Source organism: Poeciliopsis prolifica, unplaced genomic scaffold (genome assembly GCF_027474105.1).
Source record: "Poeciliopsis prolifica strain line A6 unplaced genomic scaffold, Auburn_PproV2 SCAFFOLD011, whole genome shotgun sequence".
NCBI classification, from domain to species: Eukaryota; Metazoa; Chordata; class Actinopteri; order Cyprinodontiformes; family Poeciliidae; genus Poeciliopsis; species Poeciliopsis prolifica.
The window spans coordinates 10,253,585-10,325,673 of NW_026562386.1; the positions used below are offsets into that span (position 1 = coordinate 10,253,585).

At 38.9% G+C, this 72,089-nt stretch overlaps 2 long non-coding RNA genes across 3 annotated transcripts in view; both read right to left on the reverse strand.

The window, feature by feature from the left end:
* Positions 1 to 15,168: 15,168 nt before the first annotated feature.
* Positions 15,169 to 57,784, reverse strand: LOC129364286 (uncharacterized). 2 transcript variants are annotated; one of them, XR_008606424.1, is made up of 3 exons: positions 57,537 to 57,784; positions 16,080 to 16,140; positions 15,169 to 15,589 (listed from the first exon to the last, which is right to left on the reverse strand). It is a non-coding gene; the product is annotated as an uncharacterized LOC129364286 (long non-coding RNA). The 2 variants fall into 2 exon arrangements; XR_008606425.1 differs by lacking the exon at positions 57,537 to 57,784 and adding an exon at positions 20,068 to 20,341.
* Positions 57,785 to 70,411: 12,627 nt separating this feature from the next.
* LOC129363989 (uncharacterized) overlaps positions 70,412 to 72,089 on the reverse strand; it is a 4,557-nt gene continuing 2,879 nt past the window's right edge. The window contains exon 2 of the long non-coding RNA XR_008606383.1: positions 70,412 to 72,089. This exon is cut by the window's right edge and continues 1,809 nt beyond it. This is a non-coding gene — a long non-coding RNA (uncharacterized LOC129363989).

Here is a 72,089-nt window from a genome sequence, read left to right on the forward strand (position 1 = left end):
AAATAATACATTTCAGGTGTAATAGTAGAAATTCAAACATTAGTCATTCTTCTGGAAAAGACAGAGAAAGAGAGAGGATTTAGTTGCAGCTCAACTTTTATTAAAAATGACAGATTTAACATTTGTAAGACAAGTTTTTAGTTTTTACTATTAAGGCAAATGTGGATCATATCCCCAACTGATATTGCTCATATATAGCATGACTAAACTAGTTTTACAAATAAAATAAAGTTTCTTTTAAAGAGTAGCATGCCAATTGAAATTTTTATTAAAATAAGCTACTTGTGTTAATGTGTGAATCATGTACATGAATCACAAATCAATATCTGGTTTTCATTTTTTTTTTTTTTATAATGCTGATAAAAGGAAAAATTAAGTCTACGGTACAATTTAAATCATTGACATTTTTCACATTGATATTTGCTGTTGAAGATTCAGTTTGTAATGTGTTTTCTTAGTTGACCCTAATAATTCATGTGTGGAAAATTTTAAAGTTGTTCTGTTTTATTAAAGTAAGTGTTTTTCTTTGACAATTATAATTTCTATTGTTATGTGCTATGATAACTTACTGTGCTGTACACATGCCTTTTATTCTAACCTCATTATCTTCTGCTTATGGAGGCAGGTCACATGAGCAGCAACCTAAGCAGGGAGACCCAGACTTCCCTTTCTCCAGCCTCTTGGGTCTACTCCTCCAGGGGAAACCAAAGCCATTTCCAGCCCAGCTGAGAAACATGGGCCCTCTTGCAGGACCTGGGTCTTCTTCTGAGTCTCCTCTCGGTGGGAGATGCCGACCACCCCTCACTGGGAGGCTTTCAGGAGGGATCCTAACCAGATGTCTGACCCACCTCAACAGGCTCCTCTCTCTGTGGACCTACAGCCACTCTACTCCGAGTCCTTTCTGGAGGGATATGCTGTGGAGAAGACTCATTTTGGTCGCTTGTATCTGCAATCTCATTCTTTGAGTCAAGACCTTTGTGATCTTAGAACATAGATTGATGTGTAAACTGACTCAGCTCTCTCTTTACAGAACCTCACTTCTTCTGTTCCTCTTGGAAACCTTGGAAACCTTCCCTGTGAAAGCCATTAAAGTCTGAAGAGTACCAACAAAAAAAAGTCTCAAAAAAATAGTTTTCACAGAGTGGAAGTGGAACACGCTTTGGAAAAACAACCAGAAGGAGAGTTGGCAAGTTGTCGTGCCTGTGTACCATGAAGACGGTGAGAAGCTGCTCAGACTTTATAAAAGATAATATGCTGATTGGTAGACAGACTTCTAGCATAATCTTTGGCTCTGATTTAAGGATATTTTAAAAATTTGTAAAATGCCTTAAATTACATGCAGTGCTAAGACAAAGTATAGAACTTTCCCAGGTGGAAGATAAAACTGTTTGCCACAGAACAATTTGACACCGGCATGATGAGTCACCATCAAAATATAGAATAAACTGCAAACTTCTGTGTTAAAATTATATGAAGAAATTTTTTCACAAGTAAATTTCCATCTGATATTTTTTTTCTCACTGACCACATTCTCTCATTTGATTTATTTTTCCCTTCACACCAAAACATAACTTTCCCTTCAAAGTGCTATTATTGTTGAGTTTCAGGAATATATAACAGTTTCCATTCATCTCAAATTCAATGCAGCTGTTGAAAGAAAAGTTACTTTGATTTAGTAAATATCTCTGCACATCTCGCGTTGTGAACATCAAAGACACATACACAGATATCAAAGCATGCTCCTGGATTGTCTATCCATGGCAGCCAGAATGTACTTTCTATCTCAACCATGAGGTACTGCAGCAGTACAAAGTAGAAAAAAGTGCGAAAGCAAATATTTCACTTGGGATGGAACACATTTTTTTTTTTTATTTTATTGCCAGTCTGGTTTTCATTGGCAAGATGTGTTGGAATCTGTCATTTTGCCCATACCTGTCCATACCTGCATATGCACTTTTAGTTTTTTATCTTAAATGTGTGGACCACAGCAAGGGTAGATGCATGAAACTACAGCTAATGGGGATCAAAATTAAATAAATATATACCTTATGTGACACTCAATATCTAAGAAGTACATAGTCACAAAAGGTACATGCAAGGAGAATAGAGATGGTTTGCGGCTTTTGATTTTCTACCACCCATTGATCAAATGGAAAGTATTCAGTTAAAGCCCTTATGTGACCCAGAGATAAAAATCCAAAATAATTCAACATATCCATCAATCAATCCATCGCTGGTGTCTATCTTGAGCAGTAGGCAATATTTTTAATATTTTCCACTTTCTAAAACAATACTAATACTAAACAAAGTAAAATGAACTTAATTATGTTTGTTGTCAAACTGCTGCACTTTACTAATTTTGTATTAGACTAACAAAATGGGCAATCAAAAAATCCTCTCTGCAGTTGCTTCTCAGGGATAGTTTGTTTCTTTTTCTGAATATGTTTTGACTTAAACTACACCAAAGAGGATATTTTGGCAGATGTTTTAATCAGCCAGCAAAACATTTTTTTTTTTCTGTGGTCTTTAAGATGTTTCTTTACTTATCACGGATGTTCCAACTAAAAAGTCTCAATTCTTGTAAGAAATAGAACAGGTGGGCACTAAAAATGCCATCAAGGGCATCCAAAATCCCATTTATTTTTAAAATGACTAAATTAGAGAAATATATGCTTGTTAGAAAAGTTTAATACATAAATGTTTTCAATCCTGAACTTTTATTTAATCAACCGAAAAGAAAACCTGAGACCATTGGGCCAATCTCTGAGTTTGGCTTTAGACATTCTGATAGTGGAAGAAATCTTTGGAGTAAGAATGTCTTGTGGGTTTGGAATGGGTTTAAGGCTTCCAGGAGCTTGACAACAGCAAATAGGTAAGGTGTGGATTGATTGTGAAGAGATCCATCCAAATAGACACAGAGGATCTGGTTTTAGCCAAACACCTATGATTTGTAAAATATGCTTAGCTCAACAATTTTTTTTTTTTTTTTGTGAGGGTATAGTATGTCTTGTTGAATCAGGTTTTTATGTTGCTCCCAAGTACATTTATTGGTATTGCATTTATGTTGAATGATTGTCTTCAGATTGTTCTTCATGTTGACCCTACACTTCAGAACAATTGACTTGGTCTTCAGTTCAGGGATTACGGATCAGTGTGTTTATGACATTTTGCATAAGTTTTATAAGTGTTCCCGGGGAGAAGGAAGAATTTGTGGGGATATTAGATTGTTAAAGCAAAAAAGGCCCAATTGAAGCATAGATTACCACTCCTCAAATGGTTATTATCACAGCGAAAAGGATTGGTGTGAAATGTAAAACCCATTGATTATGTCCAGCAACAAAGGCACTAATGTGAAAACATGTCTTAAGAGACTAGAGATTTCTTATGACATTAATATTAGTACCACTAGAGTCTTAGAAGTTAAAATCTGTCACCATCGGCTTCGAGATCTGACAAGCCCAGATCACAAGAAAGTTGCTGAACCACCCAAATCATCATGGCAGCTGGCTCCTCAAACACAGACCAAGAAGCTACAATGAGTTTCAAGGATGTAGGTCTGAAGTATGTTAGAAATTTAGATGTATCAGAGTAAAAGGAACATTTCAGCTTTTTGGTTGATGCCAGAAAGCCTGAGGCTGAGCAGGATATTGCCCGTATGGCCAAATACAGTTGTGTGCAACTGTATTTGATATATCAAAGCCTGGTGGAAAGAAGAAGCTGGCGGCAACCTAATGACAATACAGGGTAGCAGAGACGCAAACTGCTCCATTTATGTTGTTGTCCACATGCTGGTTTGGAGGAGATCACTCAGCCAGTCCCACAGGTATAGGATGTTCTCAGTTGTAGTTTCATGGGCAAATAACAAAGATCCAACATCAGATAAAGGAATCTGGCTCTTTGGGAACAGAGTGGGAAGCCCAGTGCAGCAAAGAGGCTGTCCTTCACTTGCGGAACCATTCTCCATACTTGGCACTGACATAAAAGCTGCTTCTGCTCCACTTGAAGTACTCACACATCCAGCACCAAGACACATACATAGAAACAAAGACAGACATGTGCACATATACATGCATGCTCACGCACACACACACACCCACACACACACACACACACACCAACTCACGCAGAATTCAGGAAGTATGCCTGTCACGGACAAGCAGGGAAGGGAGGCAGCAAAAACAACTTTCTGTCGACAGGAATAAGAAAAACAACGGTTGAAAGGGGGTCTGCATGAGAGAAAACGCAAGTCAAAGGCATTCTCTCCGTCAGAACTCATCAGTCTGCAGAGGGAAATATGTAAGGAGATGCAACCACATGAGTGCTGTCACTGTCCTGCTGAACACTAGAAGGAAGGGACAGGCTGGTGGAGAGCTAACTGAGAGTCGAAGAAGCCTTCAGTAAAACCTGTCCACCTCAACGGAGACATTGGCAGGTTTGCGTTTGGGATACACAGGTCTGCAGGCTAGACAGACACTGTAAACACACAACTAAAACAAACTTTATTCAAGCAGGCAATATAAAACAGAGGTGCTTAAAGCTTTTTAATTAGTTCCCTTGCCCAAAGGCAAAGACTCTTTTCTTTTTAAAAAGAAAAAGACAGAAAAGGAACATGTTGGAGAGCTCATCAGTGAGGACCAGATTACCCCAGGTCTTCCAGGGTCATTCTCCAGAAGAGAAGATAAAAGGGATTATTAATAGCCCTTAGATTTACATGCTCCAAGTGGATGTTTATACTGGAACTTGCTGCTTATGTGTGAACATTCAACAACTGTAAACAGTGCCATTCAGGTCCCATTTCCTTTACATCACTGATATTGTTTCAGCTAGCAACATCAGCAGCCAGAGTTTAAAAAACATCATTCGGGGCATTATCTTTTAAGTGGTTCCACAGTTGAGTCTCCCCAGGGCGGTAATCAAGAAGGTTCATTGTGAACTTCCTCTTCTGTGTGCTCACATTTTGCTGACCTTGGTTGAAAAGAGTAGAGAATGGGCTAACCATAAGAAGTCCTGATATGACAGAAAGATTTTTACCACGTTTGGTTTACTTGGTTACGCTCTATTTTTTTTCAATTCTGTTAAAACAGACATTTTTGCCAATTCTGTTTAATGTTAAAACCATTACACCATTGTATAAAGAACTGGGAAGGCCCTCATTACCTCATCAACCACAAGAAAGAACAGTAGTCAAGGGACGTGAGGTTCATGAGGCAGCATAGAGAGTACATCTGTAAGCCCCAGTTCTTTTATTGGACAAATATAAAATTAACAACAGTCAGGAGCCATAATCGTGCTCCAAGTGGTTTCCAACACAAATTTCCATTTTGAGGTCGGCTGTACGGTTCTATAAAACTTTACAAGGCTGCTAAAAGAAGAACTTCAATTTACAAGAAACAAACTTTTCTAATTATTCATTGAGCAAATACCCCTCAAGCTTTTAATTTGCGTTAGGTCTAATCTATGCCACCATTAAAGGTGAGGTGAGGGTGAAACCCAACCTAATGACTACCTACACAAATCAGTAAAAAGTCACTGTAAATTTTTCCATTCTGGAGTAACTAATAACAACACTGTAAAAGCACAATGGACACCAAAGAGAAGTGACCCAGCTATTAGCTGTAAATTTAATACCACCCGTCCGCTCATGTTTTACAATGTAACTTATCAAAATGTATTGCAGGAGCAAGGCATGCTGAGTGTTAATGGCATAGTTGGTTGCAATATAAACACGGACGTAAGCATGAAAGAACAAAACTGTAAAATGTATTAAAAATTAACATCTGCAATTTAGATCATAATTCAACTTATCTCCAAAGCAAAACAGATTGATATCCTACTCCTCACTATATTTTCAAAATAAATACCTGAAATGATCTGTGTAACATACACTACTGTAGATCTCATGGACCAGCAGTGGATGTGTTAATGGAGTGGTTTACAAACACATCATGTTCAGGATTCCATGCTTGAGTTTTCTTTCAGACCGTGAGGACATGTCAACGTACTGCCAGGACATCAAAGACATCAGTCAAGCTATTTGAACAATGATTCATGTTTATATATAGAACAAGTGATGGATGAAAAGAGATGGATCTATGAGGTCATCCTCAGAATACATGGAACATCCCTGCCACCATCTACTGGGTGATGAAAGAGGAGCAAATACCTATGTCTCACCAGTGCAGGGTCATTGACTGACTTCTTAATATGGCCGCTGTCATACCACTAAGCAGGATAAGTCACCTTTAAACACCAAAGCTGAGTCATATTTCACCCCTGAAATGCAGAAGAACAGGGTAGTCTTTGCCTGCTTAGGTAAAATCCAAATCAGTGGTGTAAGGCCAAGTAACATATGAGGCCTCTCCCAGATAAGATCAGAGAGAGATTAGGCTCCTGTATCAGAGATTAGGCAAAGTTTGTTTTCTTTCCGTTTGAACCTGGGTGGGGATAGTCCCAAGGCCTGCACCCCAGGGCCTGGGCATAATGCCATTAGTGGTGTTTTGTTGACAGCAGGCATCGGTAAATGAGGCCCGACTTTAATCAGCTGCATGCCGTGCTGGTGTCAGAGTTCCCCCTATGTCTCCCAGGTGAAAGATGAGCTGGGAGAGAGGTGTTGTCTCCACCTTAATTAAAACTGCTCCCCTTAACAGAGAACTCAGTGTGGCTACCACCAACCAATCCTTCTGAAAGCATGACTACAATCTCAGTAAAATACTGACTATTAGCCACAAAAGTGCAAAGGGAGGTTACCAAATGCCAAGAGGTGTAATTACTGAGCCTGAGACCATGTATTATTACAGCAGAGAGGGGGTATTTATCTGTTTCATGGTGGTGCCTTGCGAAAGTATTCATACCCCAAAAAGTCAATAATTTTTCACAATTATAATCACAATCTTCAATGTGTTTTATATGGATTGTACATGACAGACCAACACAAAATCTGAAAATGTGCTCATTTCTATTAGTTCATCATCTATTATAGCACTAGCTACACATTACTGGGAGAAGAACCTCTGTTTCAGTCTCCAGACTTTTGCAGAGTCTGATAGGATTTCTGCATGTAGTTCTGCCCATAATACTACCAACTCCAAGCAGCTTCCCTGTCTCTGCTGGGTAGAGAATATCGTCTCCACAGCACGATGCTGCCTCCACCATGTTTCACTGTGGGAACGGTGTTATGTAGTGCTGATTTTCAACAGCCTTTTTTCTTCTCTCAGCTCTTGTATATATGCCAGATTAATGGATTGCATCTCTGCAGCTTCTCCCCAGAGTTATCCTGAGACTCTTGGATGCTTCTCTGATGAATGCTTGGATAAGTGCCCATCCAATGTGTTTAGGTGGGTAGCTATTTCCTGGCAGTTTTGTGGTTATGCCAGACTTACCCACTTAAGTCTACTTTATACTTCTTCACAACTTCAGCCTTGACCTATCATTAATGTTCTTTACTTTTCACAGTTGTTTGTTCTCTATTTTTTCACTTTGATGTCTTTAGAGAGTAGCTCTATTAATTCTGAGTTTACAATGCAAACAACTGGACTATTTGTACTATTTAGGCAACTTTGGAAGGTGCTTTGTGATTTTGATTTGGGGGTGTCTATACTTTCAAAAATTTTATTCAAAACTGAAAAACATTTATTTTGGTTTAACCAAAGTAAAACCTATTGAAGTTGATAGCTATGCAAAATAATCTTGTAGAAATGGTTCACAGGAAGAGGGATATAAAGTGATTTCTCCATAAAATGTACTTTTGGCCTTCTCACAACAAAAGCTTTGTAAGGATATCTGTCCTTTCTGTCTTTCTCAAAACACTACAACACAGTCCATGTGGGAGATACAGGAGACACTGTCCGAGTCCGGCTATTTACCCAGAAATCCCATACTTCACTCCAACTTCCTGCTCCCTTGAAGTGAGACATCCTTTCGAAGGGGATAAGCTGGATGAACCAGACACAGATACTGAATGTGGATACTGCTTTAGCCTTGCCATGCCCAGTTACAATAACACAATCATGCTGTTCATCCCTGCTGCCTGCCCTGACACACCAACCCCAACCCAGCCAGAGGCACTAGGCAGGAGGCATGCCGTTGCCTCAAACTGGACTGGGTGTGTGAGACAAAGAGTGTTTGATAGAGGGTGGGTAGATGGGACGGAGAGGGTCTGTTGAGGAGTCCCCCCTCTTCCCTCTCATACACTATGGAACCTCCTGCCCTCTGATGCAAATAAGGTGGTGAGCGCAAAGAGAGGAAAACAACATGAGAGAAAAATAGACACAAAGAAGGAATGGGCGGGGAGAAGACCAGCTAAGGCAGGCCAGATCGGTGGGCCTTTTCAAATCACAGCAGCAGTGAGTGTCACTCAAGCATCAGCCTTAACAATGTTAGACCAGTGTAGGCAGGGCTAATGTCCGCTGTGCTCTACCCTACCCCCTTTACCAACTTCCACAAGCCCCCTTGTGACCACATGAATCTGACTAGTGACAGCTCGTCGTCCTGTAATTTGCCAATTTGCATGCATGTCAAAAAGCCAGACCATAGTGAATTATAGCCACAAAGTGGGAATATTCCAAAAGAAGAGCATGAGGTCTGTAACACGGGAGAGGATAATGGGGATGACGGGGAGAAACAGCAGGACGAAATAGATTTGAGTGAAGACTGCAATATCAGAGTGTATGCCTCAGTCATAGGGGACAGTTGGCGCGCTACATTTGGACACAACACAGCCTGGTGTGGCTCATTCACACTCTGTGTATTTTTGTGTGTGACCCCGTGTGTGGGGGTTATTATCATGTTTGCATTAGTTTATGTGTGTGAGGCTGCCTGTCATTTTAGTCAAGTCTGCATGTGCAATTTGCATCATGAGCACCAATAAGAGCATGTGAACAAATCCATATGGGAGAAACAAGAAGGGATAACTGTGATTTTCCACTGCTGAGCCATTAATCAAGATAATTATCATCACATTGGTAGTGAAATCTATTAAGATCCATGGATATGTCCTCATCAATAGTAATGTGATGATTAAAAGGATGTACATTAGCAATTATATAAATGAAAAGAGACTTTCCCACTCTGAGTCTTTCCAATATTTGGAAATTATATCTAAGAATTAAAAAGTTAAAGTCACAAGCAACAACTAGACCTCATTTTTCTCCTTGTAAAAAAGGCTTTAAAGTTCATATATGTGTTTCTTGAAACATGCTTCCTGCACACATACCTGTAGTTTAACACAAAAAAGAACCATGAAGTCAGTATAAATCTCTATCAGGAACCCAGCCAACCTCTCCACCCCTTGCTGGTGAAAACCATATAATCGTCTAAGGAACCAGAAACACATTTTCTGGATAGTTGGCAGTAAATGTACCATAATCGTTTGGGCTGGGTACCTTTCGAAATGTTATTTTTATTGTTGGGTCTTAAAGGCTGGTCAGAAAGAACTAACTGATAAATACACATTTTGAAACAAAATTCACTAGAGCTACATACATATGTTATGTATGCTAAAAAAAAAAAAAAGTATAAATGATTGCATATAACTTTATACCATGCAAACTTTTTATGCAAAATATCTGTAATTATACAAATATTGAACCCAGAAACCCACTGTGCCTTTCAAATGTTCTGTTTGGAAATTCAGCAGCTGACTCTGCCCTTTGCACTTGTTTAACAATGTTTTACATACCATATACAAAACCAAACACTGATTAACAGCTGAGAAAGGAGCAGTGATTACAGCAGGATATCTTCTAACCAGCCATGAAAGTGAAAATGAGAAGCAATTCTGTTAAACACCACACATTATGATGGCTATTTACCACACCACTGTAACTCTAAAAGGTGGACCTTTAAGTCTCTCACAAAGTAATCTTGCCTTTGGTACAGTTCGCTGCATTCTCAACCTTACAATCTGTCTTGCGTTATTTGCTTTCCCAAGTGTGAGATGTTAGAGGGCTAAAAGAAGGACAAAGCTGACATTACTTGAGACTTTAGTAGCTCGAGGTAAGAACATCTTGAAGGCATGAAGAGTAAAAAGGAAGCAGTTTAAGCCCAGTGACATGCTTGTCTAGAAAATTTGGATTGCTTTGTCATAAAAAATTTGTTTTGCAGTCAACATTTTATTAGAGTACTGTAGGTATCATCTATAGCATGGATCCAGGATGAAAAAAGTGTATATTATAAAACTTTTGTCAAAGTGATATATTTTCAGCCTTAACCATCAGAAACTTATGACTCTAATGTTTCAATAGGACAGTGTATGACAAACTTTTCTTACAGAAATGTTGGTCACCATGAGGTTAATAACCGGAAATGCCTTTGATACTTTTGAGATGCATATGCATGGCTTTGGTTTTAACAAATTTATTGAACGTGTAACATGTGTGTCTGTACTATATGGAAGGCAGTTATTGAATTGAGACAAAATTTGTAACCTTTTAATTTTAAAAGAGACAAATCTGTGTCAGTAACCTGCAAATAAATATAAAAAATAAATATTATAAATAATATTTGTCAAAAGAATCTTTTGATTTCACCTAAATGTATTGTTATACAAAAATGCAGTTGAGGTTGAGGACAATGTTCACATTAATGAGAATAAAACTGTATTGTTGAAAATGTTTCTGCTTTCTGTCTTTGAAATGCATTGCAAGTAGATACCTTTAAAAAGCTATATGTTGTCTTCATATCAACAAGCAGAGGAAATGTGCACACAACTATACAAAGGAAACATAATATCAAATTGCCACTTATTTTTCACAGCAAAGTCTATTTACCCAAAAAGCCAAACTCCAGCTTTCTAAAAACAATGGTTGTGAAGGTTCTGCTGAAACAAACAGTATATGTTTGCAAGGCAAAAAGGAAGTTACCTTGTAAGAGCTGAAATTATCTCGTTAAAACCTAAGGTACAAATTATTCCCCTTCTCTGTAACTGCACCATCATCATTACAGAGACACCACTTTACTGATAGTGAAAGGTGCGGTCGAGCAGACACTCTGCTTTGCTCTGTTCCTGCTGATGGAGCCCAACTACAGTTTTGGGTTGTAAAGACAGCTTAACATCATTGCATGGGAGGGCAGAACAGCAGCGTCATGGGATATTACCCAGGGAGGCAGGGTGGAGAATCAGTTTCCATTTCACCATGACCTTTCTCTGGTCCCAGGTTGGCCAGTGCACCACTACCTCCTTCCTTTCACATCCCCACCAAGCAGCTTCTGCGGCTCTGCTGTCTCTTTTTCTTCTACATTTGTCAACCTGTCCATCTCCACACTTTTACATGCATAGCACAGAGCAGTTCACCCCCCACCAACAAGATCAAATTCCCATACCTCATTTATCTTCTCATCAGCTGTTTGCCCCGATTTAAATGTTAGCATTGCACAAAGTGCACATGCCTGACTAATACAGGTCTGATGATTACTTGGAAACTTATGTCTGAACAACTTTCTATCAAATAAAAGAGCCCCAACTCTTTCTAAATACGGCATTAATTATGGTGAATTTTCCTCTCAGGATGGGAGTCATCATTTTCCAACACCAAAGCTATTCTTAGTTTATGTTAGTATTGTTTTCAGCTGCTAAATGCTACCTACATATTAAAATGCTTGTGATGAGGTCTACCGCTGACAATGACGGGAAGTTGTTTGTCACCCAGCTGACCACACAGACTCAGACAAACTCTGGACACACCCCAGTTCTGACTGGAATCTTCAATAATCATGTTTTCTTTTCATCAACTTTTAAAATAGCTTTCCATTCCAACACATTAGAGGCATGCAGTATAAGAAAGAAACGTCAAAGGGCGAAAATTGTGATATATTGTCGGATTCATTGTTACCAATTTAGCTACACAAAGTTGGACATGAGCATCAAGAACACATTAGTAACAACCCTCAAACCACTGACAAGGGATTTGAATAATCTCTATCGTCTCGTCATGTTTTCCTGGGAGTCGTTGGACACAATGACTGTAGTATTCATGGAGATGTTGCTTTGACATCTACCATAAAACTAAAATAGATCAGGAAACCTGACCCAAGCCCAGTCTGAGGATGTACCATCCCTCAAGTTGCATTACCTCAAGTTGCATTACCTAACATTACAACTTACTGTAATGTTACTCTGCCAGGAAAGGACCTCCATACAAGACCCATAGCATTTCTGTAAGAAGTCAGCATAGCCAAAAAGGGATATGCACCCTCTCTGTTCCAAATGATCTGATTGTCTGATTTAATAAAAAGAAAAGCTTAGTATACTACATTACAGAACTACTTTTTCATGGTACTAATTTATTAAATGCATTATTAATAACATGACAAATAATTACATCTTTTCTTTTTGTTATTTGTGTGTTCGTCAACTGTGTAATTTTATATATATAGACATATTTGGAATGGTGCATGGAAATAGGGGGTGGGCATAACAACTGTGATTAATTGAAAATTCCATGAGATTTACTAGGGTTCACCCAATTTCCAAGGGTCACTTCTGCGTGAAGAAGTACAAATTTACACGCCGGGGGGAACATTTGTCTGCTCTTTTCAATTGAAATCTTGTTAACAACTACAAATGGGTGATTTTTAAATGAAATGTGTTAAAGAAACAACATTGGCTAATGATAAACTACAAAAGAAAAAAATAATAATAAAGAACTGGGTCTTCTAGCAACAATCACAGAGGTTTTGAATAATTTTGTTTTCAAAACCTCAAATTTCAGATAATGTGGAGTTGTATGTTCATTGTAATCTCCTGTGCTTCACACTCTAACTCTTTCTGCAGTGGTTATTGGTTTTCATACTTAAAAACAATAACTATTGTTATAAGTAAATTCAACAAACATGTTGGGCCTTAAGTCAAATGTGACAAAAAAAGCACTAAGAGTCCAAACAGACAAATAAATAATGAGTAGTCTATAAAAGTGCTCTCCAGAGACGTTTGTCTTTTCAATTCTTTAGCAAAAACAAACCTGCACAACAGAAAACACAAAGGCAGGGTAATCATCCCACCACTTGTGCTCCTCATACTTTGATAAATGAACCCATTGTGAAGTGATTATCACAGTTATTCATAGCCGCTTTGCTATGGGGATGGTACATTTGTTGCATTGCATGGGAGCAGACACTGCTGAGCCCTGCGCATGTTTCCTTGTCAATGTGCATTACAGACCAGCCTGTGACATTTATAAATACTTGGTAATCTGCACTGCTATAAACACCGCATTATTAAATTGTCATTATTTTGGCTCCAACTGGGACCAGCCAATGATTAATTGAATACTATTAAGTTGAGGTGGGCTGTTTATAAATGCTGTTTTTACCTTATATATTAAACACAGACAAATTAAAACGCATTAGTGATGGGCTTTTGCGATATTAGGATTCCTTCAATTGAAAAACAGACAGTAATTATGCTAGCATATCATAAGTTCATTCTTTCAGATGACACTGTAATAAAAAATGATTTACGGAGATGGCCGGTGTTAGACTGGACATAATAACATGATGCAGTGTGCTTCTTCGCCCAGTGTTTGCATATACTGACAAATGATAGAAGCAAGAATAAAGAATGAGCTGAAGCATAATCTTTTCTCAGAAGTAAATGAGGACAACTTTTAACATTAGAAATCATTAGCATATTTGTACAAATGAGCCTAAGTGTACAGGCAACAAACATGAGTAAACAAATGATGGGATGGGAATAAATTTTATTTTTTGTGTCATTCGAAACTTAGAAGTAGCATCATACTTCCTAGTAACTATTGTTCCCAGAGAAAAAAAAAAAAAACTTGGCATAATCAGAGAGCAAGGACAGTTTAGAAAAAGAAGAAGTGAAATGAAGGTAAACAAGGAAGTGATGAACAAACATATTTCTTTAAGGAGATGGGAGAAATTCCTAAACTTTCAGTCAGTCTTTCAGTCTCTCTTGTGTTTTTGTTTAGTCCAGTCAGTGGCAATAGATGACCTGGCCCTTGACTACAGCGCCCTGTTTATCACAGGTATGCCGTCCTCCCTCTGTAACAGGCTGGCATTCTGCACTGACCTCAAGGTCTTTTCACATAATTTCATGAGAACACGTCATTTTGTTTTCATTACATTTTCCCTTAATAAATCCCACATCCACACTCCCAACACTGGCACTTTCACAATCCTCATTCCATCTTCACGGTTGCTGCCCATATTTAATTTTTTCCCTCGGTTGCAATTAGCATCCGTTAAGACCACAGCAACTTATGATACTAAAATTGGTATGGACATAAGCTGCAGTGTGCAAGCATGCCAAAGGAGAGGTAGACTGACAGACTTTGTTGGGATTTCCTTTTGGGACATCCCAAAAAAGCCAAACCAACTTGGTCTGACTTTGTTCAAACCAACTCTTCACCTTTAACAAGAAGTGACATACATTGGAAAGGAAGGCCGGCCCATGACTGAAACCCAAGGAAATGGGCACCTGGTAGCTTAAGCACCGCTTACGCATATCATCCCCTCCCTCCTGCCATCTTTTCATTCTACCCACCATCGATCCCCTGGCTTTGACAGAAGGTATGTATTTTAGACCAGACCCCTGTTGATGTGATGGACATGAGGACCCTGTTTGAAATGGAAACCTAGGCATTCTGCCCTGCCAGGGGGAGATACAGAAATACCCCAGAAGAGCTTGTGTAAGGAAATGGAACAAGTGAAAAAATAGCCATCTTTATTGAGGTTTTCCTTTCAACAACATGAGGAAAATATAGAAACGACACTTCCTATTCAGGATATGATGCTGTGAAATGCAGTAACATCAACAGAGTACTCAGTGGGCACTGATAGTTTCCTTTTACTCACATCAGCGCTCTCTCTTGCATACACTGACAACACATGCTGACTCAGATAAGCGAGAAAATCAAAACATGATAACAAAAATGAATGTACTTCATGAGAAGAGATAAACGGAGCAGACAGACAAGCTTATCCTCCCTGGTGCATTGCTGCCTTGCATTACTGTTTGATCTTTTTTGTTCATTCATGTTGCAAGAAAAAACTTTTTTGTGATTGCTTATAATAGTGTTCATAAGTGTAAATGTATTTCCTGGCTTTTTTTTTTTTTTTCGAGTTTTTGTATGTCTGTATATGCATGTGAATGTTGGAATGTGAAAGAAAAATAATGTGATTTACCCCATCCTGCTTAAAACTCACCTGGACTGATAAAGAGATCCAAGGAATCGTTTCCTACGCCTGCTACTCATTCAAATAGCTGGCGTCTGTAAACAAGAGCTGCGGTTATCCATGTAGCAGTCAGATAAGAGAGGAAGGAGACCTCCGGAGTGATGGATCACGAAGGGGCTCCCAGTTCTCCTCTCTTCCCAGCACCGCCCTGCCACCCTGGGATAATAAACAGCCACGGAGCAGGGGGCCAGATAAGAACCATCACTCACATTGTCCGGACTGATAAGACACAGACGCTCTCTGTCACCCTCCATGACATTTGTTTTTCATTCCACTTCAGGCTGAGGGAGAAGTCAACCTGTTTCATCTCATCAATGGGCTCGACTCAGGATCCCCCGCTGAGTGGGTGCCACCCTTTGACACTGATGGTAGTCAGGTGAGTGACTGTCTTTTGCTGCAAGAAAAAAAAAGAAAAAAAAAACATAATAGACCGTGGCCTGATTGTGTCTTCTACCAAAAAAAATAATTCTCACATGTTAAATAAAGCAAAAGAGTTCAACTCTTCTAGTCTGTTACATTGTCCACATTTTAAGAAATTCCATGGAAATTAGTTCACATTTTGTTACACTGCAGCCTAAAAGTATTTTCTTGGGATTTATATTTTACAAATAAATCTGACAAAGTGAGGTGTGCATATCTATCTAGGCTCTTTTAAATGTTAACCCTAAAATTAGTGCAACCAACTCCCTTCTGAAGTCACCTATTCACATCACAATTAACTTGTGTGTTTCCTTAATGCTTTGTTAGAGAACATTAAGACCATGAAGACCAACAGTGGAACAGATCAGGTTTCACAGCAATGTTTTAGTTTAAAACAACAACTCAAGCTTTAATTGGCTAATAACTGCAATCCATAACAGACCTGACTTTCCACCTGAACTTACAGGCTGAAATAGAGAGCACGAATGGAGGAGCTGCAGAGATCTACCACTCAGGTGGTCAAATCTGTTGATAGAAAAACAATTAGTAATGCTCTTTATAAATCTGGTGGTTTAGATCAAACTTATTGATGCGTTAAACTGGCCCAGTCAAAAACCAGACCTAATTTCACCTCAGTATATAGGATAAGGTTATAAGATTTGTAGTCACAGCCGTATGTTTAAACTCTCTGAGCTTGAGTCTTTGCAAAAGAGAATAAGCACAAATTTTAGACTCTGAAGTTGAAATGACGATAGGAACTGATCCCAAAGACTTGCAGCTTTAACTACAGCAGAGGGTGGTTCTACGAATGATAGACTAAGGCGTCTGAAAAAATTTAAAAGACATATATTAAAGATTTTTTTCAATCATATAATTTTTCTTCCACTTTGTTTCTTTTATTTATTTAGTTACATTTATATGTAACTTTGGATTGTAGCGTCACATAAAGTACTTGTAAGGATAAAAATACAAAATATTCTAAATGTCTGGGTAGAAAAATCTTTTTCAAGGCATTGTAACAAATAAAATGATAGTGTTACAATAAAGGCGTTTTGCAAAAGGCGTGTATATGTTGTGCTGCCTTGATGAATCATGACTTCATTTCTAAAGATGTGAATGCATTGTTCAAAAAACATACAATGCACACCCACCATATTTCTTCAGCCATATTGTATCATCTTAATCTGTTAACCTGGGCTATTTTTACACACCATATGTCATGTTGATAGACCAATCCACAGAGACTTCAGAGCAGGAAAAAAAGAGGTGGGTCTCCATTCTTCCCTAACGGGCTGTAAAGCTAAAGCTAGGCACAAATCAATGTGATTTTTTTTCATTAGGAAAAACAAGGCTGGAGCAACAAGTTGTAAATTATGCATTGGAGACTTATATTTCTGACTGCCTGCAGAAAAGCATTATTTAAGTCGTTTTACATTTTGGCACATTTAATTCTCTAAAAACGCAGAGGCCTATCAGAGGGCATATTCAGCCATTGTAAATCTGCCTGCCCTAACACTGCTTCCACTAGGGTCACCAACAAGTCACAGATTTAAGATGGTATAAAATGGTTACTTTATAGCCATCCCAATTGTTATACATTGGACTTATGTGCATTGTACTAGCCCTAATGAAGGGTGTAAATTCTCAGTTTACGACTGCACCTTAACATTGGAGGGTGGGGGAGCTGTAAAGCATACACTTTTTGTGTTGCTTGTGTCGCTCATCAGACTTCTGCAGTTGAGACTGTGCACACACTGTTTCTATTAGTCAGGGAGGGCTCGTCCGAGAGGCCTCCGTTTGCTTTAATACAGCCAGGCTGTGAGAGGACAGCATGTCGTCAGCTGGTCACAGATGAGATTTAACAGACGTAGCCCAACTTCCTGTCATCAGTAGAGTAGAAGTCTCGCAGCCCCTCATCTTCATTTTACTGAAGATGGACAGCCCCTGATAGCTGCGGGACAAAAGTCACCTGGAGGTCTAAGCCCATCTGGGTGTATTTAGTATATATCTTTTCTAAAACAAAAGTAAGTTTGCCAATTGTCTTATTTCGATTAAAATACTTTAGTAAAATCAAGTTAATGTGAAATTAACTAAAACACACAATGTGAATTCCACAGGAGATGTGCTGAAAGAAACATTTTCTAGGAATTTGTTTTAAATGGTTTAGAATCTAAGTCTTGTCTCGTCACCTCATTTGAAATCCCGAATGGTTATGGACAAAATATTCCATAGCCCATATTGAAAATGGCCACACTTTCAAGAAGCTGTTTTGCCATCAGCTGTTGCAGATTAGTTTTACATACAACTTGTCAGGTGGAGGGAAAATGGTATTTGAGTTTAAACTTTTTCACCAGTAATATTTAAAAATCATTCTCTCAAGTTTCTTTGAGTCACTTAGTGCTGTATCTTCTTAGGTAGGTTTTGACTAAAAACCTACTTCTTGTTTCATGTAAAATATGAACTTTTTTTTTGCTAAATTGATATAGCAAGAGAACAACTTCACCAGTCTTTTTCTGGTGAGGTTTTCTTCAAGGATTGGACTATATTCAGACTCAACCATCAAGTCTTACGATCTTCCCTTCTCCTGAGGAGAAAATGCATTTACACAGCGTCATGATCCCACCACTGACCTTTTTTGTTCTGGTACACATAGCTCTGTTTGTAGGCCAAAACGTTCCATTTTGTTCTCTTCTTACCAGAGCATCTTTTTTCCACATGCTTGCTATGTTCCCTACATTATTTGTCACAAACTATAAACTTTTATGAGTTTCTTTCAACAACAACAACAACTTTCTTTCTTGTGACTTCAGATTAGTAGTTTTCTTTGTCAACATATTCTTCTACTTGTGAGGTTTTTCATCGATGCTATGGACCCGTTGACTGCTTCTTTGACTAATACCCTTTGCATTTCTAAAAAGAAATACATATTGTTTTATCATCAAATACTGCTTTGAGTTTCTTTAATACAGGTCAAGAAATTGCTTGACCTGTATTAAAGGTCAAGAAATTGACACAGGTCAAGAAATTGCTTTCTTGACCTGTGTGGTGTGTTTTTTTTTTTTTGGACTTGAATTTTCTGTGGGTGAATATGTTGCCCTAGACTGTTTCAACAAAACAACAAACCAGCTGTCTCTAATGATTCACTTGTGGACTTTATGTTTACTAATATCTAAGATGGCTACAATGGATTTATTTAGGGGCATCAGATTAAGTGTGACCAAATATTAATATATGGCATGTTTTTCAAATTGTTGTTTGTAAAACAAAATACATAGAATTTTCTGCCATTTGTTCCTTCCAAAACTGTCTCATACATTATCTTATTATGAATTTTCAGGAATGTCTGAGATTCAAGGGGTGTGAAAACTTTTGCATATTTGTAATTACCAAGTGAGATAGTGCTCCTTCACCAGCTTTTAATACATGAAGAGACTGCTTCTGTCTGAAACTGATTATGTTCATGTCATGAAATACTGACATTTGTATTTATTGCTCACCACGACATGCACATATTTATTTCACTATGCAAATTTCAGGCTTTACTCTGTTACGGGTGATATTTGACAGCTAAAGTATTCCGGACAGAATACTTGAAGGAGAACAGTGCTGGACTGCAAGGGATTGACAAATCAAGCAATTAAATGGGAGGTGATTATGTCATCATTTTCTCGGGCTGGCAGAAAAAAAAATGGTCTTGCTGCATTTCATATTCACGCTGAAAGAATGAATAAGTTAATGTTCGGAGGGATGAGGATTGAAATATCTCACAGGGACATTCTGCTCACTTCTTTTTCAGACAGGCCTTATCTCCACACGTTCAGCCCTGTTAATATGATGATGAACAATATTTCATGAAGTGCAGCTGAATGTGTCTCTCATGGAGAAAGCCCGGGCAGGTTCTGACTCCTCCTTGTGTTTTCATCTTTCTTTTGTACCACTATTTCTCTGAAGGAAGGGCGAAGTGGGGGGGTAGGCAGGTGAGTGAAGGCAAAGCGAGGGAGATAATAACCACACATATCCCTCAGAAACACACCACTTTGTGAACCTCCTTTTCCCCATGATCCCCCTTCTCCCCCCTTAAAACATTTTCATATCAATAATCAAGCAATTTTTCTATGTGCTAATCCATCAAAGCGCACTGGCACTAATCCGCAGGCGAGGGGCTGGCTGGTGTGTGTAGCATCCCCTTTTCAGGTGAGTCCCGCTCTTTGGCAGACATTTGTCCCGCCATGTGGCACACAAAGACCCCCACCTCGTCAGCACTGATTGATCAGAGGCCCACTGCAAAAGAGTAAAGCAGCACACCCTATCAATGATGCTCTACATCCGCACCTAAAAAAGAGCCTTCATCTCTTTCTGCAACATGCTCAATGCAGCAGATAATGAGGGCCATGCTGTTAACAGCTCCTTCAGCTCTGGTTTTTGTCATGTGTAAATAGACAAAGTGCTTACCTCTAAGATGGAGGGAAGAGACAGATAAAGAAAAAAATGGGTCTTGGTATGAAGATTATCTTAATGTCGACAAATGCTGACAGGGTTGAATTTCAGTAACTCTTTTTACAGATTAGCGGGGCTTTCAAAAAGAGTGCATTTAAAGAACAATGCGATTGCGTGTTTGATTTTAATTTTCTGACAATCTATCACAGCATGTATGAGATATGTGTGGATGATTTTTTCTGCACTCTGCATTGTTGGGATTTACTGAGGGTAAGGGTGCTTTTTAGAAGCTTGGCAGCAGCTCCAGGAGTCAGGGCAATCCTGCAGGAGGCAGAGTGAGAGATAAAATGCAGAGGCCTCATTAGTAGCACATTTATCATCTCCTGTCTGTGATTTAAAAGAATGACTGGGTCAAATCACTTTAAATACCTCGAGGGAAATCAACATTTGTCATTGCAAAGCAAACCTGCCTCTCCCCTCTTTTTGGGCGTTAATTTATTCCGGTAAAGCAACCCCATTCGCAGCTGCACAGATTTTAATTTCATTCTTGCAAAACCTCCTCTGACTGTCTATCTCAATTCTTTGCTTTAGCACAGAATTGTCCCCTTCAATTCATTGAAGTAATACTCACCACTAGCAAGGCTAAGCCCTCATTCACAGACACTGGGCAGGTGATGCAAATGATCTGTAAAGCATGTGAGACACAGCAAATTATTCCTGTGATGTCCACAATTAAAAACGAATACCACCCGTGCCAGAGGAAAAAAAAAGTGTACATGGGAAGAACAAGGAAGAGATTATGTATTATAAATGTGTTATTAATGTGTAACTTGGCAAGGTCAGGGAAGTCAAGATAGGTGTTGAAATATGGATGTCACCCTCAAAGTGCCTTCTAACATCGCTGCAAGTGGACCCTCTGGACACACCGCCTAACAAAATATTTATGTGCATGCCTGCACACTGGCTCACATTTCTGTGAGCATTATTTGAGGTTACTGCAGCCTGAAGATTTTTTATGGCAGTGGCCACAACCCATTTACAAACATTTTGGTAAATGGTTTTAAAAAGTCTTAACATTGTTTAGACTTTTTAAAGTGGGGTTTTGCTATATTACTTCCTCTAAATGACCCTTTACTTGTGGTAGAAAAGGTGTCATAGTTTGTAGAAAGGTAAAGTAACCCTAACAACTTTAGGAAGCTGAAAGCCAGTCTGACAGATACATCCATTTTGGTTTATGTTTGCTGTTTTAAGCAGCACAAGCTGAAAATGTTTCCTTAATGCCCTGAAAAAGTATTAATATCCAGGTGCCTTTTCATGTTTAATGAGGAGTTCATTTAGCCTTTTGATTCATGTGCTTTGTCCTGGGTCATATCTACAAATTACAGGACTCTGGCCCTTGAGGACTAGGATTTGATGCTAGGTATACAATGCCATTAGCGACATACCAACAAATACTTGTAACTTAAATAGTAATGAAATGTGGCTATTCTGTTGGTCTAATTATTTTTTGCGCATGAGTGATTGCCGCAAATTAATAAATCATGTAATAAGTTGTGTCCTGCCGACACATGCTCCTAAAGGGGAGGGATTGCTGTCAGAGACTTGAAACAGTTGCCTGAGTTTCTTTGAGGAGATACCTTATTTAAAAAGCTGAACTTGACTGAATTGTGTTACAACTTGGCTTGAATTGGTTTTTATTTAAATATCAGTGTGTATTTGTTTGTTTTTTTGCATGTCCAATTAATTACTCTGTCTTTTTAAAGCAGTTTGCTTTTAACATAATTTTTAACGTAAATTCAGATTTTTAATTGTGAAAAAAATACATTTAGCTTTCTTCTTCTGATACTTACATATTTGCGAAGATTACCATTACTTGCATTCTACTGTGATTTATTCTGTTCAGTGCTTTGTGACTATGAAAGGCATTTTACTGATAAACCTTACTTGCTTGTTTACTTATTTGCTCACAGTGTGATGGTTTATCCAATTAAAATTCCAATGAAATACATTAAAAGTGAAATTGTATTTTTTATAAATGTGTAGTCTTTTAATTCCTGCCAGTACTGTTCTGCATTATCAGAATTTTCAGTTTTATTTCAGTAGTTTTTCCTATTGGTCATAAGGTAAAAGATTTGAAAGTCAGCCAAGTTAGACATCTCAACATTTTTATTTATTAATTATATTCTTATTGGCCTGTTTTTTGTTTGTTTTTGTTTTTTGCAACAGTATACTATACTACCACTTTTTGTCAATGGGATTCTTGACATATATGCCAGTCATGATGTTTAAGGCCATAGGGGGGGGAAAAGTATTTAAACACAAAAATAAGGAGATGCTGAGCAAGTCCTACAAGAAGTGTGGAATGGGGCTAAAGCAACAGTAGAGTAAATGCATGTCTATTTCATGCCAGTTCAGACAGAATAGTTTGCCATATGTAAATAGGGATTCAGTAATGAATGCACTTCCACTGCTTTTATTTGCTTTAAGCCCTCACAGTCATACACACATTGGCACCATGTGAGACACAAATTAGTGAGCGTTTTAAAGAAAATATTCAAAGAGCAGCCTGCCGCCGGAATATCAGTTATTATTTTTGATGTTGCAATTTTTGACACTTTGATGCAATCAGTGAGTAGCCCCGGCATTCAGCCCTCTCCAGGGAGGGAGCTGTCAAGAGTGAGGAGCCGGTGGGTAGATAATTATGGGAGATCAAACCTTGCTAGTTAGTAGGCAGGAACGGGAGGCAAATGCCAAAAACCAGCCAATGTTTCGCAAACGCTTGTTCAAGGATATCCTAATTGCTATAAGTGGTTCCTTCAGGACTGGCACTTCAAACACTGTGTGCTGCTTGATGTCATCTTGCTGGCTCCCCCTCACACACTCACAATAGGCAAATTAGGGGAGAGGGCACAAAAAACACAGCAGAGAACTGTGTCTTTTCAATGTACTCAACTCATGTATGTACACACATGCTCTAAATGCATATGGAAAAACAAAGATAAAATCATCTAAGTTTTGTCAAGGTGGCACTATCCACTTTTAGTCTTGTATGCAAAATGCAAAGACACTAATGTGCATTGTTTTATGCTAATGTTATTGTAAATACATCACAATTAATGCAGAATGCAAGCTAATTTACAACAAATACACCCACACCGTGTGTACATATTAGTGTTGCATGATTTCAAAAGCTACACATTCTGACATCTAACTTTGTGCTTTCTAATTCAAAGTGAGAACACAGTCCAATCTGTCAGTACTGCTTCAAGCATACCGCTCAGTTTTCCTTCTTACCTTTACAGTTCAAAGGGAAGGAGAGGGGAAGGTGAGCACAATTAGTCGAAATCAGTCAGAACAAATTGTCTGACAAGCAGCGTACATTGCTAAGCCATCATAGTCCATTTGCTGATTGTGAAATAACCCTTTCACTGTGACCCAGGTGTTTCAACAATGTGCATAAAAAAGCAGTTATCCAATCACCTCCTCATTTATGCTCATTGATGGATATCTGTTTTAATGCACAAACTTACTTGAAGAAGAATTCTAGACCTGTTTCTGTCTCCCTGAGCTACATCAAAGGAAATCCAGCCCTCTGCAATCAAAAAGAAGGATTTCATGTTTCAAAAACAATTCACATTTTCAAAGGGGGACCACAGCTGACATACAATCGCAGTAAAAACCCATTGAGTCTCCAGCTCCCTCATTCCTTTTCTCTCCCTGTTGTGAATGCGAATCTTGAGGGTCATTGATCATCTCATTAAATTCAGCCCCAAAGAAAGCGATCCCTTTTCACACGCAGCTCAGGAATTCAGACGCGAACCCTCCCCACCACCTTTCTTCAGACGCACCACAAACACACCCGCGCCATCAAACATGGCCAAATGACTGCCATTCGCAGACAAGAAAGCCGGCAATAAAATGATAAAATAATGTCTATTTTGTTCAAAAAGGGCAAAAAGGGGTCATTTTCTGCATAGAATGCTGAACTGTTAGCATAACAAAGCAGTGGCTGGCCAGCTAATGGCTCTTCATTTGTGACAAGGAGCTCTCTAGCTTTTCACTGTTGCTCTCCTCATAAAGTAGCTCAAAACAACTCCTTACTTCTAATCCTGACCTCTATATATTTAAACACAGGAAATCCTATTGTCATACTCACATATATGACCGACATACCGACAAGTAAAACATAAAAAAATATATGCAAGGGGTAAGTTTATCTGGAAATAGACATAATTACTCAAACACACCCCAGACTTAGCAGGCGGCACATCCAGATGACTGCTCAGTAGCCCTGGAGTGGCTTGGTTCAGTCTAATTGTCTCTCTAATTGGTAGTGTCTAAAGGGGGTCTTCTCTTCATTTTTGGATGGAGCAGCATGTCATCACGGAAGGCAAATTACGACGACAGGCTGAAACACAACTGAGAACTCGCAAATGACAGTAAGAGAGAAAAAATGAGTACAGGGAGCAAAGATGGGGTGGGGGGGGGATTATCATTATAATCATTTTATTCACCACTGGGAAGCGACATGTTAAGAAAACAGAGTTTCAGGTGACTAAACATCCAAATTGCCCCCCTTCCCAACAGGTCCTTCGCTCTCTTCCATCATCCAAACTCTAAGCTGCATATGTGAAGGGTGAGGTCATGCTGCACTCAGCAAGACAGGCCTCCTTCTCTGGTCCTCAACCCTGACGCTTTATCTGGGAGGCCTTGATGTGCTCTTAATATGAAGGACGGTAGGCTATCTGCTAGCTGTCAGCTCTGTAACTACCCCACATCGCTCCCAGGGGCAACAGACCCAGTCAAGCCAGCACGGCTGCCCAGCGCCCAGAAGCTCTGCTACTGATGGACCTGATTAATTCCCCGAAACGCAGGTTTGTCTCCCTGCAGTTCAGTCAATGACTTCATTCAGCGGGGTGAGGTCACTAGAGGCCTGGTAATAAAGGGGCTGCGCTTCACAGTAAAGACAGCAGAACGCCTGTGTGGAGCTCTCAAAAAAAGTCCTTAAAGTATGAAAAGGGTTAAAAAAAAAATAGGAAGACATCCAAGAGTCTTTGGCTCCAGCAGTCTTTAAGCAAGTGGCGTGCAAACGGTACTTCCTCTGACTCCTGCTTTTTTTCCTCTTCCTTTCTCTTTCATATGTCAAAGGAATAATTGGCAGGCCAATGAATTATTAGCACATGCAGCAGCAACAGGACCAACAATGTCCCATACAAGTGAAGGCTCCATTAAATGTGACTTTCCTTTAAAAGAACAAAGGTTCACATAAGTAAGTGGATTTTCTTTTTTTTGAATAAGAAATAAAGTGGGTGTTGCTTTTCTTCTCTTTGACTCTGGCCACCTTCAATTCTAGTTGAAAATTTCCAGCATTTTTTTATTGAGAATAATGTCAGTGTGATGAATGAAGGTTCAATAAAACCAGTGATGATGATAGAAGTTGTCCTCTCCTCTCCTTGGGTCGTAACTGATGTGGCACAGCGGTTTAGAACAGTAGTTTCATATAACAATGCTTATTATGAGGCTAAGGCCTTTAAACAAGTCAAATAAAATTGATGTCATTCACTTTTGGAAACTTAATGACAATCCAGGGAGTTTGACTCCAACAAACGGCATGGGGAAATGACACAACTTACGAGTGCAAGTAACTCACTCTTGCGCTTATAGGATTGTAAAAAATGACAATTTTTTGAAATGTGCCATAAATTTGCTGAATTGCTCTTACCATCCCCATGATGGTGGTTGCTCCTACTCCATAGACCACGCAGGTCTAGTCACTTCATATAATATAAAGCTGCAAATCACCAAAGAGCCCCAGTCACAGAGGTGTGATCAGGGAAATGGGAGGGTTTTGGTGACTCAGGTAAGCCAAGCAGACAGGGGACAAATAGAGTGCGGACTTGTGGCCCGCCTATCCATCCGTTGTGAACGAGGAGGGGGCGTGAGTTAGACAAGAGGCCGGCAGTGATGCAAGGCAAGCTCATAAAGCAGGCCATCAGCTGACCTCTGAGGTGCAGGGAGGTGGGCAGACAGGGCCTTTACGACCATCACCAGATTTAATAGCCAATAATGACTGGAATAAGCGCTTAAACCTTTAAGGGTCTGCACAGCCGCATGGAGGCAGTGACAGAAGATTCATGGCAGGAAAAAAGAAAGGGAGAGTGATGGGTTCAGCCGGTGCACTGACAGGGGCCATGTTTCAGTCGAAAGGCAAAATGACAGATGGAAAGGGAGAGCGTCGTGATATGCGTGTCTCTTTTAGTGGAGCCAACTGGCTTGTCCGTCTGTATCCTGATGAATGCACAACACTGAACAGTGAGGTAGAGGAGGAAGAAGACAGGAGTAATACATGGGGTTAGAGACACAGCAAAAATGGGCAAACAATAAAGTTTGCCCATTTCCTGTTTGTTTGACTTTTTTTAGTTCATTAAGGGAAATTTCTTTAAGAAAAATAGATCTGAAGATAAAAATAAAACTCCATTTATTTTTTATATGTCGTCAATATTATCTGAAGTAATTTTCAAAGTCAGTTATATGTGAATTTTGATAAATCTGGACATCATTGTAGTTAATTTATTCTGTTATTTTGTTCAAAAAGCATAGCCCAATTTAAACACAGTGATAATGCTTGAAGTGTATGTGATGAATATGACCGACAGACAATAAAAACTCAGAACTTAAATCAGAAATTTTGAATATTATAAACATACTGACTTCAAACTGGACGTAATGCAGCTTGTATTCTGTGCTTAGCCGCTCTCCCTCCAGAATCTCAGACCTTAATTTTAATTTTAAATGCAAAATGTGCTTTCAACTGAAAACTGGCTTTGAATTATAATGTTTAAATGATAAAAAAAATTTTTTTGGCAGTTTTAGTCAATGTGCTGGAAACGTTTGGTGGCTCTTGAAGCACTGCGTCCAGCTGCAATCAATGTTGTCTTCCTAACTGCTGAATGGGCTTTACTTTACAATCCTGCCAAAGCTGCAGTTCTCCCTGTTGCTTGGCTGACATTTTTCTCTCATATATTTTCCTTCCACACAACTTTCCATTAATATACTGGCAACCTCTATGAAAATTTAATTTCTTTAGCATCAATGACTGTTTTTGGCTGACCTAAAGAGAGTCACGTCAAGTTATCCAGTTAGTCCCTATGATTCTGTGGGTCATTACATTACCAAAAAACATCATTTGATAAACATTTGCCTTGATCCATAATCACCCAAACTACAAAATTAAAGCTTAAAGTACAACACATCACTTTACGGTTATTTTAAATAATCTCCTCCAGATCAGTACATTTAGAAAATAATAGCTTTAAAACAGGTATTAAACATACTTTTCACTAACCCCAGATTTTCGTCTTAACTTTTTTTTTTCAATTTGCCTGATGTAATATTGTAATTTTAAATATTATGTTTTCATTAGCTGTAAGTGGAAAATCATCATGATTAACAGAAATAAAGACTTTCAATCATCCATTTGTGTGTAATTAATCTATATAATGTGTTTTACTTAGTGATAAAGTTCCTAAATTAAATAGGCTTTCTAATAGTTTTCCAATTTATTGGATGTGTCTCTATAACTACTGGCCTCAGAATGGAAAACAACTAGAGTGATATTTCATTAAAAATATCTTTATCACACCAATAAACAAAATACCATTACATTTCAAACATTTTAAATGATCTGATGAATGACCCAGGCTGTACGCCAATAGACTAAAGATTGCCTAAGTAGTCTTGGGAAAAAGAGAATAACAAACCATATGCTTCAATAGTACAAACTTGACATGAGTGCATTATATATTAAGCCACAGTATATAAATGTCTTTACAGGAGTAAAGGAAAAAATCCTAATTTACAGTCTTTCCCTTGCAGACTTCTTTGTCTCATATTCTAATGACAAGTCTTAGTTACAGCATGCTCCCATCGTTTGGCCCGAGATCATAACATCAATTCATTAACTGCTGGCACCAAACTAATTCCGATTTTCCATAAACTCTAAACCTAATACAGTACTCATGAAAGGGAGGCCCATTTCACAGGCTGGCACATGTTCAAGCAACATATGCCACATAATCTCTTAAAAAGCATGATCCGAGTCCAAATTTAATTATGTAATAGCACAAACGAAATCAGAGTGCCGACACAGCAGAGCCCTCGATACGCTGCGTTCTGCCACTCCACTCTCATTCTCCTCATTTGTTTATTGCTCTTGCCAGTCCCGCCAGCCTCAAGGGCCGTGACGTCCAGAGTCCACTCAGCGGTCTACAGATGGCTCCGAGACTCGGCACTCATTTCGCATGGTTGTTTTTCTTTTTAATAAGGTTTGCTTTCAAAATATGTCCATTGTTATATGATCGTAATGCCTTTTCATGGTCTCGCAAGCCATTATTTTTCGCGCACTATGTTTTAACATACTGAGTGCAGTCTTTTAACATGTTTTTTTTCCCTCCTCCTTCTCATGGATTTATTGCGATGTGCCTTGGTTGATGCAGTGGTGCTGTGGTGGCAGATGAGCTTTAGCAGTCAGAGGGTGGGGAGCTCAGGGGATGTTCATGGTTCCCTGAGCCCTGCACTTTCTCTGGCAGCGGCACTCAACTTGCAAAGCACTGAGCTGAGGCTCTTGATCTCTGTAGAATACAGATAAAATTTTACCAGCGAACAGTGTCGGGCCTTCACCGACTATGATACTGTCCCTAAACATTGCTGAGGAGGAGTAAAAATATATATATGGGTATAAAAACCACAAAAGGCGCTCTGCTGAGGACTATATCCCAGATATCAGGTCACCTTTTTCCCAGTTATGGTATCAATAAATCCTTGGACAAAACTGCATATCTTAAGCACCTTACTGGCGACTTTTACAGTGCAGTCAGCTCTTGGCACGCATACGATAACATTCCCCTCGCACAATGGTCTAATCTTCATGGCACAGGTAGCACTGGGATTGTCTTGGATGTGCACTCTGCCATCGCCTGGGTTTGTCCCAGCATCAGAGCCTCGTGCATTCCTTTGTGCTTTTTAACCAATGAATTAAAGAGGATTTAGACAGGAAATGCTTATCAGGAAAAAATTTTTACCCCTTTACTCAGAGATAAACAAATTAGACTAAACAAGTTGGAAAGAGTTTCACAAACTCATTCTGTAATAAGCAAGAGCTTCTTAAGATAACAAAGGCTGATTTAGACATTTTGTAACACAAAGAGTTGAGGAAAAGTGAAACCGTAAGCTATATGGGACAGGGGTTCATTTTGAGCTTTGTAAAATAGTTTATAATTTGTATTTTTAGGAACCAATCAGATCCCTGTGCTTGTGAGTAAATAAATAAAAATGTTGGGATGTATTGTTTGTAGATTAAATATTCAGGTCACTTCTCCCAAGAAATCTTTTAATTTTTTAATCCATGCAGATGTTTGTTTTCAGGAAAACTTTCTGAAGTGCATCCCCAGATGAACACTGAAAGCATTCCTAAGCAGCTGAGTTGCTCTTATACAAAATACCTCAAAGAGCCAAAGATAATACATGTGGATTGAAATGCAATCTGCCTCTCACTTCTACCCGAGATAAGTACAGCCATTGACAAGACCTGGCTTCCTCCTCTTATCTCGCAAACACTTGATACCAGAAACTCTGTGCATGAATAAGTCTTTCAAGATTGTGATGTAAATATATCCGATTAATCACAACAAGAAAAACTGTAACAAGAAGCACTCCCACCCCCGAAACAACATTGTAAAAATGTTCCTTTGCTTGCGCTTGAATCAAAAGTAGTTTTCTTATCCACATTTTGCACTCAGGAGTGTGAGATCACGCAGTCCTCAGTCATATACCCATGATGCCTTGTGCTTTAATCTATGCTAATCTATTGTAATGTTTTCACTTTTTTAAAACTGTTATTAACAATAATTTATAGCGAGACAATATGAGAAAACTCTAGACAAAAACCATCTTGTGATAATCTATGCAAAAGCTCATTTTCCTTCCTGATGGATTTAGTGACATATCCACCCCCACTAACACCCCCAGCAGTAAAATATTTAATTTTACTGAGTAGATCCGCGGGACACAAAGGAAAACCATCAGGTCCATGTTGAAGTTTAATTACTGATTTAAAGCCAGTCTGAAGCCTCCAGGCCCATCTCTGCTGCTCGTAAGGGAGAAGTGCTGAAAATTAGGAAGAAATGAAGATAACAGTGCATACAAGGGTCCTTTATGGTTTTCAAACACAGAGTCTGATGATAACTTATGTGTGGAAAAAAAAATTGTCTTTTACTTATGAACATAGAAATTAAGGATGCACTTTCGAAAAGAAGATTTATCATCAACATGACTAAAAATATCGGGGAATTTAACGAGCTCAGTAGATCTTCCAGTCCACAGTGTGGCGCTCTGCTCTCCGTCTGATTGAGCAGATTGAGCTGAGCTTTATTTTGGCACCTACCATCTGTCCTCACCACATATTTCAGACTATTAAACGAGAGCGAGCCTGTGTGTGCATGTGTTTGATTAAGCTCTGTCTAGCGACCCTTATTGCTGCCAATTCCTCTGAATCTATTACAATCCCTTCATCACACGCACACACACACACACACGCACACACGCACGCACCCACACACACACACCACACACCACTTCATTTACATTTCCTCTGGTTTCCTTAGGTTGAAGAATAGCTCAGGTGGGGGGGCTATATTTTCTGAGTGTCCCTTCTCTAGGTTTACCCAGATTTTGCAGGCTTGAAAAGTTGCAGCAGTACACCAAGGGAGGCATTTTCACCTAATGAAACCCAAGATCAATAGAGCCGTTCTCTACTCTCATATATAGTGTATGTACACAAGGGAAATAAAGCATTATTTTTCTTCCTCAAATGTATAATAGATATCATTCTTTATTTAATGCTTAGCTCAATTTCACATGTGGTGCAAAGGGGAAATATTTCTTCTGATGATGTCCCTAAAATACAAAGATATAACACAGGAGGGGAAAGTAGCATAAAAATTTAAAAATAGTAATAATTGTAATAACAACAACAACAGTGTCCCGTTCCCCACCACATCAGAGCGCTAAAGCACATTACAATTAATGTTATATAATTAAAAAGCTTAGAGACATTTACATATTAATCTGCTCTGCTGACTGCAATCAACATATTTTAAATCAAGAGCTCAGGCTTTGCAGGAGAAAAAAAAAGCAGCGTAGGAACGCAAAGAGGAGAAAAGAGCTGATAAGCGCAGAGAAGAGGGAGAAGAGGATGAGAGCAGTCACTTCAGGTGCAGCCCTTATCGGCAGCAGAGAGAGGACCTTTCTTATGTAATCTGTGATTTCATTCAGCCTCCGTATCAGATGATTGTCTGGGAGAAGAAAAAGCCATTTTGAGGGGAACCGGCTGCGTGAAAAGGATCGCCTCCCCGGTAGCTCACCCTTCCATGTCGAACCAGCCGCATGGCAACGAAGGTCAGCAGAATTATTGGAGGCGGGGGTGGCTCTGCCAGAGAAGACAATGATATGGCCTTAACCCTCATTTAGAGGTGCCATTTCCCCACCTGACCCCCCTGCTAAAGTGTTATTTTTCCATGTTATGAAATGTGATAGCTCTCTGGTGAAACAGGAGTCTCTCGTTAGAAAGGTAATACTTTGTCGTGCAGCGACAGCGAGTCAGGCTCAGCCTCTCCCCTAAATGGCTTGGCTTTGCGGCCTTACTCCTCCGTGCAAACACAGACAGTTCAATCAGGGCAAAACAACGTTCTTTTAACCGCTTGGCTAACAACAGCCAGTGGCACACAGCGGTGCACACAGGAGCCCAGAGATTGCACACTTAGGGGGAGATGATGATAATGTCTTTGTGAATTTCACCCAAACATGTCATTTTAAAATGAGGCTCTCCACAGGCCTGTGTTATGTGTCACAACCTGTTGTTCTCAGTTCCTGCTCTTCTTTGCACTCCCAATAAAATAGCATGATGGAAAACACATTTTATTGCAAACAATATTTAAAAACAAAAAAAAAAAAAACACAGCAGTCAATTATTAATGATGCCCAAACTGCGATAGCAATCAAAAGGATATTTCTGCAAGAGATGAGGACTGTGTTTGAACTACTTGTCCAGCAATTACTTGGTCAACTTTTACATGTGGTGTGATATTAATAAGCAAGGTGGGAAAATCATAAATGGCCAGTGGTTAATTAATTTCATATTATAGTTTCATTGATGTAAAATGATGTGAGCGATGCTCTGAATAATTTAATTCCAAAGCAATCCACGTGAAATATAATATGTAAGTCAAATTCCAATCAAATAACTTCACAGAAAAAAAAAGGATGGAATAAAATCTGTTTTTAATGTTACGGGTGAGACCGTGCATCTTTATTACTTTCTGCCTTCACTGTGCCGTAATTTTCTGAGCTTTTAAACATCTTTATTCAGGACATTTTGTCTGCAACTTTAGCAAAACCAAAGAAAGAAAACTGAAAATGAATGTAATAAAAAAAACATTTTAGTATTTTTGTGGCAGCTGACTGGCAGTGTTTGGCACTAGCTCGTTTCAAATTCACAGGATACGTTGCTATTGCTTGTGGCACAAATTTCTGTTTTTATTCTCATGTTACGACTTTAAAGAAGATATGACTCTCTCTCTTTGTCTAATTGATTATTACAATTTAGTCAATCTTACCTATTTTCTGCCTAAATAAAAATCCTGTTTTGTACCTTTACACCTACACAAACAGAAGACTCACTACAGCAAATAATCTAATCAAACATTTGGGACTTTTTAACAGCAGACATGACAGTATGTTCAGATATTATGAATATCTTCATGATGTTTTTTTTTTGGTGTCTATATAAAATTGATTTATGTTTAATGTTGATGATACAGTGATTGATTAACAGAACAACTTATTTTTAAAGTGAGATTCAGAAAGGACACAAAACCTTAGCTCACTACATCACTCCTCTCAAAGTCTGAATAGCCTGAGCTGCACATATTTCAGGGACGGTCAATTTGAAAACCTCAATGCTAAAAATTTAAATCCTGCTTTGTGAAATTGTTTCGTGGATTATGATAGTTTTCATGTGTGCATTTAGTTCACACACATGTAAACTAAATGCAACATTTCTGCAGCAGACTATACAAGCAATCACTAATTATTGCTTTTCTACTAATCCTAAGGAACTCCATAAATTAAAATTTGCATCCCAAATAAAAGCATCTGCTGTAGGAATTAAGAATGAAGTAGCCAGTTTTGTTAAGTGGTCTGCATGGGGTGATGTGTAAACCACTATCAAACAGGAAAAGCGGTGTGAACAGGGGAGCACCAGAGAGATGCACATCCACTCTCAGCTGCTCCATCTAGGGGACCAAGCTTGCCTCTACCCTGAAACTTGTGAATCTTTTCTTCTCTATAAATCTAAAACACAGATGTAAGAGAGTTTTCTGCAGCTTGCTGTAACAGCACCAGTTCATCCCCGTTTGCTGCTAATCACTCCTTGGTTCTGTGTGGAGAGGAGACATGGCTACAGGGTCCAGTCTGACACAAGACCTTTAATTTCTTATGTAATGTTGCCCTGGGGGGTTTTGGCACAGGGCAATGCCAGGGGAAGGTCAAAGAAACAGGAAGATTAAGGCAGTGAGGTGTTGAGTTTGTCACCTCAGGGTCTACAGTCGCTCACAGAGAAGGAAGTCTGACTGAGTCCTGCCTTCATCCAAAGCAGATGGCATTTTTTTAAAGTGTCAGGGCTTATTTTTGGGATGCAGCCTCTGGCAGGCCCTGGGAAGACTACTTATTAGGCATGTACGCTTATAATTTAGTTAAACCACCGAGGGTTTGGAAACAAACCCAGGAGCCTCAAACTGAAATACTTCCTCTCTTTCCCACCTCCTTTTTCTTTCCTGTCAGAAAATTAAGCAAACGCAAAGAAAACCTTAATTTCAAAAGTGCTGCAACACTAAAATGGGCAAAGCATGCCTTATGTATAGGACAGCCATATGTATGGTGTCCTACAAAATCAGGAACACAATTAAATAATTTCCACATTTTGTTAGCTCAACATACATCAAGATGGGATAATGATGTATCAAAGTGAAGTGAAACAAAACATGAATGATTTTCAATTAGTTTTACAAAAAAGTCTGAAAAAAGTATAATGCTATATTTATCCTTTAACTCAAAATAAAATCCGGTGCAACCAGCTGCCTTTCAAAATCTTAGAGAATATTACACACCTGTGTGTAATTTATTACACACAGGTGTGTAATAAAAACAGTCTCACAGGTTTGTCAGAGAACATTTATGAACAGACTGTATAGTAAATATATGAGGCTCTAGTTAGATTAGACCAAAACCTTTTATTTTTTTGGCCAACAAGCAAAATGCTTTATGCATGAAGCTGCTCAGAGTTTATGGAAGGTGGTTGGAGCTACATACAGGGAATTCTGGGAGAAAATCTGTTAGAAGCTGCCAATAAACAAGGTGGTTTCACCATTCACAACGACCCTAAAAAAGCTACAGTTTTAACAAAATTACAGGGTATTTGTGCGTAAAGATGGACTAGATGTACATTACAGCAGTTGTATATTGTGTTTACTGCTGTAGCATGGATGAGTTATTAAGATGAAGCAATTTTAAAAGGACGTTTTAACTTTTGTAGTAAATCTACACAACTTCTTAAATGGGGAAGCACTCATCAAAAAAACATTTGCAAAGACAGACAGTGTCTGCAGGGGCTGTAAACCTGCTGCATAAGCAGTGGAATCTAAATCCACACACTCACATGTCACAACAGCTCTCAGGCAAACATACACAGGCATCACCTATTGCAAAGAGATAATTAGCAAGCACAGCTGACTCCTTGAATTGTCCTCCGTCCTCCCCCATTGCTTCCCAGCTAATAGGGGCGTGAGTCCCACTTATTAGATGTGATTATCCACCCAGGGCTGTATGTAGATTAGCTTTATTACATCCCTTAACCAGCTTCTCTGCTATTTAGACAGAAAATGTAATTCATTGATGTAACTTAGATATAAATCTGCATTTACAGAGCAAAGTCCTTCTCCAGCACTGGTTATGACAGGTTGGCTGATTAAACTATCAGGCTGACAAGCCCAAAAGCCACACAAGAGGACAGGAAAACGTACAAAGGCCTTCCTATTATAGAAAATCCCCTAGAATAGCCAACGGTAGGGATATGGTAATGATGTTTTACCTCTCTAACATGTCTACGATCCACACTTACTGTAGAACTCCTGAGGAGACACACACTTATTTGTGGGTCTTAGTTCATATTTGCAACAAAATGGAAATACTCTAAAACAAATGCAGAAAAAAAACCCATTATATATCCATACTGTGTGAAATGTATGAACACATATATGAGTATAGGCAGACATGAACACACACACACCCACACATTCACACACTTATCTTTCCAATTCCCTTATCCAGCTGAATATGATGACTGGGTTTGGACTGACCTCCAGGCAGAGGACGAGGCCTTGCTCTACGTGTGCTTCCCCTTCCCCTCCTCTTTTTCTTCCAACAGAATGAATCTAAAAGACTGGTGACCTTGCTGTGGGTCTGTAAGGGAAATGAGCTACATCTTGTCACAGTCTGAACAGACCATTTGAAACCTGGTTTGTTGCCTTTGAAAAGGCCAGTGATTGTGGAGCTGATAACTGTAGGTGTGAAAAGAGTTGCCTTTATTCAGAAAATTAAAAGGCAGGCCTAATGGAAATATGTCGACACTGGCGTCAAGCATATCATTGCAAGACTTATCAAGCGAGCATCTCTGCAGCTAGCCATGAATCTATACTCTGCTGCTGGCAAGCCGAAGGCACGAAATAAAAACAACAAGTGCAGCTTCTTCTCCCAATAACCAGGAATATGTTAATGATTTTCAGGAAGCAAATTAACTTTAAGGGTTCCTTACCAATGTGCCATCTCTGAGATAGGATTTAAAATTCATTATCTGCACAGTTATCCAAATCCGTGAAATGGTTCAGACACACAACACACAAAGTCTGGAAGCAGGCACAAATGAGCTAACTCGTCTGTTTCTCTTGCAAGATTTCTGTGTGTGTGTGTGTGTGTGTGTGTGTGTGTGTGTGTGTTCTGTGAGTGTGTGTGTGCATGTTTAAAGAGCTTTCCAAACAAAAGCTGGCATCTCCCATGGCCTGCACAAATGTTTGTCTAATGTAAACCGCCATATAGCAGCATCTAATTAGGAGTGTCAGGCTGCATGTGGCTGAGAAATCTCAACCAACTGTCAACCGAATCAGATTGCTCCCAATCAGCGGGGACACAAAAAAGGGAAAGAATGGAAGAAGAGGATGCAGCAAGTGAGAACCAGGGACCCGAGCGGGGGGCAATTAACAGTCAAGGTGAAGCCACTCATTGTTGTCAAAGAGGCTATGCTAGCCATGCATGTTAGACTCATACCCTCCCTGTTTCTTTGCCAGCATCTGCTGGCACATTTGTAATTAGGCTGGAAATGCTGAGCAGTGCTGCATGGCGGTGGCCTAGCAATGCCATAAATGACACAAAAAGGAAAGAGAGCACCACTTGAAACACAGAGCTACAGAGTAATGTAGGTTCTTAGTTATTGAGAGAGCACATAGGCAGGCAAATCTGAATCGACCTCTCATTTTGCTTCCACTTTTTATTATCTTCATAAATCCTAGCTTTATTAATATACTTTTTATTATATTCAAAATCCTAGACATCAATGACCACACTAAGAAGGAGTATGATGATACTGTAAACATAAAGGAGCATATGTTTCACATGCAGATATTCACATTCCAACACAAGTCGCATACCCTACTTTAAAGATTGGGCAAAGCAAGTTCCTGAAAGGTTATCATGAATAAAGGTGTTTCTGAACCACCTCCCTTGGCGTTCATTATTAGTGGGTGAAAACAGCATGAGGAATGCAGAACTTTTTTTTCCATCTAAAACCATGATTTGTTTGGTGTAAACAACAACAACAATACCGGGGATGTAGTTCTGTAGAAGACACACAATGAGCTCAAGGGTTCCTCATAACATCTCATTATAGTTAATGAGCACTGTGTGTTTACAATGTGTAGCTCTATAGAGCTAGCAGTGTTTACCCATCCCCTCCTCTCAATGGAGATCACTCAGCGCACCCCAAAACAAAGAAGGATTTGTTTAGCCATGGGCTGTGTTTCTTCCCTTTTGGATCATAGGGCTCAGTCTTGCAGGCACAAAGTGCTATCTCTAAATTCATCACAACAACCATAAAATGATCTAATATATACACTGGATTAAAACCCAACAATGTATGTACTTCACTAGCATAACCTCTAAAAATGGCCGTCCTCATGTGATTGTCTTTAACAAATCTACAGACCCATCAGACTTATTAAAATATTATTGAATTCAGAAAGTGAAACACATTATGTTGATTTTATTTTTAAACTTGTATTTCTGTTAATTATGATGATTTTCCTGCTTACAGTTAATGATCAATTGACAATTTTTATCCTAAGGGACTAATACAGTTATTGATTCATTCATAAAAGCATTGTATGTAAATGTAAAATATTACGTTGAAATGCTTTTCAATACTGTGTTTAGCTCCATTAATCTTTTAGTCTACTCTGACCAGGTTCACTGTCCCTGCCAAAAAAAAAAAAAAAGTCAATCCTACATTATGTTTCACTCAGGGTCTGGAGTGTTCTGAGATATCTTACAGGCAAAGTGCATTCTTTAATATGTTTTCTGACAACAAATACATGCCACACTTTTCAGATTATTATATGTGAAAACGATGAAAAATGTGTAGGTTTTCCTTGATGTATACAAATATTCCATACTTTGTTTTGGTCTGTGACATAACATCCTAACAACTTACACATCTGTTTCACTTCAACACAGACCTCAGAATTTCCTACTTGATTTTTGAATTCAGAATATGATTATTAGCACGCCTGATCCTTGAATAGAAAGCTGTGAGCGAGTTCTGCATGAGAGGCTCATCTCTTAATCAGTATGTTGGGAAGCACGGCAGTTTGAGAAGCTGATTGAGGCCTGTGTTGACAGTGTGTTAATCTCTGATTAACATCTGCATGTGATCTCATGGAAGTATGGCACCAGTAAGCTCTGTGTTCACACAGAGCATGAAATATCCAGGCGTGTAATAACATTTTATTTACAAAGGGCCCACTGGGCAAAATACATGCCACCACTACCGAACTGAGCTCAATATAGTTCACTTGAATGCAATATTTTCTCTTGACAAGACAAGCAAGAAAAGGAAAAATGGAAAGATTTTTTTTGGTTACAGTAAGTTTTTAGAAGCTGGGAGTTGATGGCCACTTGTACGGAACAGTCAAATCCGTGAACATGGGAAAGTCAGTAGATGTGCCAAAAAGAGAACTAAAAGGATGAGTCCCACATAAGTTGAATAATTTTATTTGCCTACAGCGTAACCTGTATTATCTTTCTAAAAAGGGACAAGACAGAGCTATATTTTAAGAAGGAATGTGAAGCATGCGGACCACAGTTCCTGTTCACCCCTCTTAAATCAGTGGTGCATTTACAGAGAAACCCACTGAATCAAAATCAGTAAAACACACTATTTCAGAACACAGAGGCGAAGACAAACACATACCAAACATTGCAGTAAGTCATCAGCTTGCAGAGTTACAACAGACTATCAAGATTAAAATATGCATGTGTGGTGAAGCTGTGTTGGATACCAGAGGTTTTGTGCACAAAGTAAAACTAAATGCTTTTGCAGTTCACTTCTCACAGATTCTGCCAGTATGGTAAGATAAAGTAAAAATACTGATTAGATGTACTCAAATGTAAGCAACATGGTAGGCAACAAATCCAAGAGTCACACAATACATAAAGATATTTGGCTGAGGGGTATTCCCCCATAGGGAAGGGTTCTCTATAAGACAGGGAGGAGCTTTATGGAAATAGGCGGAGCTTTGTGGAAGCAAGCATTTAGGCACCCCCGAATGGTTGCCAAGGGAGATCCAGAGATTTCTCAAACATGCATGATGCAATCAAAACTCCATATGAGTTTTTGATGAGGGAATAACTTGATAATTCACAAAAGCCGACTTTACATAAACCGCCTTTTAAATTCTTTTACATACTTGTTTAGGACTTGAAATCATGAAAACCAGGAAATCAAGAAACACACCAGACGAGTCAGGGAGGTTTTAGAAAAGAATAGACAAAAAGAAAAAACTAACTGCACATCAAAATAAATAAATTTTCAAATAAAATAAGAATAATATGTACATATCTTACTTTTAGTAAAAACAATGGCCATACATAAACAATTTCCTCTAAGAGGAGCATAAGCTTTCGCATCATGTATTGTCCTTTCTCTTTTAAGATTTTCTTTATAATACTTAAATTATAGTATTAGAGCATAAAAACACTGAGCTCCTCCTCATCTCTTCCCAAAAAAAAAAAAAAAAAAAACCTACTAGCATCACTTTCTATGCCTCTCAAACTGCTTTGGTGTCCTACAAAATTACCATATGAGAGGCTATTTACAGCTTGACAAAATTTCTGTGTGTTTCCATGTGAGCTCAGTCCGTTCCTGTGATGGAACAAAATGAAAAGCCTGCCTTACTTGTTGCACGCAATTAAGCCTGTGCGAAAAGACAGTCGGGGCAGTTTAACATTTCATAGGGTTGTAATTATTCTTTAACTGTTGGAAAGTGCTGTCCCCTAGGAGCCAATTACTTGAAAAGCACTCATCACACACAAGATATATACAAACAAATCCTTCAAGCACAAAGTAAATGTTTAAACATTAAAAGGGATGAGTGGAGGAACCCATACCAATCAGTTTTGGTTGGAGCTAATTACTAATAAGAGCAGCAACCCCGTGGCGTAAGATAATTATGACACTAACATGCACCTCAAACATAAAGAGGGTCCTGGCTGGCTGGTGTACCAAAGCTCTATGATCCCAGACAATAGAGTCTGAAACCCAAGTGGGGAGTGAAAAAGTTGACCTCACTAACTGATCAGATACCTGGTATAATAATGTCGACGCATCTTTGGATTCTGATTTTTATGTGCAGGTCAAAATAATGAGCCAACTAGAAAACTTTGTTTCATGTCAAAACTTTTTTCTATTGTTCTAGATTTGGATATTTGGCTTTTTTATAATATGTTCAAAAATATTTTTTGTTTAAAAACCAGAAAATAACAGAAAATAATAAAATATAAGCATGAACTATAAAAAAAAATGAGAGTAAGTCAAGGTGGGGTGTGTATCACCTTGGGCAGCACAGCTCTCATTTTTAACTGAAATAAAAACTTAAGAGTCAATATTAGTTTAAGTGACTGGACTGGGTAATTCCTCAGTTCAGCAATCATATTAACCTCCACTTACTCTGTACATGTGCTTGGCCTCTTGTTTGCTCATCTAATCAATCTCTTTTACCCATGTTCTTTAATGTCCTACCACATTTGGCCATCTCTAAATATCTGCTAATGCCTGGGAAACACCAGACCCTCAGTGATAGCACTGTAAATGTAATTTATTTTTCACTCATGCAAGCACTCGAGCTAAACGATTATGGCTACTGAGGATTGGCACTCTATATAAGATAAATATTGATTGTCTGAATGGTTTGTTAGCCACAGTGAGGAATAGGGTCTGAGGAAGAGGAGGCGCCTATAAGGATGGGTGCTGCTGGCACGGTTCAGCTGTCTGGTGCCAGCCTAGTCTTAAATCAAAGGGTGGGCTTTCTCGTATAGTCACAAACAAATGCTAAACAAAACACACCTCTGTGTCATTGCTCATTTAACTGCAATGTGGGAAAAAAAAAATATCAGTGGCCTTCTTTGAGAGTTTTGACATCTGTTCTGCTTAGTCCATTTAAAACACACACCAACAAATCAGATAAAAATAAAAAGCATGAAGCATAATAGGTATAAGAACTACTAACGTAACAAATTAGATCCAGAAACAGATTTTCTCCTCCTCATATTGCTCATTGTATCAGTAGGGGAAACAATATCAAGTTTCCTGGTTTTCTGTCTTGAAACTAGAACACATTTCGGGATGTCATCCCAAGGTCACACATTCTGAAGCTCAAGTGGCATTTCAGCCAGCAAATTTCACAAACTTTATAAAGGCAAGTGCAAGTTACAGGTATCCATTATGGCCTTCACTTCTGATGGCATTTCTGTCTAGATACAAGAGCAGAGATGAGTAGAGTAGCCAATAATTGTACTCAAGTAGGAGTTGTACTATCTTTAGCATAGTTACTTAAGTAAAAGTGACAAGCAGTCAAGAATTACTCAAGCAAGAGTGAAAATGTATTTCATAAAATATTACATTTTATAAACATTCTGGTATTTTAAATACTAAAATGACTGCTGAAGTAACAACATATTGTGGACTCAGCACATAGAAAATGACATCTCTATGGCCTCACGTTTTTCTAATCTGCAGGTGTCTGCTGATTTTTTTGGTTAAAATGTCTTTGCTCTTCCTTTAGTAAAATCACTCAGTCGAGACAGTAGCCAGCAATTTTATTTATGTAAGAATAGTGATACTCTGTAGTGATATTTCTCAGGTATTTACTTAAGTAAAAGTAAAAACTATGGTGCAATAAAATAAAAATAAAAATTCTAAGTGTATTTCTTCATATTTCTTCTTCAAGTAGGTGTACCTGAATGAATGTAAGTAGTTTCCCAACCATGGAGAAAAGCATAGTTCATGTTCTAACTGTTCACTTTAACATTTGTGTCAATTAAATAATATCTTTTAATACATTTTAATAACTTTTTTAGCATTGCAGCTGTTTCAGTAATATTCCAATTTATATATTTATGTTTTCTTGTAACAGCATTTTGGAAACTTTTTCCATTCCTGACCCTCTGTTGCCACAAACACAATCCCTACATCCACCTTGCATGTCTTTTCCCACCGATGTAAACAACCTTGTGTTGTTGATGTGTTAGACTGACTGAGAAGAGAAACAAAGCTGTCTTAAATCCCATTTGGGCTGAGAGGCGGCCCATATGGAAAGTTACCAAATAGTGCTAATACTGCTAATGGGATGTTCCACTCTAAATAGGAGCTCATGTTAATACCCAGATTTTCATTCATGCTGGAAATTGTAGTTTTAAATTACAGTTTAATGCTTCAGATTTTTAATAAAAAAAAGCCCCTCAAAAAACCTTCACAGCAACACAAAAATTACCACAGCCTCTGAACAGAGCCTCAGCCTCCCATTGTCAGCCAATTACTATGCAATCTCTTTCTTATGACTGAATAGCTCACTGTTAGCAAATAATGAAAAGGCAATTATGGCAAAGCTGTGTTCATATTACCCTCTTCATTTTATGCAGGCTGTAATTATTGTCAATCCTAGAGGCTTACTCTACCATGTAAGAGGCAGCAGGGAAGAAAATGGAGTGGGCTGGTGCATGGCAAATTGGAAATGTCACAGCTACCTTTTTATCAGCACCACTAGACCCCTATGTGCATGTGTGAATTCACGTAGACGTACATGCGCACATCTGCTCTCACACCGCAAAGCTACATGATTATACCTAAGTGTCCGTTAGCACAAAACACATCCAGGGCATACATTTATTTACACATTAACACACTCATATTTATCACCATCATTGCTAATCATGAATTCAGCAGCAAAGAAGGAGAGGAGGGGGGCAAAAAAAAATAAAAAATGCACACACAGCTCTCGCAAAACGGTGTGTGTTTTACAGACTCTTCACCTCAAGCTGTTACTGTAGCTCAAGTACACCGCTAGCGGGTGGATAAAAAAATAAATAAACTGATAGATGAAGCAGGTCGGAGAATAACACACACACATACACGTGCACACACACATATTCCTTTTGTTCTTTCTATTTTTTTTCTCTCCCCTGAAAACAGTGATTCCCTGAAGACTCTTGGTTTTCTTTCCCTGCCAGTGTCTGTCTACCAGCAAAGTGGTGGATATATTCCTTTTGCCTTGGCTCTCATTAGCTGTCTCCATGCTGTTCAGTAATAGGGAGTGGCACATAAATGATTCCCTTTATAGAGTTTGATGTGCCACACTGAGAGGACCACAGCCCCCGTACGGACGGCACCCCCCATCAAGCCCTTCACCACCCCCCATATGGAGAGCACATGGGGGGAGGCAAGGCTGGAAAAAGAGAGCAGCGTGTGACACGCATGACAAACACCTCAGCCTATGCCGGTGCTAATTCTAATTGGCGCCGCTGACCCTTAAAAAAAAAAGAAAATCATCAATGTTGGTCTAAGGGCCAATTGAAGAAGTATATAATTAGGGTGGGGCATTACAAAAAAGGCCCCTGCATAGGCTCGGCTCAGGTGCACATGGCACAGGGACGGCAAGATCCAAACACAGAAGGGATGTACAGGCAGGGGAAGCGGTGAGGAAAGATCTTTTGTCAATACTCTCGCATGCATCCTTGACAAATCAAAGTGAATAAACAATGTCGTGATTCTGCCGTACCTTGACAGGCGAGGAGCAGGTCTACTAACACGATTCTGACGGCAGACTTTTCAAGGTCAGCCTTTAAGCTCTTTAACTGCACTGTTTCATGCTTTTGCACTAAATTCAAGTCGACATTCATATACCTGGCAAGCACATTCAGAATATATTTTTTTGAAAGTTATTTTTCCCCCGTTCCCTTTTTCTTTCTCTCCCATCACCCTCCACTTCGTCCCACAGAAGCGGGTGCTGCTCCTTTTGTGTTTAACAAGATTCTTGAAAGTGTGCATGAGGGAAAAGTGCAGTTTTTAAAGGAGGTAGTTGCACTACACGAGGCTGTCTTCCAAACGTGCTTTTCAAATGGATACTGAAGCCTGTCACAGCCATATTACTTTACCTCTAACATAATAGCATCGTCTGGTGAACTTGCAGCACAAAAGACAGCCAGGGAAACATCACAACAGTATCAGGGAGAAGAAAAGCCCTCTTTTAACTTTCAAAACTCCTTAAGTTCTCAGAGCATACAGACCTCGGTGTGCCGCTAGCTTACGACAGTACTTCTGCCTGCCGCTCAGAATCAGGCTGGCGAAAAAGAAGGAGGAAAAACAATGTAGTCATTACAGAACATTTGAGCGTCATTTTGGCAGGCAGTGTTATATCGCTGCTTGACTTCAGATATGTAACCGAAATCACTCGTCTGTTGTCTTCTGGCCTGCTGGCTGTTAGGTAGACTCACAAGGCGCACAAACAAACCAGAAAGATGCCAATTTGCTTCCTTACCCTTCTCCATATTGGGGAATTTTGAAAGCAAAGTGTTTTGAATTCCACCAAGCACACAAGGTGACAGGATAGAATGGCAGAATGCAGTGATCAGTCTTAGACATTTTGTGGAAGTTGCTCGGTTGTTTTCAGACACAGATCAACCCAAGAAAACAACAACTGCTACACCAACAACTTTAACAACAAATGATGCCTGAGAACAAGTTGACGAGCTTGTGTGACAGACCGTGTGAGAGGGAGCGGCTTTGCAGATTTGATGTCTTGTTCGGCACAGACCATTAAAGCGAGTGTCCTCTGTGTTCTTCAGGCACATAGAATTCAGTTTGATGTCTTTTTAATACAAACGGATAGATTGAAAGCCAAAGTTTTTTCATCTTCTACATCGTCCAAAGTAAAGCAGCACCTAAAACTAAACCATGTGACTGAAAAGAGACTAATAGCACCCTTCATCTCTGAAACTGTTTTGCAAACTCAAGGTAGTTTAAAAATGCTGCAAACCAAAAATGTCCAATCACACAAACTATGTCAGTTTTAATTTCCTGCCTCTGAGAATGTTGAATAAACATGGCATCTATTAAAATGCAAATGGAAAGTCTTCTGCTATCAAAGCCATCCTGTAGTTACTCTGTTTGAATACTTGCCAAGGTCCAAATACCCTGTTTCAAGTTATTCAAGATACTGAGTAAAGAATTTATCAAGCATCTTTTTGATGTAAGTTTTAAAGAACCATGCTATAGTAATACGCAGAAGACATTGAAAATGGCATTAATGGAAGTTTTAGGAGATTTTTTCTGAGCACGATGTTTCTAGGTTTACTAAGTTACAATGCTTTGACAAAATACTTCTACAAAAAAAAACATATAACTAATATAACTTTAATGCTTAAGCAATTAATGCTTAAGCAATTTGTTGATTGTCATTTCTGGATCATCTGAGTTTGATTAACAGAACCAAGCAGATAATAACACTGTGGAAAGGATAAGAAATACCTGAACCAACATTGCAGATGATTGTTGATAACCTGAATTACTCTGTAGCCCTAACGATACACATCTAATGTTGTTGCTGGTAGAACATAAAAACACCACAGTAGTAGTACATTTACTAAACTATGTTTGCATAAGGAAACTCTTGCAGATTTTGGTGTGAAATGTTTTTAAAACTGATTTATATGTGTAGAATTTGTACCTTTTGCCTAATCCTTTTTCCTTCTACCCAATTTTCCAATTGATAGTATTGCAGTGTTTTAAGTTCATGAATTTCCATTTACTCCAAATAGGAATAGCACAGGGCATTTATTTATTAATGCATTATTCCAGCCAGCCATTTATTACAAAAGTAACCATCAAAAGAAAGTAACTGTACTCCATGTTTTACAATAGTCTTTAGTTGTTGGACTTAAAAAACAACATGGGCTCTAATAAACTCTGTAAAACTGTAATAAAATACAGTGGTGAGGCAGCAGGGTGGCCAGGCTTATCCAAAGGTAACACAGCACTCAGCTCATGAATCAGCAGGATACTTCCTTCTTACCGCTCTGATCTCTAATAGAGACTAATCAGATGTGGGCCTGGAGAGACAGGAAGAGAATTTAACATTTTAAGAATTATTTGCTTTCTCATGGACTCAGATGGAGGTCAGATCTTCTCAGCAAAAGAAAACGCTGACAATTTCTGAAAATCACTCAAATTAAAGGCGCAAGCTGTCACAGCTACTAGCAACACTTAAACCGGATCTTCAGCTACGTTAAAAAGGATGAAGATCTTAGTCTTAGTCATAGGGCAAGAAGGACGTTTCAAGAAATATCTACAATGAACCCTTTTGTCTTCCTAAGCATTTCTAAATCTAAAGACAGATGTCATTTTAGCTCTGTATTTATTTATTTAGGAATAATTTATTTAACTTTTAATGTTTGACATGTCTTGAGAAACCCACGTCTTCATGATTAAAAAGAATGATTAATGCATCAAGTTTGAAATGAAAAAAACAAAGATGTCACCTTTGCTCTCACAAACAACAATAAATTATTCAAAAATGTATATCTAAGTGTTCTGCAGAACCTTGACCTATAATTTTAAAATAACAAATATTCAGACTTTTAAACATCATAAAATATGTCATAAAAAAATCAACCAAGTCACTTTAAAACCCTGACATGTTTTAAACAGAGAAAAAAACGAGACATTTATATCAAGAGAGGGAGTGTCTCTGTGTTTATGTATTTCTGAGACAGCAAGAAAAACATGAAGCTTTTAAACCTGAGATTGAGCACAGCCTCCATCTTTCAAGAACTCATAAATTAATCAAGAGGTAGGGAATATGTCCAAACAAACAGATGAAAGTTCAATGCTTCCCTGGAGTGTGTGTGTGTGTGTGTATGTGCATGTGTGTGTGTGCGTGTGCGTGCACGTGTGTGCGTGTGCATGCGTGTGCGTGCGTATGTGTGTGTGCGTGTGTACATACAGGAGCTGTTTCTGATCCTTGACTTGTAATTAAGCATAGAGTATTGCACAGTTGCATACATACCCACACACACACAGAGTCAAAGCCATAAATTCACCGTTAAAAAAAATAAAATAAAAGGCCACAATCATTTTGGATGTTAAACTCTAACACATACAAACACAGGAAGCAGGGGCCCGCATTTTGGACTGTCAGACTTCAGGAGCTCTCTAATTTGCGGGACTCAGTGGAGTTTTGCTGCCTAATGAGATCGGGCTAATTGGAATCGTTGCTGTAATATTCTGAGGTCCAGGACAACACGTTTAAGTATATGCAGTCTGATCACACATAAAACTTGCCAGTGATGCTAAAGATCATTAGCGGTTGTGTTCAGTCCCAAAGTATGCAATGGGGTGGGGAGGTTATAAACACTGTGGAAGTTCACCAGGGTTAAAACATTCATTTGCTAATTCAAAGATGCATGTTGCCAAAGAAAACATGTTGTAATTACAAGGGGAAAAAAACAGAACAAGCTAAAGAAACACTCCCAGACATAACCATGGATCTTAAGATCCAGACCATTTTAGGGGCAAATTAAAGTATATGTTGCTGCACCGAACACTTAATTTGTCAAATTTCCTCATATGCTGCGAAGACCAGAGGTTTTAACCCAGGCTTAGTTCATAAACACAGGTTTCTTTTTTTAAGTACTTCAAAACCAAATAAGCCTGCACTTTAATTACCACTCAACAAACGCCAAAGAAATACACAATGGTACACACTGGTAATTACAAACAAGGAACAAATTCAAACTTAAAGCATTTTTTTGTTTTTACATTTACTAATCTATATAAAATAGGTCCTTTCGCCTTTAAATATAAATTACATTTTAGCAAAACCATCATTTGTTTCAGGTCTGTCAGACATAAATTAACATATTGTACCCCATTCATTGGCATTTTATGCTTTTTCAATTCCACTTTGCCCACACAAGCTAACAATTTCTTCCACATGTATTCATCTACTCCATAGTATCTTGTAATTGACACATCATCATATGAGTTAGAGTTGGTATGTTAATGATTTTAATCCTCTTACTGAATTTGAAATCATGAGTTTGAATTCTGCATTAAGATGGATAACACGACTGCTAATGAAAAAGATTGTATTAATGGAAATAAAGCCACAAGAGCTACTGGAAATAGAGACAGTGGAGCAAATTTGCTTGATTTTGTTTCTTACTCAAGTTGGGATATATAAACGACTAAAATATGTCCATGCTATAATTTTTTATGCTATTTTCAATCTGGATAATTTTTCTGTCAAAGTCCACAAGAAAAAAATACATGCATTGAAACCATCTATCCATCCACTGTCTGTGGATTTATCTACAGGAGCTGGACCCCATGCATTCAATTACTATGAAATTAATTATCTCTTTCTACTTCTTTTATCCTTGCTTTATTTAGACTTTTTGCAATACAGCACATCAACATCCTCTAAATTTGTTACTCTTTTGTGGGGTTGGAGGGACACCAACAGATCAATTTAGGTCCATAAAATGAACCAAATTTTTACCACCTCTGCATAAAATGAGTACGGACTGATGCATAGTCTGTACAAAATGCCCTCAAGGTGGGTATGAATAGTGGCATGATCAGTACAAAATGTTCTGTGGCAGATGGCTCAGTTTCAACATAAAGTTTTTGAGCTTTAAAAGACCAAGGTTGTAAAATTTATAAATTGTGCAGGGCCAACATGACCAGCACCTGGCTGTGAATCAGTTGCATACCAATATCTTTTTCTTTGTTTTTTAAAACAAATTTTACAATATGCTATTAAAAAGATTGGCTAGGCCATTACAGTGCCAAGTCCCATGGCCCGAGTGAGTGCTTCAAAAAGTTGATGACTTGATGCATCCTGCAGTGTTTGCTTAGATGGAAAAACTATTTAAAAAAAAATAATAATGATACAAAAAAACAATTGTAAAAATAAACTAAATTTGACTGCATTGTTTTATAACTCGGATCAAATTGGAATGTGTCTATTTGACTAGGAAAATGCTTAAATAAGTTCACATATTTACTAATTGTTAAGTTAATATTACAGGGACTATTTTCAAAGTGCTTTTCGATAACATTTGTTGTGAATTGCTGTTAAAAGGTTTCAGCTGAATTCAACTGAACTGGCTCACCTCACTTCTCCCCCTATGAACAACAGCCTGTGTAGCAACTGAGTCACAAAATCTTTTAAAATAAAAGATGTTACAGAAACACTGAAACAACTTTATCGATTTAGTAATTAAAAAAGCAACAAAATACCTTAGAACAACTGACATGCCCAAAAGAAGCTGGAAAAGGTTCTCCGCAGGTAAATAAGTGATTAATAAATGAGTACTAAAAGTAGTAAATATTTGCTGATACTGAGAAAAAACAACTAAATACAATGTACCACAATATTATTTGTAAGAAAATATTCTATTTCCCTTGTTTTTAAAAGCAATTCTTGTTTCTAATCGGAAACCACTACTTCTATTTCATCTTTGTTGTTGCTTTTCCTTGAGAAACCCAAACACATTCTTCTGAAACTTTCACACAGATGATACATTCCACCATTAAATGTGGAGTTAATGACGAGGCTGAACACAACGGATCCCTTAAAACTAGTGTCCTGCTATCATCTGTTGTAAATATACTCTCAGCAAGGCATTAATTACAACTATCATTCCTAACAGGAACAAAAGGCTCTGGGATCTAACCCACCAGAGAAACTTGGCCTTTTGAGTGAAAAGTAAACAACTATCTGAAGGCAAGTCTGGAAATATCTTCTTCCTCCTCAATGGGTAAAAAAATTCCCCCATGGGACCGGCTAGAATATAACTTAACAGGCTTAACAGCAATTAAAAATTCATCACATAGCGTACATATATAGCTTTTGCTTAATTTATGTCAGAGACAATCTCTAATGAATGTACATGCAAGGACATCTGCATAAGTAGGCTATCCATCTTACTTCTGGCCCTGGCCAGAGGCTGACAGAGTGAAACAGGAACAGTAGCTAATGTTAGCACTAATGTTAGCATTACTATTAGCATTAGCAGAGATGAATGAAGCGCCTGGCAAGCCAAGCCTCATATGTCTACAACCACAGACAGGTGGGCCCTCAAGCCTGGCTTCAGGTTTCTGGGACGAGACCATAATGTGCGTCACAAATTCAGAAATATGTTAAAGCACGCAATCGCTTGGATATTTCCTAAATCACTTATTAAAGGGCTATTTTAATCCTGAGTATAATTTTAAATAAACACGTTTTTGAACAAGGTTAATTTACACCTTGCTTCGCTCATGGGAAAAAAGTAATTTTTTGTTCATTTTTGGAAGAAACGTCACATAGCAAACGCTTAATGTTTTGGCTGTGGTCCGGAGCTTTTGAGATGGAAAAGTATGTTAAGGAAGTTTGCTTTAGCAGTGTGGAGGGAAACTAAGCTCTGCCACCTGTTCACCAGATCCAGAGGCTCTTTTGAATATTCTAATAAAATAAAAAAAAAAGAAAAAAAAGATGAAAAAGAAATCAAAGCATTTCCTGACTGCCTGTGGCACAGCTTCTGAAGTCTGACCTATTTTTAGTTTCTGACCTAAAGCAGCAACATCCTCTTTTCACCTCATAACTGTTGACTTAGATGTTCCAAATACAATAAAAACATCAATCCATCAAGCCAACATGGACACTTTAAAGATAGGGTCTCTGAGTGATAGCGTCAGGTGACAGCAATGAAGTTACCAGAAGGGACTGTTTACTAGCTCCTTCGCATGGCAGAGAGAAATCCTTTAAAGAATTAAAGATTGTAACTTAAGAGGAAAATTTGGTCACCTCTCAGTAATGTAAAACCTGTGTAATTTGACTGAGCTCTAATTAGTCGAGTATGTTGCCATAATTAACTCATTAGACTTTTGCTGCCTCTATTTTTCCCTGCTTTAGAAAATGTTTATCAAGGGATTTAGGGAGAGATGCCATGTTTGCCTTGCAATCAGATCTGAGCTGGAATGTGGGTTGGAGGAAGGCCTCTTTCACTGCCTCATTGGCTGGTGGGAGAGTGGGTGGCGCTGGGTGGCTAGATGGGACGTAAGGACCAAGCTTGAAGTGCTATTTCTAAACCCCCTATGCTCACACACACACGCACGCACACACACACACACTTACTCCCCCCATCTGTTTCGCCGACTCTCCATCAAATGAGTCCTTAAACAAACTCCCTCATGAACGCAGCTCGCTCAATTCCTTCTCCAAGGGAACATCCCTAAATAAAGCCTGGCTGCCATCAAACCGCGATGGGTTTTACTGGATGTTCGTTCTCAGCCTACAAAAATAGAGATCATAGTTACACAAAGTTCACACTCTGATCTTGCATACGTACAAGACTTTCCATCCCCTCTTGAAGTGATTGAGCTTATAGCTACTGTTTCAAAACACACATCAGCCTCCTGTGGGGTAAGGTCAACTGATCTCTATAAGCAAAGTAAAAAAAAAAAAAAAACAATAAATAAAGAAAGAAGGGAGCTTAGTCTTAATTTAACATGTAAGATGTGATAAAATAGGGGTTTGATTTGATGTTATCAAAGATGAATACTGGCTTTTACATGAGCAAGGCTGCATATAATATTGACATATTTGATTTGTTAATATATCAGTGCTGTTAGATCATTAATAAAATTAAAGGAAATTTAAGGAATTGAATCTACTTTGTTTTTTTAATAATAAAATAACGTTTCTTCTTCTGTAATCATAACTGAGTATGATCATTCTAATTTATTATTACACCAAATTAGATATTTACTAGAAAATAAGTTTCGATGCAAAAAAAAACACAGTTAATTGGTTCTTTCCTATCCATATTATTCTTACATTATTCATGCCAATTTAACCTTTCATACCTCTTTAAATTTTCTTCCTAATTATTTTGACAACTGCAATAGCTAAAGTTTCAAACTGAAACAACATCCTACATATTAAGATATTGTAGAATGAAACGGGATTAGAAAAAGGGCACAGAAAGGACTAAAAAGGAGCAATGGAAAATGAGACCCTCTGTAAAAGCCTGCGCTTGTTAGCGCTGTGTCACACGAGTGTCCATATATCATATCCATGTCTGTCACCTGACCCCAATGTGTCACAGGGCCCAGACTGTCCCCTCCGACACAAACCCCTCTCTGGTAACCCCCAGGCTCTCTGTGCACCAGCCTCCGACCCCAGCAGCGTTAGGCAGTACTTTACAACCTCTGAAAGGGAGCTAAAGACCACTGAGAATTGAGATGAATTACAGCCAGGGGAGCACCTCTTAACGAAGGGCGTCCAAATTTACAGCTTCGCCAGCTTCCTCAACTTCATGGGGGGAAATAAAGCAGATCTTGGTTTTGACAGAAACCCACCAAGAGGACAGAGAAGGAGGAGGTGGCAGGAGGCTAAGTTTCCAAAGAGAACCTAATGAATGAAAGTATATGATGCGGAGTGCCCTTGTTATTTGTTCCCCCAACATGAAAAACGGCAGCTAAACATCAAATATTTTTTACTGCGATCAACAGTCACTGAAAGGTTATGAACACAGTGGAGCTGACTGCACTCAATAACTGTTACATGAAAACGAGCTCGAGCTCAAAACACATTCTTCTCTCTTTTTTTTTCGTTTTTAAGATCAGTTCGTTTAAATGCTTGTTAAATTAAACAGCTATAAACGAGAGAAAGAGGGAAACACAAATATACGGAGGGGAAAGGAGAAGAAAGTGTTAGAGTGCTGTCTAAGAGATGGTGCTTCGTGGTTGGTAATGATGGAATCATTTTAAGAGGGGACCAAAAAAATAAAATAAAAGTGAAACTCTGTGTAACGACACATATTTGAATATGACGGAGATATTTTAATTTTTTGTGAATGGAAGAGAGAGGCATCTTTCAAAAGATAATAAAACAAAATAAAAAGAGTTCAAAGTTACAAAACAATTACAGACCAACTTTATAATTGTTCCAGGACTTTATTTTTGGAAACTGAAAAAAAAGGACAGTTTTTTTTTTTGTTTTTTTTTTTAACCTTTTTGTTATCATCCAATCTTCTGCTACCTCCACATTTTCTCCATCAGTTTCAGGTCAGAGCTCCAACTGGGCAACTGCAAACAATATTACTACTTATTTTATGGTTATAAAGATAATAAAGAAGCATTACCACTAAGGGATTTTTCTTTGTCATTTAATTTATTGATAATTTATTGTTTTAATCCACAAACACTGATATATTAATTTTCTCTTAAAGAATTTTACAGTTTAACCTTTAAAATATGAAATGAAACCTTAATAAACATCTGGAAAATTTTTGTGTCCCCTGACTCCAGGTATACTTGTACTTTAGACAACTTCCCCCTTGAACAACTTTGCAAAAATCATGTACATTGGCTTCATTTACAGCAGTTCAGATGCTTTATCTAAGATGTTTTTTGGAAACCGTAGGGCAGCTGATGCCAAGCTATATAATCTTGCAGAATACTGACATAAGTTTTTCCACACACATAAATATTTGTAGAACAGGAATTATAGCATTTTAATGAAAATGACAAAATAATTCATTGAAAAAAAATGATATATTTAGAAATAAATATCGATGCCAGCTGATTATTGTAGTGAGAGGATTATACTGAATCCTCTCAGCAGCCCTACTACGTATGAGCATGTTAGAGGTGACACATAGGTTGTAGTGGGCCAGGAAAGTCATAAACACATCCTCACATTCAGAATAATGTATGGGCTTCGACTGACTGCAGTCTGGCTTCTATAAAAACTGTGAATTGTATATCAGTCTCTAAAGCTGGCACTTTAATCCTATTTGCATTCATATAACTATAGCTGGATCCTGGGAGCCTTTATCCTTAGATTTGCCCATTTGTATGCCCCTGCGAGTGCAGGAACTCCATGCACGACACCAGCCTCTCACATCTCTCTCCCCATTTCACTTGTGCAGCCTCTGCTATTCACTGACTAAAGAGGCACCAGGAGAGCTTATTGGAAAATGGTACAAATAAGTAAACATAGGGACTGTTGGCAGGTAATGGACTCCCATGAAGACACACATACGCACACACACACCCAGGTCTTCTCCATGGATCCAAGGAAAAAAGAGGGGAAGAGCCAGAATTAAATACTCCTAGTGGCTCCCTGGTGGAGAGAGCCACAGGCTTAGCTCCACGGCGGCTGATTTGCGAATCTCTTCTCCTTAAACAGCTCTGTGCCTCTGCGCACACGCTGTGCCGGGGCTGAGGGTGGGGAACGGGGTGGAGGGGCGGGGGGGTCGAGTGTGAGCTGCACTCTTACCCATTTGCACATTAATAAACCTCCCGAAACATTTATTAAAAGCTTCGAGAATAGACGGTATTTACATGTGAAGCTCCCAAGGACATCAGTGAGTTTGGCAAGGGCCACACGGCAGGCCCCTGTGCTCCTGCAAATCCTTGGCTGCACACAGGGCCATGATAATGACATCCTCTGTCCAATTACTCCTGCTGCCAATAACACTACTCATGATGGAGAGGAACATACTATTAACCCTGTTAGCATTATCGACACAACTGCACAGGCCAAATCAGGACTCAGTAACGATACAGGCGAAGATGATGTAGACTGAAGCATTGCCTTAGCACTATTAATGATAATAATAAATAATAATATAATAATGGTAAGAGTAATACTAATAATATTAAATTCAATATATTTTTTATGGAAGAAGCACTACTTGAGGTCATCAATATTAATGGTAAGCTAAGAAGGCAAGCACAATGCGAAATCTGCAAATATAATATCCCACCTTATCAATTCATAACATAGACCCGCTTAACTGTCAGAAAAATCTGAAGTCACACTTAACCGAGCCCAATACCTGCTATTAAGATGGCTCGACATAACAGGACGGCTGCCAATAATTGTACATAAAGATATGGAAAAGCCACAGTCCAGTTATGAATTTTTCATGAATTCCTACACAAAGAACACACTAAAAGGATCAAAGAGAGGGGGAAGAAAATCGGTGGAGGAGTCGACGTGAACATCCAAACAATATGCAAGAATCCCGACAGTATAGGTCACATGCAAAGAGACTGGGGTCACAGTGAAATTGTCCATCAGTCAGACAAGCAGAACTGATTTGGATGCTAAATAATGGTTTAGATATTCAAAAATTCCATATATATGCGAAAGGCTTCAGTGCACCTCGGATCTGGCCTATCAGAGGAGCCCTCTGCAACCGCACTCCCTCATGCAGACCCACGCCGTTCCTCTGAGCTCACGACTAACACGCACAACTCTACAGATATGCAGACATGTGGAGAACCGGTACATGTGAATACACAAGTTCAGACATTTTCACTGAGTCTCCCTCCAACAGACAAACACAGACAAGATGAAACCTAAAATATAACATGTAAAAATCATTTAGGTTATGATCTCCTCAAATCATTTGCTGTAAACTTTACGTCCATCACAATTTAATTTTTAACAGCTGGAAAAGAACCAACAAAGAGCCTGGTGTGGAAATATGGGAGCATGTGTGTTGGAACGGATATTTGTGTTTAAACACTGAACAACAGAGGAATGTGCACCCATGACTCTTCAAAGCCGCGCGTCCATATGGTTCCATGTTTGTTCTCTGCTTTTATCACCAGTAAAAGTAAAGCTGAAAGTATAAAAGGCTGGCACTGTCTCTAAAAATATGTGAGTCGTTTGAATTCAGAATATTTCAAAACAACTTAATCAATGCGAAATTTATACAAGCAAATGTCTTAAAATCACAACATGCTGCCGCAATTATGTTGTGATCTCCTGTTCGTTCAAAGGGCTGTCTTGTTGTGATTGTCAGATGCCACTCGCCATTGAAATTTGTTTTTCATGTTTCCCATCTCATTGAATGTCAAACATCACTTATTGAGGGAGCCAAATCCATCTGATGATTTTTCCACCCTAGTCAAATGGAAATGGTGCATGTGACAAAACAGTGGTATTAACATAATAAAGGAATTCGACTTACAAAAACCTCAACATCTGCTGGGTTGGAGAGAGTATTGGATAACATTTCTTTGAATCCAATTGATGGATCCGATGGCGCTTAGACAGACATTCAAATCATAACGTCTCAGGAGAGGCCAATAATAGGAACAACATGGGATTAATCTCAACACTCTCGACTCAGAGGAGACAAAATATGCATGGGCGCGTACATCTAAAAGGACGGTGTCATAAACAAATTCATGGGTGAGAGTATTTTCCTTCCTTCTTCCTTTCCTTCTTTTCTTCCTTCATTCCAAGAAGCACGTGGATGTCTAGACCATCGGCAAAGGTGCCAAAAACAAAAGAAAAAGTGCGATAGTACACCCTATTTATGAGACACAGGTGAAAGCATTTTCACAGAGGAGTTAACCTCTTCAGATTGTAGTCAGATTTAAGCTTTTATCACTTTATGTACATTTTATATTTCTACAGGTGCAAATCAGTAATATGTCATTGACAAGTTTTTCTCTGGTGACAAGTCCTGCTGAAAATTGAAATTAGCATCTCCATAAAGCTTGTCAGCAGAAGAAAGGATGAAGTGCCCTGCTGCGCTGACATTGGAATTGATAAAAGACATTGTATCAACACCAACAGATGCCATTTGCTCCAAATCATTGACTCTGGAAGCCTCACACTAAACCACGTGCAATCTGTATTCTGTATATCTACACTCTTCTGTAAGACAATGGTACCCTAATTTTCAAAAGGAAATGCTAATTGTTCTGATATGAAAAAAGAACATTGGACCACTGATCAAAAGTCCAGTACGTTTTCTCCTTTGCCCAGGTAAAACATCGCCGATGTTGTATCTGCTTCAGAAATATCGTAAAATAATTGTAGTGAGTCATAGCACATGTCCTGGCATATGAAACACTGAACTCAAACATCAGCCCACATCTTGTGAACCTCCTCCAAACTGTTGAATAGACTTTGCTTCCTAATGTTATCAAAGCTGCAGTTATCCCTGTTGCTTTAACAACTTTTTAAAAATAAAAAACTTTATATTTTCTTTTTATAATCTGCTTGGATACAATAATCTGTGAAAAGACAGCTTTATTAAAAGTTATCTTTTTTGACGTACGCTCAACATGTAGGGTGGTGTCACTGGCTGGATACAAGATTCTTGATTATACATGGATAAAACATAATATTCATTGTATGATTTTTCTTTCTTTGGTTTTATGTAATATTCAAATTTCTGAGAAACTGCATTTTGGATTTTATGAGTTATAAGCCACTATCACTAAAACTAAACACTGATACTGTATTACTGTGTCTAATGGTTCTACTGTATTTATGAATAGATTGAATTGCATAACATACATAAAACAACTTTTCAATTATATACTTTTTACATGCACCTATATTCATCAAATTACTGATTTCTTTCATCTTTTTGATCATAACTTTAAGTATAATTCTGGAGAAATGAAAGTTCCTTTTGAAGTTGTTTAATCAGGCTCACAACATGACTTATGACAGAAGAAGAATATCAAAGTGAATAAAGAAACACATTTAAAATCTGGGGAATGTCTGACTGACCAAAGTGCGTACAGCGACCCAAAAATGATGGACAGAGAACTGCTTGCGATCTGACCTCCAAGACTAAGATTAAATAATAAATACAACGTGTCTGAATTAAAAAGACACTTTTCTACATTTTTAATGTAAATGTATTATTGCATGTAATTAAAAATGAATGATCACAGAGCTCACCTCTGCAGACCTGGGAGCCCTGCTTCATCGGCTGGCCATGGGGACCCATTGGCTGAGACCTCAAAAAGCACTGAGTTGGAGGAAGAGGAACAAAAAAGGAAGAGCGGGGAATTCGAGAGTGCTGTCAAGAGATGAGTGCATCACCACAGAGGCCACTTTAAAGACTGTCCAGCCTGTACAAATAACCATGGGAATTTCTGGCTGGTGATTAACGCTCTGGCTGTTGGCTTAAATCACTCCGGGAGAGAAATGGCACAGTCTTTGACTCTGTGATGTACTCCCCAGCAGAGCTCCTCTGATGGGAAGAACATTGCTGATGAGAAACTAAAATGAGATTGCCGAGAGCGGGGGCAGGAATTAGGGCTGACCCGAATGGGTCTTGGGGTAACATCGAGGCTATCACATTAACCTGACGGGGGCTCCTTTAATAGGGTCCAGGGCTTAAACTGATATATCAATTTCCCTCCATGTCGACGACTTCAAAGGCCAGAGCTCATTCTTGCCGTTTGTGCAGGCCCCCCATCAATCTCTTGCTGCAGTGAGCATCATCACCTCCAGCCTGAGACAAGCCAGGATAAAGATCAGCTTCTTCCTGACTTTGCACTGCTGGTCAGAGATGAGATAGCACAACAAGTACTAGTTACTCTCTCCTCTCAGTGATAATACAATGCCATAAAAAAGTATTTCCCCCTTACAGATATCTTCTGTTTTTGCTTTTTTCTTCACTTACATGTTTTACATCAAAATCATTCTTAACGTTAGGCTGAGATAATGTTAGGAAATACAAAAGGGTCTGTAATGACATTTTTTTTTGTCAAATGAAAGAAGCTTTCCATGCCACTTCCTCTATGTGCAAGAATAATTTATTCCTTACTAAATCATGAATTAACTATGGTTATCTACTTTTCTTGTTGAATTTTAATAGCCACACCCAGGCCTGGTTATTGCCAGGCTTGTAGACTCAAGAAATTACTTAAATAGAAGCTGCCTGACCATATGCAATTGGCCATGAAAATGAAAATCAACACATCATGCTCCAATCCAAATAAATCCAAGGACATATGAGAAACAAAGTAATTAGGGTCTAACGGTCTGGGAAAAGCTGTTTTTTAAGACTTTGGGACTCCAGTGAACCACAATGAGAGCAATTATCCACAAACAGAAAAAAAAAAGTGGAACAATGGTAAAGTAGAGGCGGACTCACACACTTGCCTCAGTCAATGTCAGTGTTTATGAAATAACTATAAAAAACACGCATTGCAAAAATACAATCCACAGGAGATTTCCAAGGCCACTGACAAAAAAGAAAACATGTTCATGTCTCATGAACATTTTGTTGATCCCTAAAGGTTTTGGATGAATTAAAGAGGGTGTGATGGTAGCAATGCAGGGAGTGTAATGTTCTATAGCTGACGACCTTTGTGATTGATGGAGCAGTGAGCTCTACTTCCTACTAGAGAATCCAGAGCATGAACTTCAAATCATCTGTTTGTGATCTGACATGTGTGTTATCCATCAGGAAAATGATAAACAGCACATTATGACCTCCACCTCTGAAAGTGTTGAATAAAAACATTCAAAACAAAGATTTTAGAGTGTCCTAGTCAAAGTCTGACCCTGAATCGATACAAAACAATTTGAAATGCACTGTTCATGAGTGGTCAATCAAAGCAAATGCTTGGTTTTCATTGGAAAATCACTTCATTGCAATAACTGGTTATTATTTTTTGCTATTAAAAATTTTTCGATTGTGAGAAACATGTAAGTGTGACAGACAGAAGGTTTTGAGAAGGAAAATATATTTTTCACAGCACTGAAGCTACCCTGTAAAAAGCTAGAAAAATGCAAATCAAGACAGGAAATTGGTTTCAACATGCAGGTCAACAAAAAACAGTACAGTTCACCTTCACGATCACAGAATGACTGTAATTGTAATCATGGCTGACAAACATATCTCTATGTCTGTGTACTAACGTCATAACAATTACCCTTGTCACTGGAAATGTGTAATTTAGGAACACAATTATGGCTCTTACCTCAGTCAACAGTCTAAAGATTGAGTAAAAGTGCGGCAGAACACCTTCCAGTTTATCTGCACCCTTTGTATAGAAAGACTTTCCCCCCTCCCAACAACAGACACAAGGAACTCCTTTCTTTTTGCTAAAGTCTCTGTTCTCAGAAATCATATCAAAAAGCCTCGCTCACAGTACAGGCCCTCCAGGGTTCTGATGTCACTTCCACTGTAACACTCCGCTGATGACTGACACATGCTTCACATGAGCGTAAAGAAAAAAAGAAAACAAACAAACACACACGCAAAACAAAACATACACGCTACACACTCCCTTTTTGTCTTAGACGACATTTCCGACTTTACGCTAACTTGCTTTGTCAAAACAATTCCCAAAGAAATTAAACGACACATTACTCAAGTCAAACCTGAAACCGCGATCTGACACAACAAACCTAATCCGGTTTGAACAGCCGCTGTGTTGTGGTGTCCTTGGAGTGTGTGTGATTCTTCTTGAAACATGGCTTAGGTTTCAGGAAGTTTTAGGCCTGGAATCAGTCATCGGGATGTGGGTTGGGGTGGATGTGGTGTTTAGGAGTAGAGGCGCAAGAGGGTGGGTGTAACAGCACAGAAAAGATGGGCTCTGATCAAACTAATCACTCCTAGGAACACAAGTCAGAACTTTCACTGAGGATAAAGAACATGAAAAAAAATCAAAGGGGTTTACTAGAAGGTGTGCTGTGGGTGTGGCACGGAGAGAAAAAAATATAAATAAAATATAATAAGTTGGCTGTATGCTGAATACTTTTTTAACAAGGGGGAACCTATGTTTGAAGAAAGATAATAAGAGTGTAGATTTCTGAAAGAAGATCCTACGTGCTTTCAGTTTCTGATCACACGCTTGATCTAGACAGATTCAAAGAAGAAAAGATGGCAAATATTTGAAGAAATAAGAGGAAAAAAAGGACGGTCTGTGTAGTAAGTTACAGGAGTCAAACTAAGAGGTGCGTTGCGCCAAAGGAGCCCGCTGGTGTGGGCTACAGTTTGCCGTTCGTAGAAGCCGAGATCTATGAATACAGATAAGGGAGATGTGAGGGAATTTTACAGCAGGTATTGTCTGTCACTCACCCCCTCCGTCTGTGTGATCACTGCCTCCTCGGCTGCCGTTTCATCTTCCACTCTCTCGTACACCCACACAAACACTCCTCCCCCCAGTGCTACCAACGAAGGCCTGGTGTTGTGATGTGCCCTTGCCAAAAAAGTGACAGGTGTTCCAATAAGAAAAGCAAAAATCAAAGGGCCATTATTCCTATTATGGCTCTCTGCTTACTACTGACTCCATGGTAGTTACAGACATGTGGATTTGACCAAGAACATAATATATCTGAGTCACAGTATAACAAAAGAAAAGGATTCATGTTTGTCTATGTAACATGAAAAGTGAAGTTTATCACCCTTTTTTTGTCCTGTCCAGTAGTTCATAGAAAGCTCTTTAACAAGCTAGCTTTGGGCATATGCTTATGGTTGTCCTGATGGAAAGTGGAGCTTTAGCCAAGTAACAAACCTCTTGCATCATCTACCAGGTTTTCTTCCAGGAGTGTCCTGTGTTTTGCTTCCATTATAGTCAGCTTTCCATCCCTCAAGAAAAGCATCCCCACAGCACGATGCTGCCACCACTACATGATGTTTAGTGTCTGTTTTGTATCAGATAAAGTTTTGCACATGACAAGAAGTTTATGTTTGGTGCCGATATGAAACATTCAGGTTTTTTTTTTTTTTTTTTTTTTTTTTTGTGGCCTGTCCTCTTTGTTATTTCAGTCTGTATTTGTCATTAGGACAATAAACTGAATAATGCCAAAAAAAACAAAAAAAAAAACTTAATTTTCCTTCGTTTTGTTTAGGATTAGGGTTGGGTTTCTCATATAGGCCATATGGGTCATTTTCAAGAACAGCATTAGAGCAGGTAGTGGTGAGGGATGTTGCAGATGTACCTGATAAATATATATATATATATATATATATATATATATATATATATATATATATATATATATATATATATATATATATATTTATTTATTTTTTATTTATTTTTTTTTTTTTTTTTTTTTTTTTTTTTCTGTCAGTTGCATTTTGAAAAAAACATTTTTATTCCTCTCATGTGCAGTTAATTGGGAGATGGCAGCCACCGTTTGTGGTTTGGAACATGGAGATTATTTTACATGCTTTGTGCAGGATTGTATTACATTTTGACCTGCCCCAGAATTTAGAATAGTTCCAGCATTTTTATTGGTCAGAAGACAGCAGAAGGAGGGACTTGCTCAGGGCGGCAGCATTCATGCAAGAACCACCACTATTTATACCAAAAAAACAGATGTAGCAAGGCAACCAGACCCGCCATTCTTTTGTCCATTGTGCCAGGACAGGACTCAAAAAGACTCCAAAGATAGAAGAAACTTAAACTGCCTAAGAGTAAGCCAAATAAGTTCTGGAGAAAAGTGTTATATTCAGAAACACAGATTGACCTATTTTGCATCGGTGACGAGAAGTATGCATGAAAGAGTTAAGGTGAGGCTGCGATCATTCTATGACTGGCCACATTTAGCTGTGAAGAAATCATATAAAAGTCTCCCTTCTTGGGCAATCTGTGGTCATTCAGTGATCATTTTTACTGCTGTATTTTGTTCCTCATCGTCTCCTTCCTCTTCTCAAAGTTTAACTCTAATAATAAGTTTTAACACCTATAATTGGCTGCCAAATCATTGTTAAATTAATGTCTCTGTCTGACAGGTTTTAGCAGTAGCAACAGATTGCATATTCTGGCATATTCTATCGTATGATGTGACATGGCTTATTATCGGGATGTTATGATACAGTCCTCACACAGTGTGACATGTTCAAGGACCAGGGGATTTTTGGAACTGTAGAGTGGACACTGCGCTTTTACAGTTTCACACTGTGGAGAACTGTGGTGGTAACAACATGCTGGGGATCTATTTTGCTACCACTGGCATTGGTCCATTGCACAAAATAAGATCAAATAATGTGGACTGTCTGCAAATGCTTCAAGTTTGCCTCAAATCAAAGGCAATAGGGATGAAACCTGGACATAGCCAACGAGGCCAAACACACCTTAAAATGAGTGTTAAATAAATAAAGCAGATGGATATTGAGTTTCTTTTGGAATGAGCTCAGACCATAGGTCTGTGTTAAGAAACCTTCCAATGTACATTCTACAAATTTTGCCAACAAGTTCAAACTTCTGCACCTTCTTGTTTTTTGATTTCGTCAACATTAAATTTGCATACTGTTAAACCATTCCACCTTGAAAAAATGTAGAAAAAAAAATATAATAATTGACTTAATAGACTGGCAACAAATTTGCAAAGTGACTATTAAAGGTCCAACGCTGAATAAAAAAAGTGCTTTTCTCACAAAAAAAGAAAATAAAACAGAAATAAAACTGTACGGATGTAAAGTCTGATGCTGGAATGAACCTAGAGTCTCAATCAGCTAAGTGCAACGGGCAGCTGTTGTGCAGTGGGTAGAGGGAGCATTAACTCTGTAAACACGGTGACTTTTCTTATGTATATGAGAATTAACTCATGTTTAGAGCAGATGTGCAGAAACTGCACCTGTGACTGTTAAACTGGGCTAAATGGAAATGTTTCCACAGAGAAAAGAAATGTTCCTCTTGTGGAATTGTATTCTGTTTTTGATAAGAGAAAACAAGAGTGTAAACATCGCTACAAGGTTTTCAGATGTACAGAAAAATGAAACATCATTTTATGCATGTAGTAGCTTTTTCTTGGCTGTTTGTGTTCCAGTTTAAGCCCTTCTCATCAGAACTGAACAACAAGGAGGGAAAAAGAAATCCTGTGCTCTTTCAGGCGAACTGCAGAATTCAAACTGATGGTTTAGCACTTGTATTGTTCTTTAAAGTTGGAGGAGAGAGGCAACAACATTTCAGTTCCTCTTTTATGGGCTATCAATAATCTTTTTCTGACACATTATTTGCTGGGTTGGAGGAAAATAGGGAACAGCACGGTCAGTGGTTCACCACAAAGGCTTCTGGGAGCTGGCGAGGGCAGTGTGCGTGGGCGAAGCATCCACCCTGGGACGCTGCCAAGACATCTTTTTGACCAGGCTACTGGAGCACTAAGGACCCGTGACAGAGCTGCACGCTGCCTCTGGGAAAAGCAGACGGAAGCAATTAGATGACACAACAGTCATGACAACGATGACTCTTTGGCGGATTGAGCACATTTCAGTTTGTAGAGAACTGCGGCACATATTTGTCTTTCATGACTTCTTGGATGCATTGACATCTTGCGAAATTTCTGTTCCCTTCAGCTTGTCCTCCAGTTGCTGTAGATATTTATCCACTTGACAGCGTCTTTCTTTCTTTTTCAGTTCTCCCCTTCACTGATTTTTCACCCCTGTTGACCATCATACTACTGCAAGGAGTTGTACAACCATATTGCTTGTAAATTCATCACAGCTAAAGCTTTCGGGGAAATTAAATAACCCGAGGATTGAGCTTCTTTAGAGAGACCAATTAACATATTTTTCTCTAGAGGAAAATATTGCCTGAAGTTGAATGGACGGTAATTTTACGCATGGATTTTTCCATCCTAATTCTTAAAGCTTTGAATAATCCACAGAATTTGTTTTACAGAACAAGGGGTTTTAACGTTGTGTGCTGAAGCCGGGGTGGTAGAATTTTTAGACGGTTGTGTGTCAAAACAAATAACACTGCTTCTCAGAGGGTTACAAGTACTGTTGTGTTAATTGAACATGATTCTGTGATTCAGTCTGCTGCAAATGTCTGCCTTTTTTCTTAACACTCTAATCCATATTTATCTGGGAGCAACAGAAGCTGCAGAATGTTTGATCATTCAGATTTTTGCCTACCAGTTCCTGGTGATATCATGTTCTTGAACACACAGAATTGATCTTTGTGTTTAATGTTCTCCAATGCCCTTAAAAGTTTTTTTGATGAACCTTTCGATGTAGCCTCTTGTCTTACAAAGATGACCTTTCTGCATGTTTAAAATAATAACTCAAGAAAAGAGTTTTGATTGAACATCTTTCAAAATGTCTCTTATGTTAAAGATCGTTCTCTGCTAATTTGGAAATAATGGTTTCTTCCTGTCAAAGTGGAATTTTTGCAGGCTTTCTTGCTATGAGGGAGTCCTTGTGTCAACGGCACAACGCAAACGATTGTCTACAGTTGCTACATTCTCGACAAGGAGTGAATGCTGCAAGTCAGTGAATTTATGCAATCTTCCAGGTTTTCTTAAATGTAAAAATGTTTTAACTCATTTGAATATCGAAAAGAGCTCAGTAACTGGAATTAATTTGAATATTGAAGTGAAATTAGCTTTTTGCGCAGTGCCTCGAGATGAGATCTCTTGTGAGGTGCTTGCATAAAGAAACTGAATTGAACATTATAATGTATCTATATATTTTAAAAAATGGTTCAATTGTTTTACCCAAAATACTGGTCTGTGTTACAGCAACTAAACTCTGAAAATATTAAAGTGGTGATGTGTTCCCCTCTTAGTGCGTATTATATTTGGGCCAAGTTCTCTTTCTCAACTTTTTACACTTATAACATCCAAAATTTTCTGCATACAAAGATCAAAGTGCTGTGAAGCTGGTATAACTCTTAACACTTCTCATTAGTGCAAAAACACAGATGCACAATGACACGTCTAACAGTTGCTGGTGTCAGCTGCTGATGCCTCCAAACAGCCCAGTCCTTGTATGAAACCAGCTAAGCAGACACTGAAACACTCTCTGAGTCTAGTCTGGTGTGGCTTAGCATGAACTCCATTTGTCATGTCGCCTCTAGGCCCAAACCAACAGGGACTTTCAAAAAAATGGGCTTTAAGTCTCCAACGGGTCGGCTGACATCCACTTCTACAGATCATTAAGGCTCCACAGCTTCTCCCTCGGCAGCCTCAAACACACCAGCAGAGTCATTAAAGGCAAAGTGTAATTAAAGTTGGAATAAACAAAGGATTTCCTCCTGGTCTTCTTATTTCTCCCTCAAACCACGTGTGCATTGCTGTTTCACACAAATGCCCACATGCTTCCTGTTGCTCTTGATTTTCTTTTTTCTCTTTTTCCTCCTTCTTAGATAGAGCATTTGGCACTTCTGAGAGCAAACTCTCATTGGCTCCTATGATGGTGGTGGGCATGGACGAAGGCCCTCAGCCTAATTAGAAAACTAAATACTTTGAGTAATGCCTAACCCCGGGGAATACAACTGCCATATCTCTTACACAAGTGATGTGGAAGGACCCAGAATGCCACTGGGGTGTTTCACTGAAATATCCTGTGCTGTTCCCATTTGCGCAGCTGTCCACACAGACTCATGCACTTAAGACAGCTTTGCTTTCATAGTTAAAATAGAAATTTGTGTCCTAAGTGCCGCAACACAGTTAATGCTAAATATTTAATTCCCGCGGGTGCTAATTATGGGTGAGTACTGGCAACACGGATTCCCTTTTTTCACTCCACATAACAACTGTAAAAGCAATTTAAGCATTTTTCAATTAATTAAACACATAGTCTTCCAGTAACCTCTTGTCATTTTGCCCTCCAGGACCATAGCTAATTTGTGTAGAATAGAAACTGAAGAGGGGAAAGGAGTTGGAGGGGGGGTGGGTGCTGTTTTCATCTTTGCAAAATGCTCATACAAAGGAATTAAAAATAGAGAGACACATCATTTTCACCAGTGTTTAAAAAAAGATCATCCTCTATTATTCTTTTTCAAAAAGGTCGCCATGTTATAAGTGCAGTTTTGAATGTTATGAACCCACATATCAGATGATTGTAACCACGAGCAGGCAGACCCCATTATGTTATCAAAGCAGTGTGAGATAGACTGGCCATGAAGCTAATCCTCGATGTATTTTTAGTCACAACTGACTGATGAAGTGAAATTACTACATCAAAGATAAAATGGCGCTCACTGAAAAGCCTTTACAAGATCAGTGTGCGACACAGAGAGCTCTGTAAGAGGCTGCAAGTCAAACTGAACTTGTACAGCAATACTGGCTTATTCCACAGCACAGAAATGAGAACATCAAAATAAAGAAATGCCATAAATCTATAAACTTCTCCAAATCTGTCATTCTGATGTGGTTAGTTTTATTTTGTGACTCAATATGGGGATAAAAACAAATAAAGATGACAAAAACATATTCAAAGAAGCAAAAAATTATAGGAAAAATGTTACTCAGGAGCAAGTAGCATCACAATAGAATCCATAGATATTGTTCTGTCTGTTTATTCCTGTGGGTGTTTGTATTTATGTGCCTGTGTGTCTGGAGGTTTTAGGATGGGCAGTAGCTTGTCCATCCTTTTCTGAAGGCCTCCTGTCATTGCTAGACATCGGAAGCAGGCTGTGAAATTCACCTAATAGTCATTATGGGATGCCAGCCCCTGCAGATGCAATACCTCCTTGCCAAGGCGGCCCCGCTCCTGCTTCATATTTGCATTGTGTCATCTTATCAGCATTCACCCAGAGAAAGGACAGATCACATTGTAGAATGACAGCCGCATAACTAATATCAATAAGTAAGGCAGAGGCGGGAGGGGAGACGCAAGAAAATCAGTAAAGTACAACCTTGTGTCATTTAAAAATAGTAAGAAAAATAAAAAAAATTCCTGATATAAAAATTAATGTCCTGAGACTATGGTTGGCTTGCATGCCCCCTCCTGCCATTTGGAGCAGCCAGGAAGGGTGAACTCTTAGAACACTGCGTGCTCAGTAACTTCTGGGCCCTCGCAGTCAATAAGGCTATTTCTGATCTCCGGATGGCTAGGGTTTCAAAGCCCATTTAAACGGGCTCCCACAAAGCCGGAAGCACCAACCTCGGGCCCTCTCCCTCCCAGTGTTTCTCCCTTTCTCCTTCCTCCACCACTCTTCCTCGAAATACTGAGAGGAAGGCTCAGCTTGCCTTCTCTTTTAGTGAAGGGAAAAAAGGGGTGGAGGGGGTGAGGTGGGTGTGCGGAGGGGGCACAAGGCTTCCACATGCATGGCGGTGAGGAAAGACGGGGTCAGGGCTCCCGGTGCTAAGCTGTGAAAGGCAAACGTTTGGCAGAGTAATTACACGCCGCACTGCTCTGGGAGTGATTAGTGATAGTTGTCTGTTCAAAGTGTTTGGAGCTCTCAGCCTTTATGGGCCACGCTTGCCTTACCTCTGCTTAATGTTTAGATTGAATTTGCATCAGGAAGAGAGTTGCATGTGTCAACATAAACAGTGTGCTTGGAAAGCTCAGCGAGTGAGAACTTGAATGTGCTTCGCTGATGCCAAATATATCTCTCTATCAGGCAGAAATTGTATACATTGTTATGTTGGGCCTTCAACGTTTAATCTATGTTTTAAGTTATAATATCGTACTGCAGTTCAATATTTTTGATTTTTGATTTTGTCTAAAATGATTCAAAATGTGGTGCTCAATAGTTTTAGTCTTGCAAAAGTTATTTGTACATATTACCACTTTACATCAAGAATGAATATATTTTACTGGATGTTTAAGTGAAAGACCAACACACAAAATACGGAAACAACATAGGATTTTTGTGCTTTCTTATTGTTTTCCAAGTGAAAATCAAAAGAGTGTGGGATGCCTTTGCATTCAGTCTTCTTTAATTTGATTAGCCTAAATTTAAAGGGTCAGCTAAAAGGGAGCAGCGTAAAGCAAGATTATGAAATAAAACAATTTCCCAAGATCTGGAAATATCAGAGAGTGCTGCATAACACTCTCTGTATTGTTGTTTCCCCAATAAAAAGATGGCCATACTCCCAAATTTAAAAGGCCTGCAAAGGGGAACTTTAATCAGAAAAGCAGCAAAAGGTTTATGGTTTCTCTGGATGAGTAACAGAGATCAACAGCTCAGGAGGGATAATCCACTAACAGAGAAACCATTAGTTGTATCCTTGAAAAGTACAGACACTAACAAGGAATAACAAAAATAAATTTTTCTGGAAAGAAGCCTGTATGAAGTCATGTAACGAACTTTCAATAGAAGGTTCTTTTGGTGAGACAAAACCAACGTTATTATTTTTTGATTTGTGTACATAACTCATTGTATGGAACAAAACTAACACCACACACCCTACCCCATAATGGTTTGAGGCTGGGGTGAAGTTCACTTTCCAAATAGCTCATGACCCTAAACATACAGTGAGACCCACAGATAAATAGTTTAAATCAAATGCATTCAGGTTTTGCATGTTCTAGCCAAATTCAGCTCAAAAGTAAATTGGCAGGGCTTGTGACGTCAAAACGGCTGATGCTCCAAAATAAGTGTGATTAAACTACAAAGAGAAATTGGCAAAAAAATTGCTTTCTGTTGATACAGAGGGCTGGTAGAGCCATTCTACAAAAGAACTTCACAGAAAATTGCAGCAAAATGTGGTTCAACAAAGAGCTGACTCAGGCAGCTAAATGCAAATATATGATATATGTGTTAGATTTTTTTTTTATTCATTCAATTGGTCTATCAGTGAAATACGTTAAAATTTTGCTGATAGTATGACAAAATATGCACGGCGCTGTTCCACAAGTTGTATCTGGTGTGTTTTGCAGCTCTTGAGCATAATGTTCCAACTCGGTCCAAATAATGCCTGCCCATTTCCAGGTCAGATGACACGAAGGTGCATTGTGATCACCAAGCTCAGATATCACAGAGTTGCCAGGATTTGATGTCCTTTATGTGTTGATGTTGGGTTTTTGTTCTGCCCCAATGCAGCCTGAAGATGAGAAGGAACTCCAGAAAACAACACATTTGGTTTTAAATCATCCCTGACCCAGGGTGTTGGTGTAACTGGAGAAACGTTCAACAGAATTACACACAGAAGGTTGGGGAAATAGGTAAAGTAAAGCAGAGGCTTTGTTTAGTACAATCAAATTGAATTATACATGATATTTAATTTATCTTGTGTTCACTGATTGAAGACATTAATAGATGTAAAATAGTACCTTTTAATTACATTTTCAAATCTACTTCACCAACAATGTATTATTTAAACCCCTGAAAGACTGGGATACAGCTGAGAAACATAATAATCCTCCTGAAATCTTTTAGGCCAAACAAATATCTGAACAAATCAGAACTGCATGTGTCTAACGCAGTGTTTCCCAACCGTGGTCCTCAAGGTACACTGTCCTCCATGTTTTACAGGTTTCCCTGCTTTAATGTGCCTGATTCAACTGATTGCAGTTCAACAGACGCCTGTTAATCAGTCATCAATTGAAATCAGCTGGACTGAAGCAAGGAAATACCTAAAACATGCAGAGCAGTGTGCCTTGAGGACCAGGGTTGGGAAACACTGATCTAACGGATGATAGGCATCATATTTCAACACCCTCTCGCCCTAATCCCAACACACAGGGGCCGACTGACACAGGCAGGATAGCTGGGTGGCAAAGCAGAGCAGAGACAAACACAGCCCCGGACAGGAAAGGAAATACCTCAGGGACTTTTAGGGATTGGTGAGAAGGTAAGGCAGTACCTGCAGTGCAATCCCTTCCAAATCTGCACCAGGTGTCAAGTATTAGGGGGAGCGTCTCCTTTTTGGATATCCACATCTGGTTCAATCACCCAGGGCAGTGTGTCAGATGTAGGACAAAACAGAAGACGTCAACGGAGGACATTTCTGACGAGTAAAAAAGAAGAAAAAAAGAGGACTCTGTACCTTGTCATAAAAAAAAAAAACTCATGTGGAGGATAATTGAATTATTTTAAATGATTCACAGGACTGACATTTAAATATTAAATCATGTGTGAAAGTACTCTCATGAGAGTAGGGAATAACGTAAAGACTGCAATGAGACAAAAATATGATATGTGGGCAGGAGAACTAAAGAGTTTGGCTTTTAATGAGTTAGATTTAGAAATACAATTACACTCAATCCCATGGAGGGTTTCAGTTAACTACAAAGAGAAGTGAGACCAGACAATTCCCTGTGTGATAATACAAAGCAAGAGGGTACTCTACAGAATGAGGAGCTCGGTATTAATATAATATCCTCAATCATGAAGACAAATTTGAAATTGCTCTAATGCTAGCTTCTCGGCTTCCATGAATTAAGTGTTTTAGCAAGTGCAGCTGTCCTGTAACATAAAATAAAAAGTGAAAAAAAAATTTGACACAAGGATATAAAGCGAAGCTGGCATTGTTGTTGCCACAGATTATACATGACACTCTAAATCACTGGGGGTGATTGTGAAATGTTTAAATGTATCAGAGGCAGGGGAGACGAAACTCAATACCCTGGTGCTGGGAGATGGAGAATGCGACCGGGCACGTGCGGAATGCAGAGTGGCGGAGAGGAAAGCGGCAATCTACATTTCTAATGCCAAAGATGTTTCCTATTCTGTGTTTATGAAACATGGCTACCGGGACTACAAAGGTAAGGGGATACGGCATCAAAGTCTGCCCTGACAAAAACAAAACAAAACAAAAAAAAAAACAGCTGCAGTGGAATGCGTTACAGAACATAATACTCCACCTCCTCCTCCTCCTCTCCCTTAAGCAGTCTCATTTGATTACAGTGTAGCAGGCCCAAAATCAACCCCTTAATCCCAGTTCTCACTCCCCACTGGTGTTGTGAGTTGGAGGTAGAGCAGAAGTTGGAAAGCTACTCGGGGGACGGGGAGTTGGAGAGCTGATGTGTTGGGGAGGAGAATCTCTCATTCGGAGAACAAAGGAACACGGTTAGCTGGTGAGCCGACGTGTCCGCAGCAGGGGCTGAAAGTGGCTGTTGTCCTCAGCGCGGTGACTCAGGCGGAGACAGCATGTCTGATGACGGTGGAGGCAGTGTATCGTTTACAGGCTCCCTTAGAGAAGCCCCCTTCGCATGTCCGTCTCCAGCCACAGATTTTTGCACTCTACTTAGGGCAACAAGAGTCTGGCTCAGCATTACAAGCTTATTAAAAGATACTTTTAATTATGCCCCACTCTCCCGGGATCACTTCTTCCGTGACCGCTGTATTTCTTTGGCATGTGCACTTAGGAATGGCACAACCAGGAGCACGTGTTGTTTTCTCCTTCCAATTAAAGGGCATGTTGACAGATTAAGGCTGCTTCTGGTTTGTGCTCCACTAACGCATTTAGGGAAGATGATGAACACTGGGGAGTAAGTGGGGGTGCTGAAGGGGTAGTGGAGGTGGAGGTAGGGCTGAGGTGGGTGGGTTGGAGTTGAGGTGGGTCTGGAGGAGGGGGGGGGGTGTCTCAGTATAAGGAGAGGCAGATAGAAGAGAGCAAACAAGAGAAAGAACATGCACATGAACCCTGAGGGATTAATGTGTTTACATTACCTGGGCTGTGATCTATCACCAACCTCGTCAACTTCTATTATGCATCACATACATAAGCAAGAAACAGACCTGGGAGCCCCTGCAACTCACTCATACTATTTCAATTGGATTAAGTCAGAGCAAATATCTGGGACACTGCTCCCACACTGTGGTTTCAGTGTTTTGGCACTCATTGGATTTGCACATTGTATCACCTTAC